This window comes from Hibiscus syriacus, unplaced genomic scaffold (assembly GCF_006381635.1).
Source record: "Hibiscus syriacus cultivar Baekdansim isolate YM2019G1 unplaced genomic scaffold, ASM638163v2 tig00110946_pilon, whole genome shotgun sequence".
NCBI classification, from domain to species: Eukaryota; Viridiplantae; Streptophyta; class Magnoliopsida; order Malvales; family Malvaceae; genus Hibiscus; species Hibiscus syriacus.
The window spans coordinates 340557-412645 of record NW_024062927.1 but is presented as its reverse complement, the minus strand read 5'-3'; the positions used below and the strand labels follow the sequence as shown (position 1 = coordinate 412645).

At 34.0% G+C, this 72089-nt stretch overlaps 2 protein-coding genes, 1 long non-coding RNA gene and 2 pseudogenes across 5 annotated transcripts; 3 read left to right on the top strand and 2 right to left on the bottom strand.

Moving 5' to 3' along the window:
- Positions 1-5983: 5983 nt before the first annotated feature.
- Positions 5984-6790, bottom strand: LOC120148064. Its single transcript, XR_005518337.1, has 2 exons — positions 6463-6790; positions 5984-6330 (listed from the first exon to the last, which is right to left on the bottom strand). It is a non-coding gene; the product is annotated as an uncharacterized LOC120148064 (long non-coding RNA).
- A 14269-nt stretch (positions 6791-21059) lies between these two features.
- Positions 21060-24937, top strand: LOC120148075. 3 transcript variants are annotated; one of them, XR_005518338.1, is made up of 10 exons: positions 21060-21177; positions 21771-21799; positions 22282-22366; positions 22468-22677; positions 23019-23141; positions 23223-23280; positions 23444-23517; positions 23882-23970; positions 24052-24203; positions 24259-24376. XR_005518338.1 is itself a non-coding variant. In XM_039161269.1 (10 exons), exons 1-9 carry the CDS (start codon positions 21106-21108, stop codon positions 24119-24121), a joined length of 807 nt encoding a protein of 268 aa, XP_039017200.1. In that variant the 5' UTR covers positions 21060-21105; the 3' UTR covers positions 24122-24124; positions 24645-24937. The 3 variants fall into 3 exon arrangements, 2 of the variants coding, with proteins under 2 accessions (XP_039017200.1, XP_039017199.1); XM_039161269.1 differs by lacking the exon at positions 24259-24376 and adding an exon at positions 24645-24937 and having other exon boundaries at positions 21774-21799; positions 24052-24124; XM_039161268.1 differs by lacking the exon at positions 24259-24376 and adding an exon at positions 24645-24937 and having other exon boundaries at positions 24052-24124.
- Positions 24938-37445: 12508 nt separating this feature from the next.
- LOC120148076 (ABC transporter I family member 10-like) lies at positions 37446-40565 on the bottom strand. The gene is made up of 6 exons (XM_039161270.1): positions 40453-40565; positions 40174-40345; positions 39766-39852; positions 38020-38145; positions 37799-37921; positions 37446-37709 (listed from the first exon to the last, which is right to left on the bottom strand). The coding sequence occupies exons 1-6, from the start codon at positions 40521-40523 to the stop codon at positions 37500-37502; spliced, it is 789 nt and encodes a 262-aa protein (XP_039017201.1). The 5' UTR covers positions 40524-40565; the 3' UTR covers positions 37446-37499.
- Positions 40566-40575: 10 nt separating this feature from the next.
- LOC120148049 lies at positions 40576-50348 on the top strand (annotated as a pseudogene).
- Positions 50349-50425: 77 nt separating this feature from the next.
- On the top strand, positions 50426-60043 carry LOC120148048 (annotated as a pseudogene).
- Positions 60044-72089: the final 12046 nt, after the last annotated feature.

Genomic DNA, 72089 nt, shown 5'->3' with positions numbered 1-72089 from the left:
GACTGAGTTGTGCTTTAGGGTTTTAGGTTAGAGATGATTTGCGATAATACTGTTTTACATTTGTGTTGCGAAATTAATATTGTGTTTCGCGTAAAAAACATTTGACTTTCGCTTTGCGAATTTGACTTTTGTGTTGCGAATTTGACTATCGCGTTGCGAATTTGGAAAATCACAATGCGATTTACATATTCGCGTTGCGAATTTGTTGGTCATTTTGGCAAATCCAAAAAACATTGGTTAAATTCGTATATTATAAGACATTTTTGGTCACTGAGGTTATTTTCTCTACTAAAAGAATAATTAAATATAATTGTCACCACTATAATTACTATAAAAATAAAAAAGACTAAATTATAGTTTAGTCCTTATACTATAATTTAAGGGTTTAATCTTTATATTTTAATTTAATATAATAGGAATATTTTAATGTTATGTCTTAATCTAAATTTTTCTTCTTCTTAAAATCACCCCAACCAACTTATAGAAGTTTTAACAATATTAGTAATTTAAACAACAATATGACAGATTCTCTTTTCTTATGATTAAATTTGACGTAAATTTCTTTGTTGACATTTATTTAATTAATATGTTGTTTATCTTTATTTTGGACTCTCATTAATTCTTTTCTATTAGTAGGCACTTAATCATAAAAGATAGGTCGTAGTTGAGTTGTGATAAAGTTAATTTGACAATATGTTGTCATCGTTATATGCGTTTTTATGTTCGTGCTAATGAAGTTTATCTTTCATCGTTGATGATAGTGTTTGTTTGTATATGTATTTTTTCAAGTTATTTAGATAATGTTTTATTTTTAGTGGTTAGTTTGTGCACTTTTGATGGTTTTACAAAAATGTTCGATTATTGTGATTTAACTTATCTTATATGAATTAAGCGACCTCAGTGGTTAAGGGATGATTGTTATTCTTAGATATTTCAAATTCCAGCACGACGTCTATGGTGATGTTTGAATGTTTAACGTAAAATGATTGGAAGTCTTTTAAATGGATGTTATATTGTAATCACGTAATAAAAAAAGTTTACTATAATCTTGTAAATTCTTCTTGCAATTTTATTATATTATATTTTATTAAATAAAACTAACTGCTATTATAATCTTGTTGTGGGATGATTTTTATTAGTTCAAGAATGTTATATAGATTAAAATTATAATTTGATAAAAAAATCGAAGTACTATCTCAGTTGAGTTGTAGATGAAATGATAAATATTTTTATTTAAATCTTTGATTAATATTAAGGTCTAATATAAAAATCCTCAAATTATATATATATATATATATATATATATATATATATATATATATATATATATATATTAATTAAGTAACAACTTTTTCTTCCGATCAATGTAAATGTCTAATGTTACAAACATCATCATTTTAAGTATTTATGTTATTGTTAAAAAAACATAATCTAACACGTGTCTCAAATTTAGTCCTTAAACAATTCTGACCCCCTTTCTCTAAAAAAAGTCCCTTTTCACTTAAAAAGGGGGAATTTGAATTAGATCGAAAACTTTGGTTCATTCTCGTTATTTGAGAAAGATTCTGTTACTGATAATTTATATAATACAAAACGCATAAAATAAAGCCCTAAAAAGTCACGCGTGCTGCCTGGCCTGGCCACTCACCCTGCGCCTACGTTTCGTCCACAGCTGTCGGTTGAGTCGTCGCTCCGAGTTTATAGATTTTGTGGTCTAATTCTACCTATAGTCCTTTTATTATAGTGAAATTATAGATCCAATATTTTATTTTTTTTTATAATTACCTGTTATCTAATCTATTGGCGGACTAATTCAAATTTGAATACCGTAGAGGTATATCATGGAGACAACTATCTTAACCTAGCTTTTTGAGGGGCTCGTCCAGCTAGATCAATTGGTAATTGGTAGAATTAATCTTCTGTTTTAATTTAACCTAAATTAGTATCTTCATTTTTATAATATTATTAGTAAATCTAAATTAATAACACTGTTAAATGTTCTCAACCGAGGGATAAAGAAGACTTCATGAATTTAATTTAAGGTTTAATAGAAAAATAAATGTCTAAATTATATCTTTTTTCTCAGTTATGTGTTTGAAATATTTTTTTGCCAGAGTAGGTGTCTAAAGATTCGTTTCGTTCCCATTTTTCAGTTTCTTCTATTATGTCCCTTAAAAAATAGCCGGTAAAAGTTTGATAAAAAAAATTTAAACACCTAAAACAAAAAAGATACGTAATTTATATACTTATTTTAATAGAAATTTTTTGAACTTTGAATAGAATGAAACATTAAACTTTTATCTTAACAAAAAAAATTAAGCACATAGATTAAAAAGAAATATTATTTTGAACATTACTTTTTAAAATAAGTCTTAATTTATTGATAACAATTAATAAAGTTATCAATTTAGACAAACAAATAACACTATAAAACCAAAAATATAAGCTATATAAAATAAAAATAAAGATATCAAATAATAATCTTTTGAAAAGATCAAACATCAAATTTTGATATAGTAGAGTGACTAAAATTTTAATTAGACTTAGTTTTAATATTAAGGAGAATTTGGATTCGGTCGAATATCTTAATTCATATATTTTTTGTCTAAACTTAGGTCAATATAGATATAAATATTAGTAAATGGTGATGCCAGTTGGAAGAGATAATGGATGGGAAAATTAATTTATTAAATGTATTCTTTGTAAGAAAACGATAATTAATTATTTTTCATAAATATAGTTAAATGAAATTTCTTTTATGCAATTTTTAATAATTTGTGGTAATTATAAGATATATATATTTATAATTTTTCATAAATATAGTTAAATGAAATTACAACATAATACCTCAAAATGTGGGGAAAATATATATTTAATTCCTATTCCAAGTGTTTCACAAGACTAAAATTCCTCGAAATAAATATCTGATATCACAAATAGACATGTAGAAAGTAGAATTTATTTAATATAATGTTTATATTATCTAATTTTTTTCAATTGCCAATCGAATGATACTGAATATTTATAATTACAACATCGCTTATTTAACTGAAAGCTCGAAGTAATTAATTATCGATATTCAGTCATACATTATAACAATAATTTAGCTTCGATATTTTCCAATATCGATACTAGAATCGGGAGAGACACACTCTTTGGTTACCCATTTTAGTTTGGTATATTATTTTAAGGCAATCATACCTACAATACAAAACTGGGGTTAACGATTTCAAATTAGATATGCATACTTGTAGAATAATAACGGAGATTGAACCATTAATTTGAATTTCGTAGAATAATATAGTTAAGAATGGGTGAATTAACGATAAAAAAGTCAGTAGAAGCTTTACAAAAACTAAAATACTTGACGCAAACAATTTATAGTGGCTCAACTTCCTCAATAAAATTTATGTCCACGACTTTAACTATCCACGTTAAAGATTTATGTCATATTAACATTTCTTATGAGAGATATTTATGTATCACCAACATTTTTACATGATAGGGAAGAAGAGCAATTCTTTGAAGGCTAGAATGGGATTCTTTTCTTGCAGCCTAAGGCACCCGCAAAACGAGTGAGTCTTGTAACATAAGTTGCAGGCTTGAATTTGATCATATCCTTATTGTTGAAATTCAAATGAGGTGAAGGTGGGCCAGAAGTTCTAAAGAAGGCTCCGTTCATGAATAAGTCTCCTTCTGATCTTCATATCCAATTCTTCCATTCTGATTCCGAAGCATAGATTCTCTTCGTTATCTGCAAAATTAGATTTATGATCTTGGTCACTTTGTTTTTAGGGTAAACATTTTAGTACCATAATTATCACTTTTGTTATGTTTTGGTCACTCAATTATTATTTTCTTTCAAAAGCATAATGTTAAAAAAGGCTTCTAACGTTTGATTAAATGTTCAATTTGGCATCTATTCTTTTTTTTTTGAAACATCTTGGCCCCCAACGTTTTATTTTGGGGGAAAATGGTCCTTCTGTGAATGGAAATCATTAGTTATCAAACGATTAACGTTCTAAAATAGAGTTTTTAACCCTAAAATAAAATGTTGAGGGCCAGAATGCTCCAGAAAGAAAAAAGAAGGGTTAAAGTAACTATTCAGTCAAACGTTAGAAGCTTTTTTCCCTAAAATAAAATTTTAATGATCATTTTGATAAACATTGAGAGTTAATTTTAACATTATGTCTTTTTCAAAATCACACCAAACGTAAACCCTCCCTGTTGTCCACCACGAGTTTTGTGGCCAAAACCAAGCACACAATTCGCTAAGTTTTACGAACCCTAACCCAATTCTTCCTGCATCGCCAACACTTGTCGATTGGATTGGTTGCCATGCCTGAACCATTGTGTTTACCCCTCAAGTATCTTCTTGTGTTATTTTCAATAACCTTCTCGAAATTTATGATTCGATTGTCAATACTTTTATCTAGAATCTTGCAATAAATTGTCCAAGATAAATATATAATATCTCTATTTAACATAAAGTTCAGTAAATATAAGATCCAAATTTTTTTTGAAGGTGTACATATATATATATATTAATAACATAATTTTTTCATGCATGACAGACACAAATAAAATTTCACGATAAACATTATCAATAAAATAGATAATTAATATAAAAATTTCGAATTAAAAAAAAACATATACCAATCCTAGACAATACTTGCCTCTGCCATTACCTCTAAGCGGTTAAGTGAATTGAATTTGCACATTTGACTTTGTTAGTTTATATAGATAATCTTAATGAACCATATTCCATAATTTGATTTTAATATCTATAACTTTTTATACTTAAACTATTATATTTTTTCATAAAACAAAAGAAAAAGAAAAAATAATAATAAAATTTACTCGTTAACTTTATAGTTGAGGTGATTAGTGATATTTTCTGGACTCGATTCATACGCTATCATTTTCATAAATGAACATTTTGTTATTGATTATGCCTAAAACTTAGTATGCATCGTTATAAAAATACACTCCAAACATTTTCATAAATGATTATTTTTATTCTTGATTTTTTGGGATCGTTTTACTAATTTTAATGTTTTATTTTTTTTTATTAAAATATATCATGTTGGACGAAGATAGTTAATTGATTAGTGGTTAATCTATATTATTGACGTGATATTTTCGTGTATTTAATTACTGACGTGATATGTGATACGACACTTAAAGTAATGATGTGACACGTATTATGCCATAAGAAATAGTAACATGTTACGTCACTAAAATTGATGACATAATATGTATCATATCATCAAAAGTGATGACCTGATATGTATCGTGTCACTAAAAGTGATGACACGATATTTTTAACTCGATTATGACTTATTGGGCATGCATCTATTACGCATATGTTCTATTTTTAACTAATGTTTTATATATTTTCTAACCTCTCTTATATTCATCAAATTAAACCAAAATGAAAATATTATATATATATATATAATTGTAATACCCTAATTTTGTCCGGGTAATTTTTTAAATTCACTTGAAGATGATCGAGAATTTATTTGAAGATTTTGTGTTCGATGACGAACTAATTCAAGTGATAAATCGTGGAAGCTTGCATTTGGGTTAATATGAAGTCGAGAAGTTTTAGTGCTGAATTGGATTGTAATCATATTTATTTCAGTTTGGAATTCAAGAGATAAATTGGAATAAAAGCAATTGATAAAGCAAAGCGATATAAATACGAAGACTCTTGAGGTACATTCAAAGCAGTCCAGTTGACAGTGTGCGTCATCCATATTGATCGCCAATTTTGAACATGTTACAAGCATATTTGGATGATGAAATCTTCTTAACATTTAATCCTCTATCTCTTAACTTTCCAACGCACTTTAAATCGCATCAATCCGATATCGGTAGCTCAAGATATGATCAGATAACTGAAAACTGTGCAAGCTGAAAAATCAATACGGGAGTTATGAATTCATTTCGATAAATCAATACGGGAGTTATGAATTCATTTCGATAAAACATTTGTTGTTCTTTGCACATGCACATTGAAAACGTGGGAACAACACATATAGGAGCACTAAGGAGTGTCTAAACAGGCTGAAATTGGACATTAACAGCTTACAAGGATAATGCAACACGTGGGAGCACATTTGAGACATTTCCAGCTCATACACGGCAACAAGCACATGTGGAGGAAAGTTTATGTTGGGGCACACTCACAAAGCATAAACAGCACATTAAAATTATTAGAGAGAAAGGCAGCACGTGGGATACAAAACTAGTTGAATAAAATCAGTCCCGATGACTCATCTATCCACCCATGCTGTCCATGCCCCTCGTGAAGACCCCATGTTCCTGCAAAATACATTAGTATATTCAACACATGAAGTGGGAGCAGCATTATTATGGGAGATAATAAAAAATTTCATCATCAACAGATTCACGGGCAGAAGACCCGAGGCAGTGCGCCGTTCACCAAGTACCCACCTGCGTTTGTCGGCTATTCACTGAAGCACTACCGCCGTTCACTTGGCTCGAGCCCATAACTGGCAAGGAGGGAATATAACACGAGTGGAACACAAAAGAAAGGAGGGGGGATCACGTTGATGAGGAGAGCCCTCGAAAAGGAGGAGAGAAACAAAAACGAGGGGGGGTTCTCGGTTAGCAATCAAGAATAGAGGAACGACAGTGAACAACCAGAGCACAGGCAGGGGAGGTTCATCCATAACTATTTTCGAACAGGGGATCCATTGTAACGAGGGGAAGTCGGTCAGCTAAAAAGGAGAGATTTGTAAAACATTTCCGGTTCTTCTTGAGAAACAATACCAAGCAGGATATACATTTTAAGGTTTTCGGTTTACTTTCCTAGTTCATTTTATTTTCTGTTTTTGCTCTTTGTTTTGAAATGATTTCAGTGTGAATACTGTATTACTTCATTCCATTTTTCTGTTTTTTTTTTTAAAGGATAATAATAACAAAAAACCATAGAACTCAGCCAAAAGTATGAACGAAAGGAAGTAGAAGAGTGTGAAGCATTTACCTTTGGTTGTGGGGGTTTAGCGTCGGTCGGAGCAGAGGTGGCGTTGACGAATGGCGGTCATGGCTCCTTTAGGCTTCGATTTTTCAGAGGAGAGTAAGGCTAGAGGGAAATCGAGGAGGTCGCCGATGGTTGATGGCCGAGATGGTCGTTGTTTCGGCCGAGAGCAACAGAGAGCTAGGGAGAAGAGGGGCGCTGTTCTGTGAGGAAGAAGAGAATAGATAAATGAGGGTTAGGTTTAGTCTAAAGTTAGTTTTATATTAGATTGTTAGGGTTAATTTCTTTAAGGTCACTACACATTTGCCGTTGATTTCCATTCTGGTCCTGAAGTCAAGTCTTGGTTTCTTTGTAATTTGGTCTTTATCTTTTATGCACATTTTATTTAAGTCCTGAACGCTAGGGTGTTTATTTTCTTTCGTTTGCATTCGGTCTTCAAGTTTTTGCATATTATATTGTAGTCCTCAAGTAAAACCTTTTCTGTTTTTCAATTCAGTTCTCAATTGTTGCGTGCATTTAATTTTGTCACTAAATCAAAATTTCCAAAGTTTTAATTTGATCTTCATATTTTTAATTGTTTCTTTTTAGTCACGACTTCATGTTTTTTTTGTTCATTACCGCATTTAACCTACAATGTTTGTTATTTAATAGTTTAGTCCCATCACATGTTCGTTTAATTTATTGTTAGATTTACATTTTGCATGCTTAGTTTAATTTTATTTTATTTTGGTCCTTCATGATAATTTTGAATGTGAAGTCGAGTCATTAATAGTATGTTCTATTGTATATATTGTTTTATTCTAATGTATGTCAATGTCGTGGTGTGCATGTAGGTACCATATCACCATAATTTATTCTAGGCCATGTAAATAAGATGAATATTAATTTGGGTATTAATTGATTTAGGGTGAAAGCTTTTGTCACACATTTATATGAATATGATGGGTTTAATAGCTTTAAATGTAAAGAATTTAAAAATTCCTTTGTAAAATGGATAACCGTAAATGCATGTTAATATTTTTTATATAGACTTAGAAGTTTGTTTGAGTGCATAGTGTCGTAACCGTCTTTCGGTTGGGCCCCGGAATTGGGCTTCGACTTGAAAAATGTGATTGGAGTCGCCACCGATTATTTATTTAAAAAAATAAATAGGTTAATCGGATACCTTATATTTTACCTGATCTGCGTCTTACCAAAGATATGTCGGATTCGGGAGTCGGTTACGGTCAAGGAAGGATTAACACCCTTGAACCGCCCTTTCGGTACTACGTAATTTCCAGTTGTTTTTAATTAAGAAAATCGAAAGTTAAAATTTAAAGGTAACATATGATCCAAAATTACTTACCTCCGATCAATTTGAAAGAGTACCCTTAAAAAGTCGAGAAACGCGTTAAAGGAAAAGGAAATAAGAGTAAATGAAATAAAGAAAATAGAAGGAAAAAAAATAAAAAAAATGATGAAAAACTAAAAGAGGAATAAAAACATATAATTATTAAGTGCAAAATAATAATAATGATAATAAGTAGTAAAATAAAAAACGCAATCACACCAAAAAAGTAAAAAAAAAAGTCAAGGTTGGTGAAGTATAACTGTCGGGAAGGAAAAGACGATAAGGGGTGGGACCGTAGTTAATAAATGAGTGTGATGTATCTCTATAATAGTAAGAATGAATAAACAAAAAAAACATTATGATATATATATAATAAATATTATAACAAAAATAATAATTTAATAAAGTAAAATAATAATGTAATATAATATAAATACATGAAAACAAAAAAATAAAGAAGTATAAAATATAATTAAATGTATATATGCATATGTTTAAAAAAAGTAAAAATAAAAATAAAATACAATAAAAAATATACATATAATGATAATAATAGTAGCAAAAGAGAAAAATATATTTATTACGTTAATAGTAAAATAATAATAATATAATAGTTATAAATATATATATATATAACTTTAAAAAACATTAAATAATATTAGAATAAAAATAATTAATATATATATACTTAATAATACGAATTATCAAAAAGAATAAATAAAATATGAAATAATATATAAGGGACCGTTCATCGGCGGCAAACCTCGAAAAAAAATTGATTTTTAAAATCCTTTCCTTCCCTCGTTTTAAATATTCTAGTATTTTTCCAAAACGGCCTAGGGGTTGTGTAGATCTAAAAGAAAAGTTTCGAACGACAACCCCTTTTCCTCGGCCAAATTATTTTTTTAAGCACAAAGACGAATACAACACATGCAAGTGAAGAAAAGAATGCGAAAGGTAAAAGCTTTCACCTTTTATTGCTCTTGAATTGTTTACAATAGCTTCAAAACAATTTATTTGCTCGTATTTTTTTTTCTGGTGATTTCGTATGCCCATCGTCTGTTACAATAGTGAGCTACAATGACTATTTATAGTGCTTGTGGATCCTATCTTTAGGAGTTTAAAACATAGCAAAATTCTATCCTATTTTTAGGAGTTGAATCCTAGCAGAATTCTATCCTATTTTTGAGAGTTTGAATCCTAGTAGGACGAAAAAGGTGTGTTGACAGCTGCCCCTCTTTGCCCATAGTCGTGTAACGGGGATAGGGCAAAGATTGAAAGACACACTTTTCGTTCGGTGGAGTTGAAAATTGACTCTGATGTTTCAATAACTCCCTATCGAATTGAGTTACGGATGACTCCTCCGTCGTGAAGTTGAGTTCATCTGGAAGCTTCTGAGCACTATATCCTTCGTCGTGAAGTTGGAATCGAACTCAAAGCTTTTGGCGAGTGGCCTTTGAATCGTCTTCTGGATCAAGATACTTCATCGTGAAGGTGAAACTTGACCTGAAGACTTCAGTGTTGATGCGTTACAGATGACTCATTCGTCGTGAAGTTGGGTCAATCTGTTTGTGAAATTGGAATCGTACAGGGCCCCTTCGTCGTGAAGTTGAGCCTGAGAATTGGATATCCTTCGCCATGAAGTTGAAATCCAAATATTGTTCCGAGTCCAATATCCTCCGCTGTGAAGTTGAAATTGGTTCTGGAACCGGGAAATTGTTTGTTGACAGTCAGCCGCCCCTTCGCTGTGAAGTTGAGCTTGTGTTGTCTCGAGTCTAATATCCTTCGCTGTGAAGTTGAAATTGACTCTGAACGAAATCTTGTTGACAATCAGCCGTCCCTTCATTGTGAAGTTGAACTTGTGTTGTCTCGAGTCCAATATCCTTCGCTGTGAAGTTGAAATTGGCTCTGAAATTTGAAAAATGTTTGTTGACAACCAGCTGTCCCTTCATTGTGAAGTTGAACTTGTGTTGTCTCGAGTGGCACGATATCCTCCATCGTGGAGTTGAAATCGCGGATGAAACTGAAAAGTTGTTCATTGACAACCAGCCGTCCCTTCGTTGTGAAGTTGGACTTGTGTTTTCTCGGGTAGCACGATATCCTCCGTCGTGGAGTTGAAATCGGTTCTGGAATTGGGAAGTTGTTCGTTGACAACCAATCATCCCTTCGTTGTGAAGTTGAACTTGTGTTGTCTCGGGTAGCACGATATCCTCCGTCGTGGAGTTGAAATCGATTCCGAAATTGGGAAATTGTTGTTGGCAACCAGCCATCCCTTCGTTGTGAAGTTGAACTTGACTCTAGCTAAAACTGAAAAAGTTATGCATATATTTGATGAGATGGATGCAATGCTCTTAGGTATGCCTAAAATGCATATGCAACATATGTTATCTTTGGGCTCAGGAGAGAAATCTCGATCTCCGGTTGTTTTTCTGGAATCTTGGCTCTGGAATCTTCAAGTTCTGATCCTGGTCTCAAATTCTTCAAATGTCAAATCTGATGTGCACATTCTATTTTGATTTGAGAAATGCTATCCCAAATATGTGTCTGAGCTGAGTGTAACGATTCAGATGATGCTTCAAGAGAAATTGTCTCAAAAGAGACAGAACTAGTTTCAAGGGAAACGATCTCAAAGATATTTGTTGCTTCAAGGGAAACGGTCTTAAGGGAGACAAAATTTTGTTTTAAGAAAAACTGTCTCAAGAGAGACAAAACTTAGTTCCAAAAGAAATTGTCTCACGGGGAGATGAAATTAGTTCCAAGGAAAACATATTCAAAGATGATACTTCAAGAGAAATTGCCTCAAAAGCGATATAATTCATTTCAAGGGAAATGATTTCAAAGATATCTGTTGTTTCATGAGAAACGAAATTTGTTTTAAGGGAGATAAATTCAAAGATTTTGTGTTTCAAGAGAAACTGTCTCATGGGAGACAAAATTGTTTCGAGGGAAACAATCTCAAAGGTTTTGTGTTTCAAGAGAAACTGTCTCAAGAGAGACAAAATTTGTTTCAAGGGAATTATCTCAAGAGAGACGAAATTCATTTCAAGGGAAATGTTTTCAATGTTTATGTTTCAGGAGAAACTGTCTCAAGGGAGACAAAATTTTGTTTCAAGGGAAACTATCTCAAGAGAGACAAAATTCATTTCAAGGGAAATGTTTCCAATGTTTATGTTTCAAGAGAAACTGTCTCAAGGGAGAAAAATTTTGTTTCAAGGAAACTATCTCAAGAGACAAAACTCATTTCAAGGAAAATGTTTTCAATGTTTATGTTTCAAGAGAAACTGTCTCAAGGGAGAAAAAATTTGTTTCAAGGGAAACTGTCTCAAGAGAGACAAGTTTGTTTCAAGGGAAACTGTCTCAAGAGAGACAATGGTGAGCACGATTCCCCTCGTCGTGAAGTTGAAATCGTGGGTGGCCCCTTCTCGTGAAGTTAAGCCAGGAATTGGATATCCTTCGTCGTGAATTGAAATCCAACTTGAAAATGCAAACTGGATCGGTTCTGAATTATCTCTCGAACTCGTCTGAAGTTGATTCTAAGATCTGTCGATCTTTCAATATGTCAAATTGGTTGAAGTGTAGCTTCTTGCTGCTGAGTTAAGCAACCAACATCAATCTTTAAAGGTGCTTTTGATTCGAGTATCATTCGTCTTGAAGTCGAAACTTGACTCTAAAAGCTGCAAAAATTATGTATGTGGGAAAAAATGATGCTCTAAAATGTATGCATAAGATGCATATAACATGAATTGGTTATATTTTATCTCTTGAAAAAGGCCTGATAATTCGCATTAGGATGTTGAATCCCCAAAGATGCCCAAAAAAATGCTCCAATATTTCATGTTGAATCTTCAAAGATGCCCCAAATGTTCCTCATTTCTTGCTTCAGCATTGATTCTGAGCATGAGTTTTGTGTCTAAGAGTTACATGTCATTTACCAAGATCCACTCTAGAGAGACTGTCTTGTTTGAAAAAAATGTTTTTCTTTCTCTTTTAATATCAATTAAAAGAGTTCAAAAAGGTTTAATCCCAAGTTTTAAAATATTGCCCCTTTCACGTTTTACAATTGAGACAAATCATAAAACTAGAGTTCATTGGATATCAAAGAATTAATTACAATGTTAATCCTTCAATAAATTATAGCTATTTGACAAGTGTCAAGATCAAAGCTATCTTTGAGAGATGGTCAAGTAAGGAAAGGATAAAAAGTCTCAGGTCATTGTGTTTGGTCAAAGGTTTGGCATTTGATGCTTAAAGGTTTGGCATTTGATGGTCAAAGGTTTGATGGGATAGCCTGCATGCTCCTCTACTGGAAGTGTTCTTCGACTCCCAGTATTCGTGGTCACACTCGGATTGTGTGATGCCTTATCAAGGAATTTGTGTGATCGCCTCAGTTGCACAATTTTATATTCGAGCCGCCTTTTCAGGTTTTCAACTCGAACCCTCCTTTTTTCAAGACGCTATTAAGGATGTACGTCTTGAACCCCCCCTTTGTTATTTTTCTTTACCATGCATTAATTACATTGTTTTTGCAAACAAAGATTAATCCTGATGGTGTGATGAAATCTGAAGATAGTCTCTTTGTTTAAAATCCATGTATGATTAGAAGGACTTTTAAGGCACGTAATGTAGGCCAAAGTTCATGGTTATGAAAAAATGATAATAGGCCCAAACAAGTGTTTCAGTGTTGAACCAAGGATCAATTCATTCTGATGCCTTCAATCCTGTCTTGCTCATTTGGATCTGCTCATATGTGTTTCTCTGGATTTTCTCTGGATGTTCCATGATCTTCGAGTGAAGTGATTCATAGATTCAAGAATGATTGTGCTTGATCAATCTCATAGTTTGAAGATTGATGTGCCATTTGTTTTAGGGAATATTTGCATGTTTTTGTTCCTCTTTCTTTTTGATTCTTGTTTTTTTTTTCTTTTTTCCTTTGTTCGTGTTTCTTTTTTCTTTGTTTTTCTTTGTTTTTTTTTTTGCTTCTTTTCTTTTTTCTTCTTGATTGGATCTTTGCACTTGTCATTTGGTCCACCTCGTGGTATCTCCTTTGGATTGATGTCTTCACTCATGTGAGCAGATTTCTTCTATATTGCACCCCAGTGTGGAGGGTGATCTTGGTTTGGGTTGAATCAGAAGAAAATGCTATAGGCTCTCAAAAGGGACACAATGGATATATTTTTTCTCCTGTTGTGAAGGGATAAAGAAAGAAAGTCGTTCATCATTTCATACATGGAAGTCCTCACAAAAGAGGTATCCCCAAGGGGATAGATTTGCAGGATTAATTCTATTCACATGAAACAGTGTAATTAATGCATGATAGGATTATTTCGAATGAATTGTTTTTTGTTGCTCCTTGCTCCCAACATGTCTCAATGTTCAGGCTCCCGGCGAGATGCCCCAATTTAGAAGAATACTCCTGTTCAAATGAACAACTCAATGTCTTGGGTTTTAATGGTAAAAAAAAGTTAACTTGAGTCTAAAAAGACAGTGGTGTGATCTTATTGACTCAAAGAAGGTATGGGTGTATCATAAAGGTAAAGGCAATGTTCAAGAATTTCAAAGGGAGGTAATGTCAAAATTTGGTCTTTTTGATCAAGGTATTTCATTTTGGGGGTTTGAGACAGGATAAGAAAGGTCTAATCTTGTCATATGTCAAAAATCTATAATTCTTGAAGAATTAAAAGAATCCTTAATTCATTTATATTCGAAGAACTAAAGATTAAAATTTGTTCAATTGCTCTACCTTAGAAAGTAGCTAAATTCAATCATTTAACAGATTAAGCGAAAGATCAAAGATGTGTTCAAACAAACAATCCTCTAAGTGCAAATGGTATATGCCATGCCCCCTTCTTCGGCAAGCGCCTTACAGGTTTCAGAGGAATGTTTGGGGCTTCTTACGTGGTACAGCTAGCAGCTTCAACATCGTGGCCCTTAGGATATGGGGATTCTTTTCTTAGATCATCCTGGCAAGCTTTGTCCTACAATCAGCTGATCAGGCTCCTGTTACAATCTTGCTTCCATGTGGTTAAATTCGCTTCATCGAGCCCTTCACGACTTAATTTCATGTTTGTGAAAATGCTTAAATGTAGATGAAAATGCAAAAAGGCAAAAATGAAAATACAGAATGCATGAAATGTTCGAGGCATTGATCCAGAAAGTGTCCATTATCATAAATAATCCTTATTCAGACAAAAATGTTTTATCTTGTAAGAGACATAAAAACAATAAAAGGTATGTTTCGGACTAAATCTTCTAGACATCCATCCGAGATACTTTCTTCCATGACTCGACTGCTTCTTTGATCATCTTCTTATAACTGTCACCGTGATACATAAACTCTGATATAGATAATCCATATGTTGCTGGGACAAACTGATGTGCCCCATACTGTCTAAGTGCCACAACGGAGCATACCCAACTGCACCTCAAAGTCCAAAGGGTCATAGTGTCAGAATTCCCACACTTAAAAAGAACATCACTGAGGAACAACCAGGGGGCTCTCCAGGTAATATCCCGGTCCTGTAGATGAGTGAAGACTTTCATCCATTTCTCTTTTGAAGCGCCTTCATATCCTGTCATGGTGATGAACTCTCTCAAAGGTGAATACGTAGTGTTAAAACTACAGTAGGCAACCCCATTAGTCTTCTAGAATGGATGTGAATCCAGACTGAAGGAACTGAACACATCCAATGAATCTACCTCCGCCAGCTCTTCGGCAATGGTGAGAGACCAAAAGGTCTCGGCTGAGATAGTCGGTGATGGGTTGACTCGTTCGGAAGTTGCTCAAACAGTTCCACCACGGCTGCGTCAATGCATCCTAAAACCTTCGGAAAGATGATCAGCCATACAGACCTAGTGCAAAAAGGTCTATAGTCTTGCCCGTTACCTTTGTTTCGGAGTCGGTCAGTCACCCATTTTTCATCAACTCCTGCAATCTTAGCCAGTCCGTTCTTGAAAGGCTGACTCTTGATGTGTTTGATGTAGACTCGCTCCAGTTTAATGCTTTCACAGTGCAATAGTGTAGTATACTCCTCGATGGTAGGTACCATGTCCTCCTGGTTAAAAGTGAAGCAATTGTATCCCATGTTCCAAAATTGAACCAAGACTCTGATTAAGGGCTCATTGGTCTTACATGAAGCAAAAGTGCAATGTCACCATACCGCTGATTGAACTCTGTTTCCGATCATTCTTCCAACTATCTCATATGTCTCGAAGTTCTTGCACATTATTATGTTTTAAACTGATAGAGGCGTAGCTAACTAGCTCTGACACATAGCTTCCTTGAAGACTATCTCCATTTTCCTTCTAAGTCTTCTCGGACCATAGTCGTACCTCGGGGTTTTTAATCTATTGTATTACAACACCTTTGTCCATGGATTCAGATTATTCGAGTTTTAACAAACACGTTTTAGTGGATCAATGACATCTTTTATGATGCAAGTGATGAAAATAAAATAAAATAAAATAAAAGAAAGATGAAAAGAGTTAGTGAGGTGAAAAAAATAATAAAAAAAGATCATAAAAATGAAAGTCCTACCCCACATGATATCTACCCCACATGCTTATTATTCCTACCCGGACATGATCTCTATCCCGCATGCTAACTCAAACAAATCCTAACGCATATTTGTCTAGTTCGCATGCTTTGAACAAAAGTAAGGCATGAAATAAAATCAAAGCAGCCTAAGGTTTGGAATGAGGTTTTGGGGTGGGCTCTAATTCTCCATCGTCTCCCGGTTTAGGTTCTAAAAAAATGGTACCCGAGTTCTCATTGCTGGTGCCCCTTGGGCTTGCCAGACCCTTAGTCCTAAGCCTATTACAAGCTTGTGTGGACTAAGTTAAACTCGAGAGGACACATTCCCTTATGTCTATGCGGAGAATAAATTCACACGAAGACTTAAGGTATATGAATCCCGAAGGCTACTTGCTAGGCATATGCGGTGAATAAATTCACATGAATGCGTCGCTTTCACCCCCATTTAAAATGGGTTCAGAGCTCGGGTTTAGAGCTTTAGATGAAAAAAGACTTTAAGGGCTGAAATCATTGAGAAAACGGTTAGTACAACTATTTACTCGAAAAAAATATAATCAAAAGTAAGCAATAAGGATCGAAAGGTTACCTTAAAATTTAAACTTACCCTTTTCGTTAAAAAGACAACTGGAAATTACCTTAGCCTGACTCACTTACATGTGTCCCCAGCGGAGTCGCCAAGCTGTCGTAACCGTCTTTCGGTTGGGCCCCAGAATTGGGCTTCGACTTGAAAAATGTGATTGGAGTCGCCACCGATTATTTATTTAAAAAAATAAATAGGTTAATCGGATACCTTATATTTTACCTGATCTGCGTCTTACCAAAGATATGTCGGATTCGGGAGTCGGTTACGGTCAAGGAAGGATTAGCACCCTTGAACCGCCCTTTCGGTACTACGTAATTTCCAGTTGTTTTTAATTAAGAAAATCGAAAGTTAAAATTTAAAGGTAACATATGATCCAAAATTACTTACCTCCGATCAATTTGAAAGAGTACCCTTAAAAAGTCGAGAAACGCGTTAAAGGAAAAGGAAATAAGAGTAAATGAAATAAAGAAAATAGAAGGAAAAAAAATAAAAAAAAATGATGAAAAACTAAAAGAGGAATAAAAAACATATAATTATTAAGTGCAAAATAATAATAATGATAATAAGTAGTAAAATAAAAAACGCAATCACACCAAAAAAGTAAAAAAAAAAAGTCAAGGTTTGGTGAAGTATAACTGTCGGGAAGGAAAAAGACGATAAGGGGTGGGACCGTAGTTAATAAATGAGTGTGATGTATCTCTATAATATAGTAAGAATGAATAAACAAAAAAAAACATTATGATATAATATATATATATATATAATAAATATTATAACAAAAAATAATAATTTAATAAAGTAAAATAATAATGTAATATAATATAAATACATGAAAACAAAAAAATAAAGAAGTATAAAATATAAAAAATAATTAAATGTATATATACATATGTTTAAAAAAGTAAAAATAAAAATAAAATACAATAAAAAATATACATAATGATAATAGTAGCAAAAGAGAAAAATATATTTATATACGTTAATAGTAAAATAATAATAATAATAGTTATAAATATATATAATAACTTTAAAAACATTAAAATATATTAGAATAAAAATAATTAATATATATATATACTTAATAATACGAATTATCAAAAAGAAATAAATAAAAATATGAAAATAATACATAAGGGACCGTTCATCGGCGGCAAACCTCGAAAAAAAATTGATTTTTAAAATCCTTTCCTTCCCTCGTTTTAAATATTCTAGTATTTTTCCAAAACGGCCTCGGGGTTGTGTAGATCTAAAAGAAAAGTTTCGAACGACAACCCCTTTTCCTCGGCCAAAATTATTTTTTTTAAGCACAAAGACGAATAACAACACATGCAAGTGAAGAAAAGAATGCGAAAGGTAAAAGCTTTCACCTTTTATTGCTCCTGAATTGTTTACAATAGCTTCAAAACAATCTATTTGCTCGTATTTTTTTTCTGGTAATTTCGTATGCACATCGTCTGTTACAATAGTGAGCTACAATGACTATTTATAGTGCTTGTGGATCCTATCTTTAGGAGTTTAAAACATAGCAAAATTCTATCCTATTTTTAGGAGTTGAATCCTAGCAGAATTCTATCCTATTTTTGAGAGTTTGAATCCTAGTAGGACGAAAAAGGTGTGTTGACACATAGCATATTTTAATTAGTTTTTGCATGATATCCTCATTTGCACCACTCGACATTATTCATAATTGGATTAAGGGTAATACCCTTTTAATTTAAAATTATTTTAAGTGTGTTGCCTTAACTTATTAGATATTCGCTTTTGATGATTCTAAATTAAAATTGTATCCCATTAGTGGCACCTAAGAAATTGATTTATCACTTTTAAAATTTGGGAACGGAAGAAAAAGAAATATTCTATTATTTAAATTTATCGAGAAAAGATAGTTATAACTTATCTAAAATTTGGTCTCGCTATTTGTAAATAATCGAATATTCTTTATCTTTCTAAAGGTTGGGTAATTTTAATTTAATCTATTTTGGTGCTTTTGAATAATTCATGTGTTGTTGTTTCGTCGGGGATCATAAACCAAATTAAACTCGAATTTGTAAATTTCATTGCAAAGACATTAATTAATCGATGAGGTACCGATTTAGGGCGTTGTGGGGGTGCTAATCCTTCCCCACGCGTAACCGACTCCCGAACTCATTTTCTGGTAACGCAGACTTTAAATTATTGTTTTAATTAAAATTGACTTTTATTTAAAATGACAAAAAATTTTTGTGTGTCCAATCACACCCTAATCAAGGATTGGTGGCGACTCTTCGAACCTGTGTTCTTATCGTGAATGAATTCCCAAATTTTCGAAACGAGAGGTTTTCTAAAATCACATTGTTTTTAATTAAAATTCAATCGTAAAGAAGATAATTAAAAATGACGAGATTTTCAAAACCTCGCTCCCCGTTTAAAAATCGTTTCGACAATAATCACGTAAATTTAAAGTTGACTATTATATTTTGTAATGAAGTAAAGTTTTTTAATATAAGGATTTATTATTTTGTGTTTGAATATCTCTTATGATTGTAGAAGCAAAATAAAATAAAAGATATTAAAATTAAAAAGTATGGATTGTGGCTTTACATTTTCTATTTATCAATATGAAATTTTGGGATATGATCTTATTGTACAATATAAAGTTATTTTAATTTTATATATATTTTGGACCGTTTGATGAATGAAAATATATAATTGAGATTGACAGTAAAAAATAAAAAAATAACCACTAAAAAATAATCTCAACTATCTATTATTAAATTAATAAATTTTAATTAATTGTCACCGCTAGTAGTTTACCCATGAACCCCATCCATTTACAATCTTCCTTCCCTCAACATTTGATTTATTTCCTCAGCCTAAAATTCAATAATCTTTTTACTTTTTGCATTTGATTTTGCTAAACTAAAAAGATTCAAAGAATTCCAAATCAGTTCCTTAACTGTTATATCACACTTCTGTCATACAATTAAGGTACGTTAACAGTGACGGATTTAGAAATATTTTTTAGGGTGAGTATATGTATATTAACGACATAGAATTTTTGTATGTGATAAACATAAATAAAATTTCAGGGTGAACATCTTCAGTAAAATGAACTACTAATATAAAAAAATTCGAATCTCGTGATGGACACATGTCCACTCTAAATAAAACTTACATCCCTTATTGGATGTTAACGGTCGATTAAACATTTTGTTAAAAAACAACAACGTTATCCATATTTTAGTTATTTTTTCGTAAAGTATCATTACAATGTTGTATTTATGCTTTTAATATATGTTTGGACTAATGGTAAAGTTTTAAGTTCGAGACCTTTTATTTTTATTTCATTTTTTTCTCATTAAGAATAACAGGATATATTAAAATTATTGTAATCATATACCAAGAATTGGAGTTGGCTGATTGATTTATGCTTGTGATCATATTCTTATTGGCTTTAGTTCGAATCCGCTTTGCAATAATTATTTTTTCTTATTTTCTTTCAAATAGGTGGTTGAAATTAGATTAAATAAACTAAAATTAAAAATAATCCTCCAATCATTTAATGACACATGTTACTATCTAATTGGATATTAAAGTTATTTAATTTAATTAAAATGGTGAATGAATTGATAGAAGGTGTAAATATTGAGAATAAAATATATAATTATGCCAATTTTATTAACTGACACGTCACTACCTCTGTTAAAAAATAATTGCTGGTGATTTGATTGAAACATTTAAATAGTTGAGTGGTTTGGTTGATAAAATTGAAATGTTGGTGGTCAAAATGATTTTTGACTATAGTTTGGTGGTCCCCTGTGTAATTTACCCTATTTTTTATTCTGATGTTGTCTAACTTTAATATTTTTTTAATTATTATTTTAATACATTTATAATAATATTTTCTTTTCGTTCTTTCTCTGATCAAATATATCATGGCTATCGATATTTTTGAGTTTTGTGTGCGGGTTTTTTCTATTGATTTTCTTGGTATGTGGTTCTATGAGGTTTTCTGGTTGTTTGTTTTTTTTTATGTATAGTTTTCTCATTCATTTGTATACGACATTTTGTTGACTTCTGGATGCATATGTCGATTCTTCTCCTCTATGTCTGCTTTTTGTAGATGTCAGAGTGATTTGTCTTTGTATATTGTTGCCTCAACTATTTGCACTCTTATTCATTAGGTTGTAACTAATCGCTCACCAATATTTTTTTTATTAAAATATGGTGATTACAAGTGGTAGTATTTGTTCTAAAGATTATTAATCATTTAACAATGAAAGCTCAAATAATCTACAGTCGTTGGTGCTCGAACTTACAACTTCTAAGAATAACAATCATTTCTTTTATCACTGAGATCACTTGATTCGTGCTCGTTTACCGATAAATTTAATTTATGATTATCTTGAATATATATATATATATATATATATATATACATGATATTATTCTAAATGACGTCCGGTTAATTCAATGCAATCTACATACTTTATCAAAAAAATTAATTTAATTTATATTGTTTAATAAAATAATTAATTAAATGATTTTTGTCCAAAATAGTTGAAGCACCTTTTTAACCCTTGGTTTTTCATTTTAAAATGAAAGGAAACTACAAAACAGGCCCACTTGAAATCCCACGAAACTGATCGAGAGAGGAAGAAGACGAGAAGGATATGGGAAGAATCAAAGAAATAACTTCAATTCTTCTCCTTCAATTTCTGTTGTTGCAGTTCGCGAAATCCCAGGTTTATTAATTTATCTTTTTAATTGCAAATATCTTATTGCCTCAGTAGTTTAATGGCGGATTTCGATTTCATTTCATTTTGCTATACTCGTCTCGGTTTCCGCTTAAATTCCTTCAATCCAATTTGGTTAGTACGTCCTTATAGCTTAGGTTATCCAAACTCTTCGTACTCTTCAAAGTATGAGTGCTCATATTCGGATATTAATAATAGAAGGATTCAATTCTTCAAATGTATGAAGCTAAATATATTCAAGATTATTTAGACCTTTCAATTGGAAGGGTAGAATTGGTTTTTGGGTTTGAATTTTAAAAGTTTAGGTGATCTAGGTTGGAGTCAATTTCGGATTTGAATCATTTCAGGTCTGGATTGTTTTTGAGTTCAATTTGAGTCTTTGGTTGTTGGATTGTTTTTGAATGAAGATATGCATGAGTTATTTCTGTATATGCTCTAGTCTGGAGCTCAAAGCATAGTTTTGGCACAGTGTTGTTTGCTTATGTTGCATTTGTCTTCTTGAAATGAAAATATTAGAATAGGCTTAGCTGCACCGTTTTTCCAACTTGACCTTTTGTGTTTTCTCTTGTGTTTGTATGCAGCAGAGCTTTGAAGAATCTTCTGCTGCAAGGTAATGTTGTTTCTATTGTCATATTGGGGTAGCTATGTACTGTATATTAGGCTTCATTTCTTTTCCTAAATGCAAATAAAGCTTGGAGTTGTTTGAGTTGAGAAGATGGAAGTTTGAGTTGACTTCTACTCCGTTGCTTTATTTGTGATGACTAGTGATCTTGGGTGCTGGAATTTATTTGAAAATGGGAAAACTACTATGCTTTTATTTTACCTAAATAAGCCTCCAACCTTTGTTTTTTACTTAATTTAGCCCTTATTTCAGATGAACCGTTGATTTATGTTAAGAGTTTATCTAGGTAAGGGCTTATTTAGGTGCAAATTAAAATTGAAGGGCTTATTTGGATGTTATAAAAAACATAGGGGATTATCTAAATAAAGTAGCAAAGTTTGCGACTACTTAATATTTTAGCCTTAAAAATTATAGTGTCTTCTTTCTGGAATTTTTGCGACTAATATCGTCATTATCATCCTTATGCTTAGGACTCCTAAGCAGGAACCACATGATTCCCATGAAGTGCATTGTTCCAGAGAAAGAAGTAGGGCAGCCTGGCAGATTATAGAGGATGTAAGGGCAAATTGTGTTCTTTAGGTTTACAAGGATTACCATTTTAGTTTTAGTTGTTTTGCATGGTGCTAATGAAAATGTTCTTCATGTTCATTCTGTAGTATTTGATGCCATTTGTTGAAGAAGAAGGATATGAGATTTCAACTGACTGTAGGCTTCATCCAGACAATGATCTTTTTAGGGATCAGGAGCAGCACAAGATTAATTTGGATGTAAACGAGTGGCGGTGTGGATATTGTAAGAAAAGCTTTCGTGCTGAAAGATTTCTCGATCAGCATTTTGACAACAGGCATTACAATCTTCTGAATGTTGTATGTAGACCCCTGTTCCTTCTCTTGCGATGAACATTAGGTCCTTTTTTGGTTGTGATGTATCATAAAATGCTTGCTTTTCTCTAACTCTGTGATTTCAGTGTGGATGTTATTTTCCAATTTATGGTAGTCCTCTTTATTATCTTATACTTCAAAGAAAATATAAGGGGGTAAATCTCCATTTTAATGAATAGAAAAGCAATAATTTGTTTTGATAAATTCATTCCATTGTAAATTGTTTGTTAATCTTCTTTCAGTATAGGGTGTGAACCTCTCTAATCTTCATAAACAAATTATGGTTCATGTTAAGATTGCTTATAATGCTTGAATGATGAATCCAGAGTCAAAGTAAGTGCTTGGCTGATTTATGTGGAGCATTGCATTGTGATTTTGTGATAAATTCCAAGTTGCAAAAAGCCAAGTGCAATCCTGCTGCTGTTGCAAGGAATCACCATCTTTGTGAGGTTGTTTTTAATTAATGTAACTGTTTGATTTGTTAATTACAGTGTTCTGGCTCATTTATATCTGTGCTTTCATTTGAACAGAGTCTTGCCAATAGCTGTTTTCCTATTAGTCTGGGTCCATCCGCCAGCCGCCTCCATGGTATATAAACGCCTTTTCATATCCCAAAGTATATTTCAATGGATTTTTTTTTCTCTTACTGAAAAGCTGATACTATTGGAGTGACATTTATCCTTCTCGTAAAACAAAGTACAGTCATACTGTTGCTAATATCTCTTATTTTCCGATGCATTCTCTCTTGAAGAATTATTTCTGCGCCAATTTTGTGATGCTCACACCTGCTCTGGAAAAACAACACCTTTTCCTAGAGGAGGCAAAGTAAGGTTTTTTTTCTTCTTCTTTTAATGATAAATGGTTTAATTCAAGCTTGGGGTTAAGAGTTGAACCTATGCATGGATGGGTGGGGTTCAGTTTTTATAATAAAATCCCATTCTGCAGCTTGCATAACAGTGACACCTATATTTACCGCCTTGTCTTTTAGGATATCAACAAAAACCCAGAAAAAAAAGTCAAAGACCAACTAAATGAGACTATAAAAAGTGCAATGCTACGTTTCTGGATTGTCATTGTTAGAAGCTTCTCATTATCATTTTTTCAAAACGATATAGAAGTCCTTTTAACTTTTATTTAATGTTGAAGATTTATGCTTAACAAATATGATTGCTCATTTTTATTGTTTCAGAAGAGAGCAAATTTACTCTACATGGCTACATCAATACTGATTCTGATGCTGCTTCCTCTTTTTTATCTTCTTTATTATTTGTATCAAAGGTAATAATAATAAAACAAAAAAGCCTTTTTGGCATTACCGAGTCCCAGCAACAATATTTAGGACTTCTATTTATTTTGCAGAGATATGAAGAGGGAAACCCAAGTGCTAAAGCGAGTGTCACAAGTTGGACGGAAAGCAAAACCTTCGTAGTTGGTAATATTCTTTTGCATTTTGCTTTCTCACTTCTATTAATCGGTTATTGTCATTAATTACTTGTTTCAGCGGCAACAGCTTTGCATATTAAACCTTCTGATAAAACTTTCCACTTTTCGGATAGCAATGTGTGGTTTGAAGAGCAACAGTATATGTTTCTAAGGGTTTGATTTTGCATATCTTGTTTTTTAGATTCGCCACGATGGGAAGAAAAGTTTGCTTTAAAAGGAACTCTGTTATTAAATATGAAATGTGATTTTGGATATATTCGAATAGGGATTAGAAAACGATTGGGCATGTTTCCATTCCCTGTTATCCGGTAAAAGAGTCATTTTAGTCGTTTTTACTTTTTAGTTTATTATGCTTCTATTTTAGTACTTGTTCACTACCTTTTCTTGTGTGTAACAAATTGTAGTCATAATTTAATTGGTTTTATTTATGCTCATCAGGTACTCGCATCTAAACCATTTTAAACCTAATCTCAACCATCCCCTAATCTTTCCTTTGTTTTCGGTTGCAGCGATGATGATGATGATAAAACGACAAAAATTGCTTCCTCGGAGTTAGAAAGTTAAAAAGAATGTGTTTACATTCTTGTAAGTCATGGAAATTTCAGAATGGACGACACAAACGCAGATGCCAATGCCCTGTTGGTAGTGGTTTTCAGTTTTTGATGATGGCAGCAAAAGGGTGTTGTGCAGTCTGATTGAACAAGTCAACTGAACTGGTTCGAGTCTCTTCGAGATTGTTGTAGAGTATGATGTATGGTAGTTGTGTAAGGCTATAAGGAGTTTTGCATAGAGATTATATATCGTTTCTAAACTGCAATGAATTCTGGATGTTGATATGTTTTAAGCCGTTTTTCTATCCTGTTTTCCTGATTGATGTCAGAGAATTATAAGCAGAATTTATGTTTTCAATGCGGTACATCTTTGATTGCAGATGTATATATTTTTCTTGGTGACATAGGCCTAGATTCCAGGTTTAGGGTTTAGGGACTTGTGATATAGGACTAAGTTTTAGGTTTAGGGTTTATGACCTTATGATATGTTCAGGTTTAGGGTTTAGGCCATTCTTGAGGTTTAGGGTTTATGACCTTGCGATATGTTTTAGGTTAAGAGTTTACGGTATTCTTGTGATATAGGAAAATGTTCCAGGCATGTGACATGTTTCAGATTTAGGGTTTAGGGTCTTGTGATATATGATTATTTCCTAGGTTTAGGGCTTGTGACATGTTTTAGGTTTAGGGTTTAGGACCTTCTTTTGATATAGGATTAGGTTCTAGGTTTAGGGTATTGTGATATAGGACTAGGTTCTAGGTTTAGGGTTTATAGCCTTCTTGTGATATAAGACTAGGTTCTAGGTTAGAATCATGATATGTTTTAGGTGTAGGGTTTAGGATCTCTTCTTATGATATAGGCTTAGGTTTCAGATTTAGAGTTTAGGGCGGAGAATATTGTGATATAGGCATAGATCTCAGTTTTGTATTTTGAAAACTTGGCCATTCAGGCTGAATTGCTCTTATGGTGTTGTGAAAAAAATTATTGGTTGAAATAGGATATCACCGGAATTATTTTTTGATCTAGTATGAATACTACAATACTCTTCAAAAGTCGTCGGGAACATAGTGTGTCTTTGAAAAGTCGCTGAGACAGTGTCTTCGAAAAGTCGCTAAGAAGACAATGCGTCTTCGAAAAGTCGCTAAGAAGACAGTGTGTCTTCAGTTTTGTTCAATAGCATGAAAAACGAGGAAGATGCATTGTGTTCTCGGCGTCTTCCCCGAAAGATGAAATGTGTTCTCGATGACTCTCCGATTACTATAGTATTCACATCATCTCGAGAAAAAATTTCGACGATACCCTAATTCAACCAAAAAAATCAATAACCCTACATCAGCAAATCAGCCAACCAGCGGCCTTCCTTCCCCCTCCCAAAAGAAAAATCCCCAGAAATCCTTTTTATTTGACTTAAAAAGATTGGATTTTTGAAATTTCTTTGTTTTCGCGTAGGGTGATTGAACTTGAACTTTACATTATTAAGTTGACTTAAAACACACAAAAAAAATTAGTTTGAGATATATTAAATTTGGAACGATTTCATCAAAATAACATGATATTTAAATAATTTACATCTAAATAGAGAATATAAAAATTATATATATCGCTCGGTTAATGTAATTAAAGTTTTTTAGTTGCACTAAAGTCTTAAAAGGATTACAAAATTTCATTTAACTACACGTATAGTTATTGTCTTCAACTTTCTAAATAATATTATTTTAAAATTTAATATATATCTATATATTTGTATACTTATAATTTATATGATCAAATATAACTTACAAAATTATGATATAAATATAATTTATCAATTAAAAATGTCAAAGAAATTGACTTCTTTTTGTAATTCTTAATTATGAATTTGGGCTTTCACGACAGTATGCAGCTAATGATTGAGAAAATTAATGGGTTTTTTTTTATTTGTTTTGTGGGTTGTGGATGGTGACCTAAATAAAGTAGAATAAAGTGGGTAGTGGCCTAAAGTTAGACATATCCATCCATCTCTACATTTAAGTTTGCGATGAATCCTCCAATTTTGACCGGGTGAGTGAGTCGTCGTTTCGCTTGAACATGGTGAGAGGTTCCTTTGGATGGAAAAAAAGAAACAAATCAAACTTATTGACTTTGGTCATTAAACGAAATGTTATTATCTTTAAAAATTTTAAGTTCGGATTACTGCGTCTACATATTGCGCAAACGTTATCAATGATTAGAAAAGATTTTGAATAAGTTCTACCGTGTAACCTCCTCAAACTATTAAAAAAATCAAATTAAACCTTTATATAACTTTGAATATTCTAAAAAACTATGAATTTCAAGAGTTAAAGGTTTTTTAACAATTGAAGAAAAGCAAATCGGAAAATAGAGATAGAAGAGCTTATAATTACTTGATGGCTAGGGTTTAGAATGTAGGTAGCCGATCAGTTTAAGATGAATTTCTCTTCAAAAAGAATATGAAAATTAAATTAAATGATTAAAACAAAATAATAGAATAATAATTAAAAAAATATAAATTTAAAAAATATGGTGATATCCCTTTCTAAGATTGGATTTCTTACACAAACACGCGCTTAGATCGAGATGTATAACTATCTAAAGATCATGTACTTAGTAATTTGGACAATGGAGAAAATATCAAAGACTCGTCGCTATGTAAATATACACTTGTACTATGAAGTAAAAACATGATAAATTTTTTAATAAAATAAAAGAATTCACAAAAAAAAAACTTTGAAAAAAAAAAAGAATACTGATAAATTTCTGAATGTTGTAAAATACAAATAAGCTGAATCTATTTATAAGCTAATAAAATCCTAAAATCAATTTAGGTGTGATACATAGGAACTTACTTGAACTAAACAGGAGTGATGAATGAATAAATAAATAATAAAAGAACAGTTTAAATAAATTGACAGACTAATAAAACAAACAAAATAAATTTTAAAATAAAATAAATAATAAATATAATCCTAAATTATCTACCATATATAATACAGTCATATGTTAACTTTAATTATAAATAATCAGTAAAAATATTAAAAATTTATAATAATAATAATAATTAAAAATCATGTATTGGACTCAAGAAATTTTCTGATTGTGTTGTCTTTGTTAAAATAGTCGTATCTTGAATTCCCAATATTCAATCGAAATTTTTTAAGATGCGTTACTAATGTAACTGATTGTCCACCAATCTATAAAAAGTACATATTGACCGAAAATGCCCATATCTTATCAGAAAATTTGTCTTAAGTTAAAGTTAGCTGATGTTTCAACAACACTCCTATTTTCTTTTTCTTCGAGTTGTTCACTATCATTCTTCTTTTATTCATAGGGCAACTCAGCTTCATCCACTAATTCTTCATCAATATCGTAATAAGAATCGGAATCACGAATAGAATTATTAAACCCTTTTGATTGTGGTGCACCTTCATAGTCAATTGGCTTTTGATGATCATCTTGCTTAGACCAAGTGAATCTATCATAAGCAGAAATCAGATGATGATGATAAGACGTGAAACACGTGCCTGGTCGATATGAAATACCTATACTAAAAACACGCTCATGTAGTTGCCTTTCAACAAATTCAACTTGCTGTAGTGTGTTGAATGGTATGTGTATAGCTTCAGTCCTATAGTAATTATTCTTTTTTCTTAAATAGAAATTGAGAGGAAAGTAAACACTACAATGTTTGCATCTTAGTTTGAAACAATAACGAAAGAATATTTGTATTAAGTTGTATTTTAGATTATATTAATTTCATTGTTTAGTCCACTTGTAGGGTTTAGAAATTATCTATCATAAGTATTAAGGACTAAATATATAATTATATCATTTTTGTTAATGCCCATGTTAGCTCCTCAGTTAAAAGTTAGCGGCATGTGACTTAATCGACATCATTTAAATAATTAGGTGGTCTAATTGATAAAATCAAAAGATCAATAGTCAAAATGAAAATAAACAATAGTTAACTTGATTAAATTAAGTAGTCATAAATATGATTTACCTTAATTTAAGAATATACTAATATTAATTTAAGAATATATTAATTAATTGAAAAATTCTATAACGCTCGTCTAGTGTAGATGAGCACGGTTAACGATGAGTACCATTAAATTAATTTATAATACATTAAATTAAAAAATATTAAACGTATAATTATAAATTAATTAAAAATCTAAATGTAATTTAATTAAAATACAATATTTATAAAGCATTAGTTTCTAGGATAAACTATATCATTGACCAACTAACTATTTACCCCTTTTACTTTAACCATCGACTTTTCAATTTTATCAATCGGGTCACCTAACTATTTAAATCTTGTCAATCAAGCCACATGTCGTTAAATATTAATGGAGGAGATGACGTGACAGTTAATAAAATTTGTATAATTACATATTCAGTCCTCATTACTTACACATTATATTAATTTGGTCATAACATTTAATTAATTCAATAAATTTAATCCTCAATCAGATGGTGACATGTGTCATGGATTTTTTCTTAATATTTTTATTTAATTTAATAAATTTTCCATCCATTCAAATGTTGTCAATTCTCGCCAATTGAATGAATAGAAAATAAATTGACTCAATAACCATTGCTGATAGGGTTTGAACCCAAGACGTGAGGAGAGGAAGCAAACACCCCAAACACTGGGCTACACCATTCAAACGACAAACCTACCACAACATAATATATATAGTTAATGGAATTAAAAAAGCGAAAATGACCTAATAAGAACTCCAACATGAAATAATTGAATAATACGATATATATACACAAATATTATAATTGATTAATAATATTATAACTAATTAATATGTGAATATTTTATTTATATTTTAAATCATTTTAATGAACAAATAAAAATAAAAATAATTTTAATATATTATAATTGAAATATGAGAAAGAGCTTCATTGACCTAATAATTTTTCTGATAGTTGAGGGCTTATCGTAGTAAACATTTTAACTTATGCATTGACTTGTTTATATCTCGGTTAGAGTAAGAATTTTATATTTTATTATTTATTCATTATATATTTGAAGAAAAATTTAGGGAAAACTTGATTTTATTGAATTAGTCTACTTTAATATAGAGTTGTTAAATAAGATTAGAACTCAATTTACGTTATAATATTTTAAAATATAAGATATAATACATTTCAGTTCAATAAAATTAGAATAATGAAGACAATTTATTAATTTAAAATATGTAAAATGATACATTTCAATTATAACATATTAAATTCACTTTTATTTTAATTTTTGCATTAAATGTGATTTAAAATATAAATAAAACATATTCATTTATTAATCAATTATAATATTTGTTTATATATATATATATATATATATATATATATATATATATATTCATACTATTCAATTATTTCATATTTGAGTCCTTATAAGGTCATTTATTACCATTAACTATATTATAAATTATATAGATTATGTTCTGTATACTAGACAAATTTAATGGCCCAACTTAGTGATTAGAGCATTCAGTTTTTTGACTTGCGTCCTAGGTTCAAACCTACCAGTAGCAGTTATTGATTTAATTTATTTTTCCATTCATTCAATTGGTGGCACGTGGCACAATTTGATTGGATGGAAAATTTATTAAACAAAAAATATTAAAAAAAGTCAATCATACAGTGACACGTGTCACCATCTAATCGAGGATTAAATTTATTGAATTAAATAAAAATTAAGACCAAATTAATAGAATGTTTAAGTAATGAGGACTAAATGTATAATTATACAAATTTTATTAATTGTCATGTCATCTCCTCATTTAATATTTAAGGTCAGGTGGCTTGATTGACAAGATTTAAATAGTGAAGTGACCCGATTGATAAAATTGAAAAATTGGTGATTAAAGTAAAAGGGGTGAATAGTTAGGTGGTCAATGGTATAGTTTACCTTAAAAACTAATGTTTAAAAATATTGCATTTTAATTAAATTACATTTAGATTTTTAACTAATTTATAATTATACATTTAGTACTTTATAATTTAACATTTTATAAATTAATATAATGGTGCTTATCATTAACGATGTTCATCCGTGTTCGTGGAGTGTGACAACATCATCCTAATTAATTTCAATCTTTGTTTAACCTAAGGAAAATTCTATAATGCTCGATGAGAATGATGAGCACAACTAACGATGAGTACCATTAATTTATTTTATAAAAATTTAAAATTATAAATGTCTTAATATATAATTATAAATTAGTTAAAAATCTAAAGATAAATTATTTAAAATAAAATATTAATTATATTATTTTCCATTATCTTTTTGGCTTAAATTATCATTGCCCCTAAAGTATGCCATTTGTACCGAGTTGCCCCCAAAGTATTTTTTAGGACGTTTTGCCCCCTGAAGTTTAAATCGTTACCTCGTTTGCCTCAAACCGTTAACTCTATTAAAAATAACAAGGGTAAATTACATATTTAACCACTTAACTATTTTCACAGGTCTATTTTGGTCACTCAACTATTTGTTTTCTCAAAATCATCACTAAACTTAAGTTTTTATTTTGTTTTGGTCACCTAAATCGATTTGATTTATTTTTAAAATCTGTAATAAATAAGAATTCATTTATATCACTTTTTTTTACTCGCACACTAATAGTTGACCCCTGAATATCTAAACCCAACCAAGCTAATAATTTTTTACATTATAATTTTATATATATGAGATAAAAATTTCATAATATATAAATATCATAAATTGAACAACAAGTTTAGTCATACTCGACCCCTGTCCCAATCGACTAATTTTTTTCTCTTCATAATCATTTTTAGACTTAATATTTCATTCAAAAAATTTCAAATATTAATTAAAATTTTAGATAAATACGATATAATTAAAAATAAATTAAAGAAAAATATTTGTCCCATGAAAAGGTGACAAGCAAGAGACACAATGAATCCCTTTTAATGAAGAAAAAACAATAAGCCCCTTTGTCCATGGTACCTATACTTTGATGTTGATAACTTAATTCATTAAATTATTTATCTTTACTTTTTATTTATTTATTTATTATTCTTCGAAAAATTTGTTGTCACGCCCTTGCAACATTCAATGTTTTTAAGTAAAACCACCAACTCTTTTCAAGTTTATAATAATTATTGGGTTTACACTGTGTAAGCTTTCGTTCACGTATCGAATCATCGATATTTATTTATTGATCGACTAATCCAGATGAGTTATTATAAAGACTTATTATAGATGCAATCTTTTTAATCTAATTTTTTCATTCACAACAATAGAATTCAAACCCTCTAACATTATTTAAAAGATCTAACTTCTCATCTCACTATACCAATTAATAATTAGTTTTTCCACTCGCAATTTTAATAATTTAATTTTTGTAAATTAAAATTGTTAAAATGATTTAATTAATTAGGGTTCATCGCAAAAACTATTAGTGTGAATGCTTAAACAAATTAAGCAATTATCCACTGAAATAAATTCAATATTTAATCTTATGATTTGTAAGAAATGTTCAACCTGCATTCTATACAAACTTAATAAATAATATGAAAATCGATTTATATATTGAGACCATTAAAATTTAAAATTTTCAAACATAAATTAACTTTTTATTTTTTTTATATATGATCTAGACATGTGTAATATAAATTAGGGATAGCACAACATTTTTTTCTTACACTTTAGTACCTTTTCTCAACTTGAATTATGAAACTTTTTTTGTCACAATATTCTCTAAACTTTGTAAATTTTCTTATATTTAGTTATTTTAATGATATGAAATTTTAAGATTGTGTCATGCGACATGTCATCAAAATGATAAAAGAAAACAAGTTTAGAGATTATTGTAAACAAAAAATATATAAGGACCAAGTTAACAAAAGTTAGTAACTTCAAAAAAATAAATCTAATCGATTTATGTAATCAAAAAATAACTTAAGTTAGTGATGATTTTGAGGGAGAAAAATAGTTGGGTGACCAAACCAACACCGTGAAAATAGTTGAGTGGATAAATATGTAATTTACCCTTGCTATTTCTAAAGGAGTTAGTGGTTTGGGGCAAACGAGGTAACAATTTAAACTTCAGGAGTCAAAACGTCCCAAAAATACTTTAGGGGACAACTAGGTACAAATGTCATACTTTATGGTACAATGAAGCATTTAAGCCAAAAAAGATTATGAAAAATAATATAAATTAATATTTTATTTTTAAATAATTTATCTTTAGATTTTTAACTAATTTATAATTATACGTCGAGTTCTTTAGAATTTTAATTTTTTATAATTTAAATTAATAATACTCATCGTTAATGATATTTTAGCGGTATTCGTCGAGCGTTATGTTTTTTTTCCTTTCCTTAATAAGTGATTAAGGTTCAGTTCCCTTAATTAGCATTTTTGTTTTTCTATTTTTCCTCGAATAGATGATGACACATTTCATATTCTTCTTGGATGGAACTAAAATATTCAATAAAAATAAATTAAATAATATTAATCTAAATTAGAAAATTAAAAATAAACATGGATCAATTTCGGTTTAAATACACCTTTTAAGGAATAAATTAAACGAAAATAAAATTTGAAAGACTTTACATATCATATAATTTTAATAAAATTAACCGATCAAGATGATCACGTAACACACTTTAATTAACCAATCTTTCAATGGTGTAAATAATTTTTAATAATTTAAGAAATAAAACATAAAAAAGACATTTCAAAGAATAACTCCGTAAAATAATATACTTTAAAATAAAAATAATTTTTTTTTTGGATAAATGTGAATTTTATTTATCCAGAAAAAACTCAAGAGATCGTACAACCAAACACAATCAATACCGCAAACAAAGAACGAACCTAAACAAAACTCAACTCTCTACAAAAAGAATCTCTCTTGACTTGGTCCTTCTTAACTCAAATTTCCAACATAACAGTTAATAACCACCACACACACTACAATTCAATGCAAAATCACACAGTCTCGAGATATCTTTATCCACAGTTTGAAATTTGGGTTTTCACATCCTATTAAATTTGTCTCTTATTAATTTTTTTAAAAGTTATAATTTTTAAATTTTGATTATGATTATTTTAAATAATTAAAATTTATAAAAATATATATTTAAAAACTATTTGATTGCAAGTTTTTAGAATGCTTTTTTTATATTTTAATTAATAATAAATTTTAAATAATACTGAGTGAAAATTTAAAAAATTTACCCGTAAAATGTTAATTGACAAATTTAATGAGAAGAGAGAGCAATTTTCCCTCATTTTCTTGTATTGTTGTTAGTCTGTTTCTTCTTTATCTTTATGATCGACAACGATATTAATTTTAGTGTTGTATGTCTACTGTCAACATACATTATTTTTCTTTACCTTTATGACATGTTTTTCTATGTTTTTATGACACGTTTTTCTCTGTCTGTTGGCACAATTTTTATCATTTTTCTGTCTTTATGTTATTTTCATTTATCATTTTTCTCAGGTTTGAATTTGACATTGTCTCGACTGATCAAGATGACATTTATTGTTATCATGTTAATCTTCCATGTTTCACGATTTGCGTTCGTGGATAGTTTTTACATGTCGTTCGATTCTGATTTGTGGTTTGTTAATGATATTTCAATAGCTTAATTCCCTTTCATTTGTTGATGCAGTCATATTTCTTCGTACCTATCTTTTATCTGAGATTATTTGACTAGATTTTTTAATATTTTCCTTGTATGATCATGAATAATCTCAAACGAAAGGGAATTAAGTTATTGAAATATTAAAAAACCTAATCAAATAATCTCAACCGTAAACTAAACATTTCAATAGCTTAATTTAAAATATTCAAATTACCATGAATGTTGACAATGTATTTTCTTGCATTAATATTCTTGCGGTTGCAGTCTTGTTTTTGGTTAAGTTGTGTTTATCGCGATTGTGAATATAGCATACAATATTACAGTAATTACGAGTATCGCGATCATATAATAACAATATCGGATGACACCACTACCGCTATATAGCAGATGATTAATGTTTAAGATGCTAAAGTTTTTTAAGATTGTAGAAAGCATATAAGTAGGCACCTTTTAATGTAATCCAGATGATTAATTAATCAATAAACAAATTTCGTTATGCAAATATCTCTAGAGATCTTTTCTATCTTATAAGGCGAGATTAGGTATGGGTATGAGATCTGAATTTGATGAATTTTGATATGATTTAATTTTATTAGATCGAATTTTTAAAATAAAAATCGGATTTGGATTGATTAAATTTGAATTTAAGGTGAAAAATATTTTGACCGCACCTGAAAAATAATGTAATTATGCCTTATAGATTTAGGGACAATTATAATAATAGCTCTTTATATTACTTTTTTCAATTAGATCTCTATTTTACCGAATAAAATTAAGAAATTTTCATTTATATGTGCCGGGTTGAATTGAGTTAGGTGTGAATTTTATCTCAAAAGACGGGTCGAATTTGGGTCGATGAAGTCACTATAAACCTAAATTAAGTTGGTTTTCAAGTGGAAAGTGTATTTTAATCGAGTCAGGTTGAATCGGGTAGAATTATCTAAAACCTCGACCATGTCCATTCCTATTACGGGATAGTGATCGAGTCGGCAAAGTCAAGTCAAGCAAGTATTGCCAAACTTCCATGAACTTGAAGTCTTTAACGAAAACTGGTAAAACAGTCACCCCTAAGAAAATTCGAAGCAACAAGAATGAGATTGCCCCAGACGTTCAATTCGATAAATACTTGGGATTTTGTAGATTCTCAAATATTCATTCTTTCCCACACAACGTGAGGATTGTGTTTAAAACCTCAGCTAAAGGAGGTTATAAATAGGCAGCTAAAGCTGAGGATTTTACATTGCCTTCTCCATTAACCAAATTGGAGGTTCTAATGAGAAGGGAACGAGATTGTTTACCAAAATTAACCATGTTCTTATATTTCTCATTTTCATTTCTACCAGAGGTAAGTGAAGCAAGGCTAAGCCATCATCATCATTCAACACCTTTTCTGGGACCAGAAACACCATCGTCAGCACCAACACCAGCACCATCACCATCGTCATCTCCATCGCCATCACTTCCTCTAAGCCATCATCATCATCATCCAACACCCTCTCTGGGACCAGAAACACCATCGCCAGCTCCATCACTTCCTCTAAGCCATCATCACCACCACCACCACCACCACCACCATCCAACACCCTCTCTAGAACCAATAACACCATCGCCAGCACCAGCACCAGCACCAATACCAACACTATCGCCATCTCCATCGCCATCACTTCCTCCAACCAATACAGTGCTCGTATCGCCATATGGGGGCGGCGTGCATTATCTGCCTCCTAATCGCTACTAGTAAACTTTAAATAAACTTGGAAAGAAGGAGAGAGTTCGAATATACATGAAAGTCTAGTTTAATTATCAAATACTTGTAATAGGGTTGTCATATGGGGGTGGTGTGAGCCAAATCTTGTGTTCATGGACAATATATGTAAACAAATGGTGCAGACCATCAATAAATAAAATTACTTTTATATTAACTTTTATAACTCTCCCTTTCTCAGCTATATCAAATATTGCATCAAACATAGTTTAATCCAATTATAGTTTTCAGTCACCTATGAAATGATTATTTAGTTTGGTTAATTTCCTAAGTGTTATGACTACATCCGTCCATGTCTTTGAAACCTCATTGATTCATTTTTTTTTTAAAAAAAATATATTGTATTAACTATAATTTAATATATATATATATATATATATATAATATGCTGTTAAGTTAAATGTGGAACTTGATTTAATGGGTTGTGTTTATACTCTCCCCTACGTGCTAAGATCATATCCCCCTCTTGTTCTTGCTTTCTTGACTTTCTACCAATAAGATATAGTTTAACCTATATATAAAACATTATCAATTATTAACCAGCTATTGGACTTGGTTTAGTGATTAGGTGCTCCTCTCCTCCAAGATTGAGCCCTTATTGTCATCCTTATTTTTTTTTCCATCAATAAGAGGTTAACACATGTCTTCGTCTTATTAGAGGATTAAATTTGTAAAATTATTTCTAATTAAAATCAAAATGATAGAATGTATAAATAATAAAGATCAAATGTATTATTATCCTAATTATGACCAAATTAATAAAATATATAAATAATGAGGACCAAAGTCCAAATGTATTATTATATAAATTTACTTAACTACCACATCATCAATTTTGTTAACAGATAATGATTGGTGAATTGATTAAAATCAAATTGAAAGTTGGGTGATCTAATTGACAAAAATTTTGGTTTAATGGTCAAAATAGAATTGAGCCAATAGTTTAAGACTTGGGGTAGTCCTATATATTATACTGAAAGTGATTTATAGGTAAAATTAAGAGCAGTCCGTCCAGAGTAAAGAGGATTTACTATAGCACTCACAAAATTCCCTAAGCCCTTCTGTGAATAAAGTTCCAAGGGGACATTGCCTAGACTAATAAGGCTTTCTCAAAATCAAAATTGACCCAACTTTAGCCTTCTCTATATGTCCCAATCGTAGCATCTACTGTATTGTTAGATCCAATCCAATCATAAAACGGCGAATATTTGGTCAGTAGCATCAAAATCATAACTTTAATGACAAACTTATACTTGATTCAAACATAATCTTTACCTTAAAAACCATAATACAAATCATGCTCAGACTCGTATAATCATAAAAGAATAAACATTTGCTTTAACACAACAACGAAAGCTGACATTGTAATTTGTAAACTTATTATATAAAACAAAATCAACATAGAGAGTACTCAACAATTTATACGGTCAATATAAGAAGATTGCTTGGCTTTGATGAATTTACTTATTCGTGCTGCATCCCCATCCATGATAACTCTTCCATCTTCCATGTATACTGCACCGTCTGCGTACTCGAGTTCTTCCAAACGATGGGTCACCCACAGTGCCGTGACTTCTCCCGATATTTCCAAAAGATTCTGAACTGCTTTTATCACCCCCATCTAATCAGGTCATACAAAAAAAGCTCAAATTATAGAGGTATATGTAACTGTTTGCTTATAGAATATCGATATAATATCTACTAACTCACCTGGTCACTTTCATCCAAAAAAGTCGTAAGCTCATCCAGAAGCAAAACTTTACATGCTTCAGCTAAAGCACCAGCAATGGCGACTCTTTGCTTTTGACCACCACTAAGAGTTTGAACCGGCCTCTGAAACAAGTTCAAGATGATAAACCTTGAATAAACATTACATTATTCAACATGATGTATTATTATCCAAAACTTGTTGAATACAAAATCTTACTTACCTCTAGGTATTCAGACATGCCAACCACGTCCAAAGCCTTTGACACCCTGGATCTAACTTCAGAATTTGTCAAGTCTAATCTACCAAGGCCAAACGCAACATCTGCTTCAACTGTAGGCATCACAACCTGCATGATGAAAGATGCCTCTGGTGTTTGTAAACTCGGGATAGTTCCTTTAGAAATATAATACCAATATAAAAGATTGTTCATATCAGAACTGTCACTCAGCAAATTCATTGTAGACAACAAATTTTGTCCAACACATTGGCATCAGCAAGAATGCAGTAATTTAAATTGAGCGCACACAATATGAAGGCTGCAGCAAAGAAGCAAAACTTCAAAGAAAAGTAGCAGTTATTGAGATTGCATACCTATTAAAAGTTAATTCTTCTCTAAGGGGAAATGAATTGCAATCACTATTCTTCTTTTAAAGATGGAAAACCTTAGGAAATAACTATTGTCATGTTATACAATCAATGCAGGACTGAGCATGGAATGGATCCTTTAGCGTTGGGAAAAAAATGGATATCATATCATATACAAGAAACCAGACCAGACACCTTCAGTTAGCAGAGTACATTGTGGTTCACTGCAACAATTAGAGAGAGAGAGAAACAAATAAAAGCTAAAATGAAAAAATTAGTGAGAAACCTTTCAAGAACCAAATTGATCACCAAGTTCTCCTTCTAATTATTATTACTATTCGTATTATCATCAATAAATAAACTTTAATAAAAGAAAGGCATTTTCTTCCTCAATTCTCATGTTCTAACTATATATGGATATTTGACAACCTTTAAGGAACATGTCAAATCCACAAAAATGCAGAATAGTGGGAAAGAAAAATTATACTCTGATGAACATTCATCATTTCTTAAGCTTTGGGCATGTCTACTTCAAAGATATGGTATTATGCAAATGAACTGTAGCAGATGGTGCAGATACCCTGTATTCAAGGTTACTTGAAATACTGTCTAGAATTAGAAAGTATAGAAACCTTCAACCAGGAAAACACCACTTTCATGCTCTTCCTACATGGGTACAAAGTTTTAAATCAAACTGACAATGAAGAAGGCATTAGCATTAGAAAAGCTATGCAGAAAATTTAGTTAAACTACAAGACTACGAGAACGATATGACCAAACACTATAAAGGGAACAGCTGGAGTGGAAAAGAAAGCAGACTATGTACACCTGACCTGTGAGTCAGGAAATAAAGGAGAAAACCCCCCTTTTTTTAAAAAAAAAAATCCATGACCGATTGATACAAAAGCTTCAGGAAGGCGTGACTCTTGAATATATAGCTTCTGTAAGAATGAAAGAAACTTACAAAAATATATCTTCATAGTCCTTAAATTTCTCAAAACATATACACCCCATCTATAATGGTTGCAAGTAAATGCAGCCTCAGTTGCAGGAGCTTCTTACAACTGAAATTTAGATAATCCTTAAAAGTCAAACTACTTCAAGCTTCAATAAAAGCTAAGCACATCTATTTCTTCTAGTTTTATCATCAAATATGAATGACAGTAATCATGTCTAACCATCTAACAAGGCCAATATGGTTTTCTACAATGTTATGGTCAAATCTATGTTACTGAAATTCTAACTTCCCCATGATAAGTGTCTCCCAAAAACAAAAAACCATTAGCCGAGATATGTAACTCTTAAGCCTGATGGTAACAAAAGGAAACCAAGAACAGAATCCATAACATATAGAATTGTTTGGCTAAGGAAAAGAACCAACCTGATGGTCTGGATTTTGGAATACATAACTCTTCGGTCTCCTAATGAATAAACTTCCGTTTGTTGGGGTCAGAAGACCTGCCAAGATCTGCATTACTCACAACACAACCAACACATGATAATTCAGGCCGTATTTTCAAAACCAAAACAGAATAAAAGGTTTATCAAGCACACAATAACAGCCCACAGTATTTTTTATATGATCAATTCTATTTACCTCATCGCTTTAACATGACATATATTGTAAAATGAAAAATACAATGCAGAAGTTCACAAATTCAAAAGGAAATTGAGGTTGAACCATTGTCGCGGCAGTTGGGGCAAGTAGCATTTTCCTTTTTTTAGATTATCGATGCCTAATATCTATATTCTAATAGGGGAAAAGGGGGGGAAATGAGAGTGAAGATACCTTTAAAAGGGTAGATTTACCACAACCATTAGGTCCAAGAAGCATCCACAGCTGTCCCGAAGGAATCCGAATTGAACAATCCTTCAGAATCGGCACTACTTTGCCCTGCCTTGTTTTAACCGAGAAGTTGATATTACGACCCTCGATAGCAACATTCTCAGTTAGATTATCCCTGCAACCACACAACACAGACTCAAACACCCACAACAAAGAAAAATGAAGAAAAACATAAACCGTTCAATATAATCCGTAGCTGAAAAGAATTTGATGGTTTTGAACCTCGTAGAAGAAGTTGAGCGAAGAGCGGAGAGATGAGGCAGAGATGTAGGAGCAAGAGTAGAGAGATTCATGCTGTTCTTTGACCAATAAAACCGGCGTTTCTGTAGCCGCCGTGACGGCTGATGGGTTAAAAGGTCGAGTAAGAGCAAGGAAGACAGTCCACGGAATCAAACTCCCCGTGACGGCTCCGATGGATTAATCAAGTCTTCGCCCAATAAAACCGGCGTTGCTGTAGCCGCCGGTGGTGGGAGAATGAAAGAAGCAGCTGCAACACTCGATGACAACAAGAACAAGAGCAGCTTCGATGATGGAGGAGGTTTTGTTTTATCCACACGTAATTCGCCACGCGCTAGCAAGGATTTTGCTGGCGGTGTTTCCAGCTGTTGGTCTTCCGGGTTTTCGGGTTTCGATTCGGATTCAGGGGAGAAGAGAGGGATTCCTTTGCCTAGACCATCTGGGTCGTCTTCCGTTTGTAGTTTTAGTTCTTCTGGTTCTTCCGAAGATAATCAGATTGCAAATGATCCGGTTCAGTTCCTTGCCTACAGGTATTTTCCCCTCTCTTTAACGTACACTGGGTTCTAAATTTTGAGAAAAAAAATATTTATTATTATTTCTCTGAATTAATGGGAGCAATTACATTATTATTTTTTGAATAGAAAGTATTTTTTATTGAGAAAATAATCTCAGTGACCAAAAATCTCATATAATATACGATTTTAACCAATTTTTTCTAGATTTGCCAAAATGACTAATAAAATCGCAATGCGATCGCTAATTCGCAACGCGATCTCCATTATCGCAAATCAGTTTCCAGATTCGCAACGCGATTATTACTATCGCAATGCGATTTTCTAATTTCGCGTTGCGATTTTCCCAATTCGCATTGCGATTAAGTAAATCGCAATGCGAATTTGGAAAATCGCAATGCGATACTGACTATCGCAACGCGATAATACAAAATCGTAATGCGATACTGACTTTCACAACGCGATACTTACTTTCACAACTAGATACTGACTTTCGCAACGAGATAATACATAATCGCAATGCGATTTTCAAAGCGCCATTAGTATTGCAAAGCGTATTTTATTTTCAAATTTCAAACACGAATATTACTATATTGGAACACTGAACCGTCCACAGTATATCCCGTAATCTCAACTCATTACCTAAAACTTAAAATCACAACTCAGTCTCATCTCCATCTCTCACTCTCTCACCCATCTCCGACGAAATCCGTCCCCATCTCCGGCGAAATCCGTCTAGCTCCATCTCTTAGAGCCACCCCTCACAATCAGAAATGGAAAATCAACCAAATCAACCACCGATGGTTAGTTTTTTTAATTATTTTCTTTTTGAAATTTTTACATTATTATTAGGTTTTTCATATCGAAATTGATGATAAGTTTACTGGTAATTTCAAAAATAGATTAACCATTTCACTTAGATTGCTTATTAAATCAACCGAGAATCGCAACGCGAAATGAAAATCGCAACGCGATTTTATTCTCTCGTTGCGATAATCAAATTCGCGTTGCTATTGTCATTTTCGTGTTTCGATTTTCATTTTCAGAAACTATTATTCTTCTGCAAATTGAAACTTGAATGAATTGCATTAATTCAACCAAAAAACAAAGACAAATAAGAAATTCACAGTGTTGCAAATTTAAGTTTGAAGAATAAACTACTACTCTTTATGTTTATTATTGTTTTTTGTATATCTTCACAGTGTAGTTTTTGGTATATCTAACTTAGTATGTTTATTGTTTTTGTAGAACTTTTATTCGGCTCAATTGACCTTAAGAAATAAAGTCAGCCTGGCCAAAACAACTGCGTCGAAGCTTTCACCTACACAAAGAAAAATGTTTGAGGATACTTGCTTCGGGCCATGGCTGAAAGTACAACATCCCGGTGGAGATGCGATGTTGACACACCTGTTTCTTCAAACCATGACTAGGGATCTACCAGATACTATACAACGTCGTGTTGAAGAGATATGGTTTGATTTTACACCGGCGTATACGTGTTTTGGGCGGGAGGAGTTTTGCATAATCACCGGTCTACGCTTCGGACATGATGATGTAGGTCGGTACACTAGACACATTACCCGCCCATCATGGTTATCCCGGGTTTTTCCTGAGCTGGAGAGGCCGAATCTACACGTAGAAGACCTGACGAGCTTACTGAATAAGAAAGATGGTTTTACTCGGATGGATGACGTCGATGTTGTCTGAGTATGTCTTCTAATACTTTTGCATGCCAGCTTTTTAGGCAGAGAGGCCAGACAACCTATTCCGAATGATCTAATCAAATTGGTAGAAGACCTAAATGCGTGGAACCTGTTTCCGTGGGGCTCGTATTTATGGAAAGCTACATGGAATAAGTTATCGTCTGCCTTGGATGATCGAAAAAGTTTGCATGGCGATGGTTCCAAATACACTTTGACAGTATTTATTTGGGCCTTTAAGGTAAGAATTTTTATATAATGTTTCCAAAATTATAAGTAATTATTTAACAATTACTAATGTTTGTTATTATATTGTTTGTAGATTTGGATATTTGAGGCCTTTCCCGCCATGAAGACATATGCAATAAAAACTTCAAATGATATTCCCAGGGCTATTTCCTGGAAGAGGAAACGGACCTTGCAATGGGAAGATTTACTACGGTATACGACAATAAATAATGTAAGTTAACATAAATACTACCATATGTTTATAAACAAGTTATTACTAGTACACGTTTAACTTTGTTTGAGCTTTTATATTGTTAGGAGGCCAACACTCCATTACCGAGGCTGACACCCTCAGAAGCTGAGCTTGCCACTGATTGGTGGCAAGCTAGTAAGCGTTTTTTTGATGGCACGGATGATGAGCAGCCTCCACTTCGGGAGCCATCACCTCACCCAGAGCTATCACATCACCCAGAGCCATCACCTAATCGACCCGACTATACACCTCCACAACGACAGCCATCACCTATTCTGTCACATCATCGAGCCTCTTCTCCACCATCACCGCAAGATAGGCGACCGACAAATATGCCACGACGTTTATCTCCCTGTTCTCCACCTCCACGGGATGAGTTAGGGGAGTTATGTGATGAGGTCAATGCCTTGCGTGAGGAGGTCGGTACTTTACGCAAAGACGATGGTGTATGGCGTGTTGAGGTGTCTACTTTACGCGGTGAGGTAGCCGCTCTACGTGAGATGGTAGCATCGTTGTAGAATGAGGTTCATACTCTACGCAACGAGGTAAGTTTAAGATTTTTCATATTTAACTTGATGATAAATTTACTCGTAATTTCACTTAGATTAACCATTTCACTTAGATTGCTTAATAAATTCATTCGGTTGCTGCCAATACTGCTAAACTGTTTTTGTTAGTATTTGTTTTTGGTTTTATTTTTGTCTTTTGGTTGAAGTAATGCAATCCATTCAAGTTTCAATTTGCAGAAGAAGAATAGTTTACTTTCGCAACACGAAAATGACTATCGCAACGCGGAAATGGCTATCGCAATGCGAAATGAAAATCGCAACGACAAGATCGCAATGCGAAATGAAAATCGCAACGACAAGATCGCAACGCGAAATGAAAATCGCAATGCGATTTATGTTTCGCGTTGCGATTTTGTCGTTGCGATTTTCATTTCGCATTGTGATCTTGTCGTTGCGATTTTCATTTCCGCGTTGCGATAGCCATTTCCGTGTTGCGATAGCCATTTCCGCGTTGCGATAGTCATTTTCGCGTTGCGAAAGTATGTTTCGTGTTGCGAAAGTAAACTATTCTTCTTCTTGAATGTTTATATATGTTGTTCTTTTAAATGTTTATATAAGTGCTTACTTCTGGAATGTTATCTGATGCATTTTGTGAACTATGATAGAATAATGACTTGGGTGAATATAATGCAAGTTTGAAACATATTTGTCTTTGTTTAATATCATGTCTGTTTATTTACTGATTTATGTATTATTTTTTTTAGCGGCCCAATAAGGTGGATGCTTTACGTCGGGTTTTCCTTGCACGATGGAGTTCACGCATCAGACGGCGTGCACGTGCTATTACGTCTCCGTTCACCCCAATGGTGCGAAGACTCCGCAAGAAGAAGCCCGACTCACCTGTCATCCCTTAAGAGTCCCCTCCAATCGTTCAAGAGGCTCCTATCATCCCTCAAGAGTCTCCCCCACCGTTCAAGAGGCCACTGTCATTGTTGAAGAGGTCCCACCCACCATTCCAGAGCCCGATTCACATGGGGTAATATATCGAATTATTGAGAAACCCCCACCGTTGCCGGACATGATGGATGAGAGTTGGCTCTCGTATGAGTTACCAGCTAGTACCCTTCCGGTCTCTGAAGTGGAGAGGAGACAACTACCGGAAACAATTCTGGATAATACCCTTTGGGCTAAGACCGCAGTTGATTTTTATCTACATGAGCGGAGCCAATGGTGTTACACTGACATAAGCAAACTCAACGATGAGATGTATTTGTTGCTTAATCGGTCTTGGTGGGGTGTGTTATTAGAGGTTGAAGACAGTGGCTATTTCGATGGGGAGGTAAGTCTTATATTTGTCTTATATATGATTTTGATTAATTTTTTTAAAAATTAATATAATTCACTAATATATGTCTTTTTTTGTAAAACAACATATCGATGCGTGGGTGTCACGTCTTCTAATAGTAAGGAAGCTTAGGAAAAATAAAAATTCGCGATATACAATAATGCCGGCGGCTTTTCACGCAGTTCACTTGAAGAATCAACGAGATGAATCATTTTCGTTGGGCAATGGACAAGCTAAACTTTATCCTGCATAGTGGGAGGTCCATAAGGTTAGTGTTTATTTTTTAAATTTTTTAAAGGTGTTCATAAATAAGTGCGCAAATAAATAAATTATTACTTATGATTGCAGGTGTTTATCCCTGTTTTGGAACGTCATCATTGGCTTCTCGTCCAACTTCAGCTCCCATCCCTGAAGATAATAGTATATGACAGCATGATAAATTTCATATCACTGTCTGATTTGAGAGATATTATCAAGGGATGGAGCTCTCATTTGGCTAAATTCTTGGATGGGATTAATTATTGGACTCATTCTGGACACAAGAAGCCAAAGAAGTTCAATGTCACAGTTGTCAGAGACGAGTCCGTGCCACAACAATCGCCGGGAGCCAGAGGGGATTGTGGTCCTCTCGTATGCATGTGCTTGGCGCGTTTGACGACAGGAAGCATAGAGTTTCTACCTCCCACCGATAGAGATAAAGCTGCAGTAGGCTTGTGGTTTCAGCATTATATGGCTAGAGCGATATATTCGAGACGTTGCCTACCTACATCCGCGTTATGAAAGTATCCATTGTTAATTGGTAAGTCAAATGCAAGTTTTGTTAACATATATACTCCTTTTGGTTTGAAAATGTTTGGTTAAGTACCTAGAATTCAATAATTTGTTGTTTGTAGGTTTTAGATGTGTAGGAAGTCTTGTTTGAGCAAATGTTTGGTTTATGCAGGTTAATCCTTAAGTGAGCTGCGTGAAATGGATGTACGGGTGCAAAAGTTGATTCATTGATTCAATAATTGATGAGCAAATAAGAATTATTATTATTTTTTTATTGTTTAATTGATTTGTAAAAAATGATTTGTAAATGTTCATTTGTTTAATTGATGTGTACATAATTCTTATTTGTGCTTGTTTAATTGATTGAAATGTAATAGTTGATTTGTTGATTTTCAATCTGCATTATGTTGAAGGCAAAACAGACTGTCGCAACACGAAACTGACTATCGCAACGAGAGAATCGCAATGCGAAATGAAAATCGCAATGTGAAATGAAAATCGCAACTAGAAAATTGCAATACGATTTTCATTTCGCGTTGCGATTTTCTCGTTGCGATAGTCATTTTCGCGTTGCGATAGCCATTTTCGCGTTGCGATAGTCATTTTCGTGTTGCGATTTCCCCGTTGCGATAGTCAAATGAATGTCTAATAAGTGATAACAACTGAACATATCATAGCAATGTTAAAACTCAAGTTACTAATACATGCCTAACTGAAAATGTTAAAAGTGCACACATCAACGTTTGCATTTAAAAATCACCTAAGTTAACAGTCCCAAAAGGTGAAGCCGGTTGTGATTGGGATTTTGAGGATGATTGCGATTTTGATTACCTTTTGCTTGACACCATATGAGCTTTGGATTTTGATGAGAATCCATATTTTGGTAGAGGAAAAGATGATTGTGATGGCACTGGTGATCCACATGTCGACCTTTGAAAATCGCATTGCGATTCTGTATTATCTCGTTGCGAAAGTCAGAATCGCGATTTTTGTGTATATATCTACGCAGCAGCAACAACTCATAACCTAAATCCCTAAACCGCAACTCATTTCATCTCAATCTATCACTCTCTCCGGCGACATCCGTTCCTATATCCAACGACATCCTTCCCCATCCGGCAACAGGTCTTAGTTTCGCGTTGCGATTTTCATTTCCGCGTTGCGATTTTCATTCTCGAAACTATTATTCTTCTGCATTACTTCAACCAAAAGACAAAAACAAAGACAAATACTAACTTCACAAGGTTAAATACTAAACAGTTTAGCAGTATTGGCAGCAATCGAATGAATTTAATAAGAAATCTAAGTGAAATGATTAATCTATTATTGAAATTACCAGTAAACTTATCATCAATTTCAATATGAAAATCCTAAAATAATGCAAAATTTTCAAAATAAAAAATAATTAAAAAAACTAACCCTCGGAGGTTGATTTTCCATTTCTGAATGATTGTGAGGGATTTCTGATCGTGAATGGTTGTGAGGGATTTCGCCGGCGATGGGGACGGAAATCTTCGGAGATGGGGACGGATTTCGCCGTAGAGAGTGAGAGATGGAAATGAGACTGAGTGTTGTGATTTTAGGTTTGAGGTTATGAGTTGCGATTACTGTGGACGGTTCAGTTTCCGATATATTAAGAAGAAATTTGTGTTTGGAATTTGGAAAAAAAAATACGCGTTAATACGAATGGCGCTATGTAAATCGCATTGCGATAGTCAGATTCGCATTGCGATTTTGTATTATCGCGTTGCGATAGTCAGTATCGCATTGCGATTTTCCAAATTCGCATTGCGATTTTCCAAATTCGCATTGCGATTTACTTATTCGCATTGCGAATTGGGAAAATCGCAATACGAAATTGGAAAATCGCATTGCGATAGTAATAATCGCGTTGCGAATCTGGAAATTGATTTGCGATAATGGAGATCGTGTTGTGAATTAGCGATCGCATTGCGATTTTGTTGGTCATTTTGACAAATCCGAAAAAAGTTGATTAAAATCGTATATTATATGAGATTTTTAATCACTGAGGTTATTTTCTTTTTTGATTAATTATTTTTATAAAAAAATTCTATCTTTTCTTGTGTGTCAGTTCAGTTTGATTGCTTTATTTTTCCTCGTAATTGTTGGAATATCCATTTGGATCTGTCATCAGCTAATTTTTTCGGCAAAATTTTTATAATAATGGTCTGCGAAAAACAAATTGCTCCAACAATAGTGAATCAAAATTATTTGCTCGTATTTATTACATGACCACCCAATATGCAAGGACCTCAATGCATCTTCGATTAAAATATGGCGTCTCTCTAAATTATATTCCAAGACGTACTATAGGGTTCATGCGTCACACCAAATTCCTATAATAAATATATTATTTGAGCAAATAATTTTAATTCATTATTATTCGAGCAATTTTTTTCCAAATTCATTATCATAAAAATTTGCCCTTTTTTTCAGCTTTTGGAACTTGAATTCTCTCTCTTTAATTTTTTTTTTTTTTGCTGTCAGAGTTTGTTTACGCTGGTTTTGGGTTTTCTTTTCCCCGTCTTTAAGTTAGAACTAGAATACAGGATTTATACTTTATTTTCTCAACATCTGAGATATTTTTCCAGTAGCAAATTCTTTACTACTGTGTTTGCAAAAGGAAGGAAATTCTTGATTGATACAGTGGTGGATTCTGAGACCTATAAGCAATATAAGTCTATAGCGAGTCAAAAGTTCAGAATTGTGATATGGTATTTAGCTTTGTGGAAAAAAAGATAAAAGGATTTCTGTAATAAACTGAAATACAGGTCATATATTGATACGAGAGGCCAAGGTGAAACTAGAAGCAACATGGGGTCGAGAGGGCCAACCAGCCCAACATATCCTCTTCATCATCGACTCTCTGGAGTGAGTCTCGTTTCTCCAACGAGGAAGAAGGAAGATGGGAAATCTCTGTGTCATAAGTTGCTTCTTCCACCTGGTTCTCCAACTAGTCCTTCTGCCTTGTCTAGCACAAGAACATGTGGAATGAGTGAGAACTCACCTTGCAATCTATCGAAATGGCGTAAAGGGAGACTATTAGGGAGGGGAACTTTTGGACATGTTTATCTTGGATTTAATAGGTAGGACTTGCTTTCTGTAAGGTTGTAAAAGTCATAATGCTCAAAAAAGAGAATTTACCAGTGAAAATAAATAGCTTATCAAGCATTATTACTTCAGATTCCAAATATTTAATTCAAGTTTGTTTAAAGTTCTTTTTTCCAATTAAGCTTCTCTAACTATAGTATATCCATGTTTCTCAGTGAAAGCGGGCAGATGTGTGCAATAAAAGAAGTCGGGTTTGTTTCTGATGATCAGACATCAAAAGAATGCCTCAAGCAACTGAACCAGGTAACAGTTTTGTCTGGTTCTCTCTGAGTACAACATTATTCAAAGTACAAACATCTGCCTGATTTAACTTTTCAGTATCTTTGTACCAGTTGATATTGAAACCCTTTACAAGTTACCGTGTTTGGTTTCTAATCCTTTTTAATGTAAACAGGAGATAAATTTGCTAAGTCAGCTATCTCATCCAAACGTCGTTCGATACTACGGAAGTGATCTGGTATAGTTCTATATACATATTTAGAGATATAACATGCAAAAGATTTACTTGCATAACAGACGGGAAGGGAAAATGATTATTTTAATCCTTCTCCTGTACTAATTAAAAGGACCTTGCTTCATGGTAAATCTAACTGCTGTTTTACAGGGTGAAGAAAGACTCTCTGTTTACTAGGAATGTGTCTCTGGTGGTTCAATCCACAAATTGCTTCAAGAATATGATGCCTTAAAGGAACCTGTTATTCAAAACTATACAAGACATTCTTTCTGGGCTTGCTTACTTACATGGAAGAAATACGGTTCACAGGTACTTGGATGTAGTTCTAGTTATGGATGCTTAGCTGTATGTTTTAGGGAGGCATCAGCTGTATCTTATGCGTTAAAGCTGTGAGTTTCATATTGCAGAGACATAAAAGGGGCAAACATACTAGTGGATCCTAATGGAGAAATTAAGTTGGCAGAGTTTGGCATGGCAAAACATATATGCTACCTAATGTCATCTTGGAATGATGGTTGTAGTTTTATTACTGAAGCTTCAATATCTCTCAAAAAATAGTTGTGGCTAATATATTAAATATCTACTAAAAGGCGTTGATATTTTCTTATATATTCTTTTCACAGAACTGAATGTATTTCGGGCTGAAAAATATAAGACTTTGATGTAAATTTAACAATTAGATACCTTCAAATCAAAACTGAAAATGGCAGCCAGTGAATTGAAACTAGAAACCTGCCTCCTTTTTCTCCGTGTCTATAGGCTGAAAATTAAGACAGTTATCTTTTCTCCCACCTTTCTAGCATCTTTCTTCTCCCCAGTTAGTGATCAGGACAGACTACTAATTTTCCTTTTTTCTGATATAGATAACAGCTTGTGGTGCAATGCTTTCTTTCAAGGGAAGTCCTTATTGGATTGCACCTGAGATATATCTTTTAGCCTTTTACTCTATCTCAACTATATGATCATTGAATGCCTCCCTGCCTCTCTTGTCAGTGCTAATTGTTTTTCCCACTCTCCGGTTCTCTCCATGGTATGGCCAGTTATGTGAACAATTTTTTATCTCAGGTTGTAATGAACACAAATGGCTACAACCTTGCGGTGGATATCTGGAACTTGGGTTGTACTATACTTGAAATGGCAACATCAAAACCACCGTGGAGTCGGTATGAATGGGTGCGACATACTAATTCCAAACATCTCTCAGATAATTTTTCTGGCTCGCTCTGAGTTGTGGAATATTCCTTCTGATTTTTCTGGATTCAACAGGTGGCTGCAATATTTAAGATCGGAAACAGCAAAGATATGCCTGAGATTCCTGATCATCTTTCTAATGAAGCAAAAAGTTTCATTAGGCTTTGCTTACAAAGAGAGCCATCAGCAAGGCCTACAGCCTTACAACTGCTAGACCACCCTTTCATTCATTACCGAGCAACAACAAGAGTTGCTAACATAAGCTTAACAAAGGATGCATTTCCTTACACTTTCGATGGAAGCCGTACTCCGGTATATATTCTGAAGATGATTTTTGTTACTCTTACTGCATAGACTTCGACTTGCATACATTTAATGAAGACTTTTTCTAGTGCATTTTGAACTGATTGACTTATAAAATGCTTATAGGAACAACTTCAGCTTCTTGGGTTTTAATATAAAAGCTTGTCATTTTTGGACTTGGATACTGCATAAATAGAAACCTAGTATTACGGTTAAACCCACTTTTTTGAAGATGAAAGTAGTTAATACCATCACTAGTCATCAACGATTCAACGGTTTAGCCTACAGATTGAAAGCTTCATTGTGAAACAGCAGGTGGTGTGGGCCATACATTGTGCCTTTGTACGGAGACACGCTTCTTAAATTAAGATGTCTGCAAATATTGCATTGCTGACAGTACATGCCACTCATCTTGTTTGTATGTCTGTCTGTCATTTACCGAGTTTGGGTGGTGGGGTGGGTTTATAGTTTAGGGAAAGGGGCATTGAATCTGGTCATTCTTTCCTTTTTCACATCCTCACGATAACGAGACAAAGTTGGCAATCATGTTCCGGAGAATAAAGGCGGCTCCAGAAATAACATGCCGTGAAAATTGCTTCACATTTTCAAGGAAAAAAATGGTGTGAGATTACAATGGCATCTATCCAACTCAGATATGAAATTAACCTTCAAATTTCATATTGTTTGGGTTATGGGTCGAGCGAAGAAATGGGGTTGTGGAGGTTTTTGATAGTTTGTCTTTGTTCGTGGGAATTGAAATTGGGGAATCCATTGTTATCGATGACCCGGATGGGGAATTTCAGGTTACAGCTTTTGATGCTAATCATTGTCCCGGTAATTCGTGTTTGTTTTCATCGGTTTGATCAATTTTTGGTCTATTTTGTCTTTTTTATATTGATTTTTTTATCTGGAGATTCTTTGTTGATTATTTCTCGGCATGGGTAATTTGATTGTTGTGATATAGCTTTAAATGGAGAAGTTTATGTTCTTTTATAGGTTTAATGTATGACGATAGTAATGGGATTTTGTCTTTGCTTATGCAAACAAAGCTTTAAAAAGACTATGTTTGATTGTCAATTCTTTTCTTTTTTTAACATTCAAAACAAGGCAACATGTTAGGATGCAATAGTTGATTATTAAAATTCTAATTTACATGATTTTTTTTTAAAAAGTGTTTTGGTTTTTATCTGAAACATTTATTTTACAATCAGTTCTATAATTTGGCCTTTTTACATTTTCCTTTTTCACTTTTCGTTTTGCTTTTGTTTTTTAACAAATTCTTTTTAAGTTAAAAGCTAATAATACAAAGCATGTGGCAAAAGTGATTATGGAATGGAATTTGTCATGGTTTGCATATGTTTTGAAGAGGATTTTAATGTTTGCAATAATTCCCTTATTGTTCTCAATGTAGTTAGGGATCTTGCTCTCTAGGATAACATTTAGAGAGCAATACTTGCCATGATGTACTCCAGTTGGTCTTTTATGATTTAAGAGTATTGGATTTCTAGTATAGCAGACAATTCTCATCGAATTGAGAAAAAATCTTTTCATCATGTACTGATAAACTTTGATATAAGAACTGATATAAGAACTGTTCAAGCATCTGATCTGCTCACTTGATGGTATTCTCTTTTCTATTTTGGAACTTAACGTCACCCAGACTCGGGGTGCGTGCTGGATGTAGAAATGTGTATGACATAGATATTCTTAGTTTTTCCGTATATTTGAAGAATCATACCTTGAATCCATGTCCGAATTATGTGTCAAACTTTTGTTTCATATTTGGTATTTGTAGGAAATTGGAGAGTCCTAAGTAGCATAGTTGAGAACTTGTGTTCGAATTTTAGATATTTAGACATTTGAAGCTGATACTTTCTGCTTCTGTGATGAAGTGGTATGGGGATTTTTTTTTTTTTTGGTAATTCCTCCATGTTTTCAGCTTTATGCGTAGCCTATCATGATTTGGGGAAAAAATTATTGACAGATCGTATGAATTTCAGGAGCAGTTATGTTCTTGTTTGAAGGCAGTTTTGGTAACATCTTGCATACCGGAGACTGTAGACTCACCCCCGAGAGCCTCCAAAATTTACCTGAGAAGTATATTGGCAGGAAAGGAAAAGAGCCACATTTCTGTTTTGATTATCTTTTCCTAGACTGTACTTTTGGTAGATTCGCCCGGAACCTGCCCAGCAAGCATTCATCAATCCGTCAGGTAGTCCTTATTTTCTTGGTGGTTTTCATTTTTATTATCTTAACGTTGTAGGGATAACTTGAATCTAGAATGCTTCATTGCTTTTTTTTCTTGTGAATGCATTACCAACTTAAGAAACACCGCTAAGGTTTTCTACCATATCCTGACACTACTACCATATCCTGACACTACTTTCTTTATTAACTGGCCTACTGCCATTTGAAATGGGGAAGGGAAGGGGTTGGGGTGGATTCCTCTGCATGTATTTTATTGTTAGTTGTGATGTTTTGTACACTAAAACAATGAAATATTTTTGTTATAAATTATATGATAGATATTGCTTTTGTTTGTTAGTAAGGCACTGAAGCTGGTGGAAGTAAACATATGCAAGTAGTCGCTTTGTGTTTTGATTCTAAGAGAAATTAAAATTAACACAGTTAACTTTCTTAACAAGCATGACATCATCATGGTATTTTCACTTGTTGTTTGTCATTATTTTGATTAGTCTTGGTGATAGTTTCATGAGGCTCTATTCATGATATTTCTCTTATCTCCTGTTTGACGTTTGTACATCCTTACAAATAACATGCGACTTAGGTTATTAATTGTATATTAATATTTTATATAAGCTGATATAATATTTTATATCTATGATTTAGGTTATTAATCGTATATGGAAGCATCCAAATGCACACATTGTGTATCTAACATGCGACTTTCTGGGACAGGAAGCGATTCTTACCAGTGTGTCTGGAACCTTTGGGTCCAAGATTTATGTTGATAGGGCAACCAATCCTGATTTTTTCCGATCACATAGTATCATAGTTCCTGAAATTCTTTCGGAAGATCCGACTTCTCGTTTCCGGTTGTTTGATGGTTTTCCTAAATTATCTCAACGAGCAACAATAATGCTTGCTGAGGCCCAAGCTAAATTTCAGCATGAGCCCCTCATTATACTGTTGAAAATTCACCTAAAAGTGGATTTAAAATCCACCGAAAAACAAAATGTCAAAAAAGGGTTGGCTAATTATTGAAAATTAGCAATGGTATAATTGTATATTTTAGTCATTGTAATTTAGGGTATTTATAAATTAGTCCTTAAGCTTCAACTATAAATATCCTAGCTCATTTAGCTTCAAAACCATCCCAAAGCATTCTAGCTTTCTTCCAATACTAGAGAGAATTTAGAGAGTTTCTTGAGAGTTTTCTCCTTTTTATCGAGAGAGAATTATCATTGTTTTCTCCTTGGTAGATCGAGAGAGTTTGTAATTCCTATTTTCTCATAGTGAAATTCTTCTACCGTTGCCCGTGGTTTTTACCCTATTTTATTTAGGGGTGTTCCACGTAAATTTTGTGTCTCTTTTTATCTTCATTTTTTATTTTCTCAAATTATCAGTTGCGATTTTACTCCGATAGTCGTCTTCCGCAACAATTGGTATCCGAGCTAGATTAGAGTGTGTAATATCTGCTTATTGTCTTTGTGGTTGCCACCAAAAGGTGAATCCTCCAAAATAAGAAAATAAGAAGTTATTACCCATTATTTGAAGGTTCCAGAGAACTATTCACGATAGTGAAATAGTGGGAGTTATCCGTAGAAGAAGCTATGGCAACGAAATTTGATATTGAAAAATTCAATGGGAGAAATTTCTCATTATGAAAATTGAAGATGAAGGTCATCCTAAGGAAAGACGGGTGTCTAGCGGCTATCAATGAAAGGCCGGTGGATTTCGCAGATGACATCAAATGGAACGAGATGGACGGGAATGCTATGGCAAACTTACATCTAGCATTAGCAGATGAAGTATTGTCAAGCATCGAGGAGAAGAAGACAGCTAAGGAGATATGGGATCATCTCACCAAACTGTACGAGGCCACATCGCTGCACAATAAAATTTTCCTTAAGAGGAAATTGTACACTCTCCGTATGCCAGAATCTACTTCAGTGACGGAGCACTTAAATACACTGAACATTTTATTTTCTCAGCTTATATCTTTAAGTTGTAAAATAGGAGAACAAGAACGTGTTGAACTTCTACTTCAAAGTCTACCGGATTCGTATGATCAACTCATCATCAACTTGACAAACAGTAATGTCACCAGTCTAGTCTTCGATGATGTTGCAGCTGCTGTTCTACAAGAAGAAAATCGGCGCAAGAACAAGGAAGACAGACAAGTAAATCTGCAACAAGCAGAAGCGTTGACAACAATGACAACGATGAGAGGGAGATCAACAGAACGTGGCCAATGCAGCAGTCACAAACATGGTAGATCGAAGTCGAGAAGCAAGAAGAATTTAAAGTGTTACAACTGTGGAAAGAAGGGTCACTTGAAGAAGGATTGTTGGAGTCTAAATAAAAACTCCAATCCACAAGGCAATACCGCAAACACTTCAGATGATGGAGATGCTCTATGCTGTGAAGCGTCAACCACCGTGGAAAGAAGAAAACGATTTGCAGATATATGGCTCATTGATTCGGGAGCAACATATCACATGACCTCAAGAAGAGAATGGTTCCATCATTATGAACCTGTCTCAGGAGGATCTGTGTATAGTTGCAATGATCATGCCTTAGAGATCGTAGGCGTGGGGACCGTCAAATTGAAGATGTACGATAGAACAATCAAAGTTGTTCGAGATGTGCGGCACGTGAAAGGCCTAAAGAAAAATTTATTATCCTACGGATTATTGGATAATAATGCAAGCAAGATTGAAACACAAAAAGGAATCATGAAGGTATTCCGTGGAGCACTTGTGGTGCTGAAAGGCGAAAAGATAGATGCAAACTTGTACATGCTGACGGGAGAGACTTTGCTAGAAGCAGAAGCCTCTGTTGCCTCATGTAGTTCAGATTCTTCAATGCTAAGGCATCAGAAACTTGGACACATGTCAGAACAATGAATGAAAGTTCTTGTGGAGCAAAAGCTACTTCCAGGCTTAACAAATGTATCACTTACTTTGTGTGAGCATTGCATAACAAGTAAGCAGCACCAGTTGAAATTCAACACGTCAAATTCTAGAGGCAAAAATGTTCTAGAATTAGTTCATTCTGACGTATGGCAAGCACCAGTTACATCCCTAGGTGGAGCAAAATACTTTGTCTCATTTATTAATAACTACTCTAGGAGATGTTGGGTGTATCCTATTAAGAAGAAGTCAAATGTGTTTTCAACTTTCAAAATCTTCAAAGCGCGGGTGGAACTTGATTCTGGAAATAAGATCAAGTGTTTCAGAACAGATAATGGAGGTGAATACACAAGCGAAGAATTTGATGACTTTTGCAGGAAAGAAGGCATCAAAAGACAGTTCACAATGGCAAACACTCCTCAACAAAATTGAGTGGCAGAGCGGATGAACAGAACCTTGTTAGAAAGAATAAGAGCAATATTGAAGGATGCAGACCTAGAAAAATCACTCTAGGCAGAAGCAGTCAATACCGCCTGTTATTTGGTGAATCGAGCTCCATCAACTGCAATAGAGCTGAAGACACCAATGGAGATGTGGACTGGTAAACCAGCTGATTATTCAAACCTCCATGTATTTGGAAGTATTGTGTACGTGATGTACAACGCCCAAGAAATTTCAAAGCTGGATCCAAAATCCAGGAAATGCAAATTCTTGGGGTATGCTGATGGTGTAAAGGGGTATCGCTTGTGGGATCTCACTGCCCATAAAGTGATCATCAGCATGGATGTTATCTTTGTAGAGGATAAACTACAAAGAAAAGAAGACGATGATAGTGCTAAAAAGTCAGAGACTACACAGATACATGTGGAAAAGGAGGTTGAAGAAGAAGATTCTTCTGAAGCAGAATCATCACATGATGAACAAGAACCAAAGAGTTTTGAAGCTCCAACAACTCGTCAATCAGATCGTGTAAGAAGACGTCCCGATTGGCACTCAGATTATGTTATAGAAGGTAATATTGCATACTGCCTTTTAACAGAGGACGGTGAGCCATCAACATACCAGGAGGCAATAAACAACTCAGATGCTTCACTGTGGGTGATGGCGATGCAAGAAGAAATTGAATCCCTTCATAAAAATAATACATGAGACCTTGTGCCACTACCACAAGGAAGGAAGCCAATTGGTAACAAATGGGTCTTCAAAATCAAGCGAAATGGTGACGATCAAGTTGAGAGGTATCGTGCAAGACTGATGGTCAAAGGATATGCTCAAAAAGAAGGTATTGATTTCAATGAAATATTTTCTCATGTGGTTCGACTAACAACAGTTCGAGTAGTTTTGGCAATGTGTGCTACATTGAACTTACATCTAGAGCAACTAGATGTTAAAACAGCTTTTCTTCATGGAAATCTTGAAGAAGAGATTTATATGCTCCAACCTGAAGGTTTTGAAGAAGACTAAAAGAAGAACTTGGTTTGCAGGTTGAACAAATCTCTGTACGGTCTAAAGCAGGCGCCGAGGTATTGGTATAAGAGATTTGATTCCTTCATTATGTGCCTTGGATACAACAGACTTAATGCAGACCCTTGTGCTTATTTCAAGAGGTCTGGTGATAACGATTTGTTTATTGCTTGTATGTGGATGACATGTTGGTTGCAGGACCCAACAAAGATCATATTGAAGAATTGAAGGCACAACTAGCTAGGGAATTTGAAATGAAGGACTTGGGATCAGCAAACAAGATTCTAGGGATGCAAATTCACCGAGACAGAAGTAATAGGAAGATTTGGCTTTCACAAAAGAATTACTTGAAGAAAATCTTGTCACGATTTAGCATGTAAGATTGTAAGCCAATTTCTACCCCTCTTCCTATTAACTTTCAAATTATCCTCCAGAATGAGTCCTAGCAGTGAAGAAGAGAGGATGGAGATGTCTCGAGTACCGTATGCATCAGCAGTGGAAAGTTTAATGTTCGCTGTGATATGCACAAGACCAGACATTGCACAAGCATTGGGAGTGGTTAGTCGATACATGGCGAATCCAGGCAAAGAGCATTGGAATATTGTAAAGAGGATCCTAAGATACATCAAAGGGACCTCAAATGTTGAATTATGTTACGGAGGATCAAACTTACTAATCAATGGGTATGTAGATTCTGACTATGCAGGGGATTTGGATAAAAGCAAATCTACTACAGGGTATGTGTTCAAAGTTGATGGTGGAGCTGTAAGCTGGGTTTCAAAATTGCAGTCAGTTGTGGCTACATCCACAACAGAGGCAGAATATGTAGCAGCTACACAAGCCAGTAAAGAAGCAATTTGGTTGAAGATGCTATTGGAGGAGCTTGGGCACAATCAAGAGTATGTCTCTCTGTTTTGTGACAGTCAAAGCGCCTTGCATTTAGCAAGGAATCCAACATTTCATTCAAGGACAAAGCACATACGAGTTCAGTATCATTTCATTCGTGAAAAGGTGGAAGAAGGAACGGTAGATATGCAGAAGATCCATACCAAAGACAACATAGCAGATTTCATGACGAAGGCGATCAACGCTGATAAATTTACCTAGTGTCGATCCTCCTGTGGCCTGTCAGAGACGTAAGCAATATGAAGGTACAAGGTAGAAAGAATGATGTGAAGATATGATTGTTCCAATCAAATCTTCAAGTGGGAGATTGTTGAAAATCCACCTAAAAGTGGATTTAAAATCCACCGAAAAACAAAATGTCAAAAAGGGTTGACTAATTGTTGAAAATTAGCAATGGTATAATTGTATATTTTAGTCATTGTAATTTAGGGTATTTACAAATTAGTCCTTAAGCTTCAACTATAAATATCCTAGCTCATTTAGCTTCAAAACCATCCCAAAGCATTCTAGCTTTCTTCTAATACTAGAGAGAATTTAGAGAGTTTCTTGAGAGTTTGTTTTCTCCTTTTTATCGAGAGAGAATTATCATTGTTTTCTCCTTGGTAGATCGAGAGAGGTTGTAATTCCTATTTTCTCATAGTGAAATTCTTCTACCGTTGCCCGTGGTTTTTACCCTATTTTATTTAGGGGTTTTCCACGTAAATTTTGTGTCTCTTTTTATCTTCATTTTTTATTTTCTCAAATTATCAGTTGCGATTTTGTTCTATCCGATAGCCGTCTTCCGCAACATATACGACCTTCAGCAATGTGGTATGCATGTGAGGAAGAGCGTTTAGAAGCTGATAGTCGAAGGAAGATAAGATTTAATGAAGCAATAAAGGATCAGTTTGGTGTTTGGCATGTCTGTTATTCAATGCATTCATCATGGAATGAACTAGAGTGGGCTTTGAAACTTCTTGCTCCTAAAAGAGTTGTGTCACCAACCCCCAGTTGTCAAGCAATGGAGTTGGATTATGTTAGGAAGCATTGTTTGGATTCTCATGTAAGTTCTGATGATTCTCTTTGGAAGCTTCTGGACATTGATATGAAAGCTTGTCAACCAGTAAATTCCCACGGTTAATGAGCCCACTCAAAATGCTGCAGAACCTGTACTGCAGCCTATTATCATATCATCTTACAAGAAAAATCTCTTGACCTTGTCTCCTCCAAGCAAAAGGCCGCCTGTAACACTTTTAGGTCGGGCAAGACTTAGTCTCCATGATCCTAATTTTCTACCCGAGGAAAAAAGCATATTTACAAGAGACAACCCTCTATGTGTTGTCGATAAAATAAAACAGGTATTTATAATCCAGAACACCAATGAAGATTCTGAGAATGGATTGGAAATCAAAATAGAGGCAGAAGCTGCACTGCAATGTGAGAAGTCGGTGACAATGGAGACTTTTGAGAAAAGATTAGAAAACAAGCTAGATGCAGTTGATCATCTTATGCAAGGTGAGGAGATTGGATGGGATACTTATCATGAGTACAGATGCGAAAACAAACTGGTGGATGAAACCACAATGCAATCTGAGAACCTATCGAGCGAGAAAACTAGTAACAAGTGTTCTTACTCTATTGGATCTTCAAGGGGATACAGTGACAACTTTCGAAAGTTGTACAGGTCAATGTATGCACCTGTGCATAAACCCTTCCTCCTCTGGTGGAGCTAAAAAATGCAACCAAACGGTCCGGAGACTTAATTTGTTATTGTCCTAATCCTATGATAGCACAACTCTACTGGTTTTCAGACTTCAATTATGCTTGGCTGGTAAAATGTGTGTTACTTGCAGAATGATGCAGGGACATCACTGTCCAAACTAACACTGCCAGTTATTCTTGCATCACAAGTTGGATTCAACTGTTTTAGGCGAATTTGGGCAAGCTACCACGGGCATGGGGTCACCATTGTTGTTATACACATTCTTTATCTTCAGAATAACAAGGGTGTATTATTTCTGATGATACACTTAAATCCTATACTACAAACAAGGGGTGAAACTACCCCATATCATCACTTACATGCTTTATCTCTTCATTGTAATAAATCTATTTTTCTTTCTATTGATCTGTTATTCAGGACAATGATGGGCTATCAATTGGGACGAAATAGAAATAAGAAAAAATTAGCATTTTTTGTGTAGAATTAAACAAGGACTAAAGTAGCATCAATGCTTACTTTTCTGTGTGGAACTAAACAAGGACTAAAGTAGAATCAATACACCTTGATGTTTTGTCTTAGGGTAAACTTTGGTCACAAATTTAAAAATTAAGGGGAAATGGTCCTAACGTGTTCTTCTTCTTAAGCTCTGTCGTTTTTCACAAAGGCTGCTCGATTAGGTCCTCGACACTGACTTTAGCATACATTGCAGCGCAGCCGTTTCTCTAGTAGCTCGCATTCAATGCCGACTTTACCACTCAGCGGATATTCATTATATATAAAAACTTCACATTTCACAATTTCACCGAATCTGAGGGTTTTACCGTATTCGCTTGAACAATGAACATCCATTTATGTTTCAGCAATAGAAAGTGACCAAGCTCGCACACTATGTAAAAGTAAACTTACTTGGCTCGCCAAATATATGCACCCAAAATCTCAAACGTGGTTAAACCCAAACCACTCTGTTGTGTTTTAAATGTATGTAAACTTACAAGAAAGGACATTGATATCAAGGACGTCAACAAGCTACTGCAGTTCCTGTGGTGTTGTGTTCATGGAACAACATTTCCAAGGGCAGCTGCATCTTGCAAGTAGAGGTGCACAAAAATCCGAATATCCGATTTTGCGCAAAAATATCCGAAACCGGATTTGGAAAAAACGGTTTTTTTTAAACCGGATCGGATATTTTAAAACCGGATAGTATAACCGGTTTGGGAAAAAATTGGACGCCGGATTTTTTTACCGGATTAAAAACCGGTTTGAAAAAAACCTGATAAAAAATTGGTTTTTTATCCGGAAAAAAATCCGGTTTGGGGTTTAAAAATCCGGTCTGAGGTTTAAAAAATTAGATGATCGGATTTTTTACCGGATTAAAAACCGGTTTTTTAAAAAAACCAATTTTTTTCAAACCGAAACCGGTTACATCATCCGGCCCTCCAAACCGGTTATGATCCGAACCGGTTTTTTTATAAACCGATTTTTTGCTTAGTGAAAAAACTGGATCGATTTTTATCCGATCCGGATCGAATTTAAATCCAACTATGTGCATCTCTACTTGCAAGGATGATCTTGAGTTGTAACAAAACAGAGGCAACGCCATGCAACGTTAAGAAGAAGAAGAAGACGTGGGTTTTTGGGCTTTTGGGATTTTTAATAAATTTTTATTCCATGTCACTTATAGTTGGTGACTTATGTGAATTTATTTATTATATTTTAATTACCACGTAATATTTCTGTTAAATGATTAACGGTTGAGGGGTTAAAATCGAACGGACCGATAATGTTAGGGATTAAAATCATGATCGATAACGTTAAAAACCATTTTCCCTTAATTTTTAAATTTGTGAAAATGGTCAGAGCAAAAACATAGGACTATTCACATAGCAATTTTTTTATTTAATTGTCAATTTCATAGTTTAGTAACCAATCGAGCAATTTACCCATGGATAACATACTGTTTCGAAATAACTTTATTTTTTGCTAATTTATTGTGAATACTCTGATTGCAATGATTATATTTGTATATATTGTTATTCCATTTTTGTTTAGACATAAATGACTTGTAAATGTAAAACTATTCATATAATCCTTTCTCCTACCCTAGTTCTTTGGTGCAGCTGCCGCTGACTGTAAAATTCACCATAGCATATATAATTCTCATTTTAAAAAAGAAAATACTCATTCAACATGATCAGAGCAAGAACAGCATGAATCTCTCTACTCTTGCTCCTACATCTCTGCCTCATATCTCCTCTCTTCGCTCAACTTCTTCCACGGTTCAAAACCATCCAATTCTTTTCAGCTACGCATTTTATCGAACAGTTTATGTAAAGAAAGGCACAACCTTCTTCTAATTATTATTACTATTCGTTTTATCGTAAGTAAGTAAACTTCAACAAAGAAAGGCGCTCCGGGGGGAGGGGGGTTTCCAAAATTTTCTTCCTCAATTCTCATGTTCGAACTTTATATTGACATTTGACAACCTTTAATGAACATGTCAAATACACAAAAATGTAGAATAGTGGGAAAGAAAATTATACTCTGATGACCATTCATCATTTCTTAAGCTTTGGGCATGTCTACTTCACAGATACGGTATTATGCAAATGAACGGTAGCAGATGGTGCAGAGATACCCTATATCCAAGGTTATTTGAAATCCTATGTCTAGAATTAGAAAGCATGGGAACCTTCAACCAGGAAAACACCAATTTCATGCTCTTCTTCCTACATGGATACTAAGTTTTAAATCGAATCGACAATGAATAAGGCATTAGCATTAGAAAAGCCATGCAGAAAATTAAGTTCAACAACAAGACTACGAGAACGGTATGACCTAACACTAAAAAGGGAAGGGCTGGAGTGGAAAAGAAGGCGACTATGTACACCTGATTGATACAAAAGCTTCAGGAAGGATTGACTCTTGAATATATAGCTTCTGTAAGAATGAAAGAAACTTACAAAAATATATCTTCTAGTCCTTAAATTTCTCAAAACATGTACATCCCATCTATAATGGTTACAAGTAAATGTAGCCTTAGCTGCAGAAGCTTCTTACAACTGAAATTCAGATAATCCTTAAAAGTCTACAACTACTTCAAGATTCAATAAAAGCTAAGCACATCTATTTTTTCTAGTTTTGATCATCAAATATGAACAGCAATAATCATGTCTAACCATCTAACAAGGCCAATATGGTTTTCTACAATGTTATGGTCAAATCTATGTTACTGAAACTATAACATCCCCATGATAAGTGCCTCCCAGAAACAAAAAACCATTAGCCGAGATACGTAACTCTTGGGCCTGATGGTAACAAAAGGAAACCAAGAACAGAATCCAAACATATAGTACTGTTTGGCTAAGCAAAAGAACCAACCTGATGGTCTGGATTTTGAAATACACAACTCTTCGGCCTCCTAACGAATAAACTTCCGTTTGTTGGGGTCAGGAGACCTGCCAAGATCTGCATGACTCACAACACAACCAACACATGATAATCGAGGCCGTATTTTTCAAAACCAAAACAGAATTAAAGGTTTATCAAGCGTACAATGACAGCCCACACTATTTCTTATATCGTAAAATGAAAAATACAATGCAGAATTCACAAATTCAAAAGGGGTTGAACCATTATCGCGAAGTTGATATTACGACCCTCGATAGCAACATTCTCAGTTAGATTATCCCTGCAACCAAACAACACAGACTCAAACACCCACAACAAAAAAATATGAACCTCAGTTTCCTTTTGAATTTGTGAACTAATTCATCCAATATTTTTTTCAAGAACCCTACAGCAGCAAATCAGCCTGGCAATGGATGTTTGTGTTAATTTTTATCGTCGTAAATCATTGCTTTAATTGTTATTTGTTCTTTTAAGTTGACATGTAAATGATTTTTCTCTTTTTTGGTTTGATTCCAACACGTTAGTATATTATATATTCGGAAAATGATCTTTTTTTACTCCTTAATTGTCAATTTAGTCCTTCAATTTGTGTAACATTCTTTTTGGTCTTTAAATTTTTACTTTTAATCAAATTGACTAAATGTGATGAGATAATAACTTTTCATCAAAAAATAAAAATTAAAAATATATTAAAAATTAGAAAGAAATATTAGCTATTTTTTCAAAATTTCTGATGATAAGATAAAAAAGGACAAAATAGCTAGACATCCAGTTTATGGTTACCATAGTTTAAGATTTTCTTTATTATATATATCAATTATTTAACTTGACATAACGGTTGAGCATTACTTAGTCCTGGGCTTCAAGTTTATTCACTCCAAATTCATTTATATCTTTATAATTTTTACTAATAAAATTGTAACAACTCGAAAAAAAAATCAGTGTAATTTGATAAAATTTGATGACTAAATAAAAAGTTTTCAAAACTTATAGGTCATTTTAGAAGTAAAAGAAATTTAGGAATCAATCCCTGAATTTAGTCAAAGAGTGTCGACAGGTTATGTGGTTTTATACATGCACTGCGTTTCTGATTTTAAAATCAGAAACTTTTGTAAACAAAATTCCTCCTCACGCACCCTTCTTGCAAGTCCAATCTCGACGCCGTTCGACATCCGATCGTCAAATTGAAACCACCGTCGTGTTCATTTTCGAACTGTGATCAAAACCCATTAAACCAATTTTAACGAAACGCTGCCAAACCCTAAACCACCACCGCCGGAAAAATCTTAAATTCATCTCCGATCGTTGATCGGTTTTCGACACCTCCCGCACCATCGTGTTCCTGGTGTCGTTCCGAGTCCGACGGTGTCATCCATGTCTCCGTAGGCGGTGGCGCGTGAGGGAGGTGGAGCGGTCAAAGTTCTGATTGAAGTGAAATCGAGCTCTTCACCGTTCAAAAATTTGAACCGAGGTTGGTAAGTGACTCAAAATCGCTTAAAAGAATTTTTGGAAAATTTTGCAGGAAGTTTTGGAAGCCAGAGGCGGTCTCACGCGCCCCCACGCACGTGGGGAAGATTTGAACTGGGGTGTTAAATTTGTTGACCGGTTTGACCAGTCCGACCCGACCCGTTGACCCGACCCGAACCGGTGACATTTTGGAAATTATTTTGAAAAATGTGACATTTTGGGATTTTTTTTTGAAAAATGTGACATTATGGGAATTATTTTAAAAAAGGTGACATTCTGGGAATTATTTTGAAAAAGGTGATATGTTGGGAATTATTTTGAAAAAGGTGACATTCTGAGAATTATTTTGAAAAATGAGACATTTTGGGAATTTTCGAATGTGGACTATTGAACCCCTTTAACCATAACTTTGACTGGCTTTAAACGGCCATTAAACGACTTTTGATTTTGTTCGAGTATACCTATTCTGAAAATTTTCAACATGCCCAATTCTTTTGCCAAATTCGAACCCGAAGGCCTCTAAATCATCAGTCAAACCCATTGACTTTGATTTTGACCAAGAATTTGAATTTTCGAAAAGTCATACTTTATGTTTTTCGAAGTCCTGATCCCGATTCTGTAATCCGTTTGATCAAATTTAGACTTGAAATCCTCCAAATTGATAGTCAAACCCGGAAAATGCTTATATACTTAAGAATTTTAGCTTTGATCAATTAAGTAAGACTTGGGGTTGATAAATTATTATTGTTTGAAGGTACAAGAAACTCTTTCGATCGTTCGACAGCTCGACCCATCTCTTCTAGATCAGTTAAACCACGTGTGCCAGTATTCACCCGTAAGACCCGTAAATTTTATGATTTTAGAGATTAATTATGTTACCCATTAGTAATATAGTGTTATTATAAATTAGGTTCGAAAACTGTAATAGAGCGTGGTGAGACCAGCAATAAGTAGATCTACTACTTGAACCTATTATCGAGGTGTGTTCCCTATTTATTACTGAACTGTTTTATTTGTTTTAATATGTGATACACTGAATTCTTTGGTTACTGTTTTATTGATACACCGATTTAATGTGATGGTTTATGGATTATGACTGTTATCTGATTTTGTTTTGAAATGGTATATGATTACCATGTTTATGGATTTATGGAATTTATGTCACGGTACAATTGAATTTTTGGAATACGAATTTATAAAGTACAGCTCTGATCAAGTTGGAAAATTTTACGGACCTAATGTGACTCTTAGGTAGGCTCTACGGCCTATGGCCCTAAGATGTGTTCTTAGGTAGGCCCCACGGCCCCGAAATCTATCTTGGGTAAGCTCTCAGGCCCTAAGATGTTCCCTTAGGGTAACTCTTTTATGGGATTTACTGTAGTAAAATTTTTATGATATTTATTGGACTATGATTTGTTTAATGTACTTATCATGATTTTATAGTAATGTTGGGACACACTGAGCCTAGCTCATTTTTCGAAAATGTTTTCCCCTTTCAGATATTGTTGGTTAGATTCACCTGATTGAGCACTTGGAGGATCAACATATCTCTTGAAGTATATCGTATTGTAATGTTTTATCTTTTAAGTTGACACTATTTTGGTAACATGAGCCTTATTTTAAAGTATTGAATTTTATAATGATTACTCCTTTGATATTGATATTTGGTTTATAGTAAATTTGGATTTTTAAGACATGTTTAAATTAAATTGTTTTTTTTTCATTATATTTATGAGTTGTATTTTTATAGTATAAATTATTATAATTTCATAAACGTCATTTATAATGTGAATTTTATCATGATTGAATAATGGTTTCGGAACAATATCTTTAAGAATCATGAATGTGATTCACTAGACTTAGTCGAAACGCATAGACCGAGTCTAGGGGGTTACATTTAATTGGTATCAGAGCTTTTGGTTTTTAAACCTCGGACTGTGTATGAGTCCAAATTAAAAATACGATTTTGAAACATTTTACAAAACCTGTTGCTAAGGCCATGTCTCAAAGTCTTTACGATTTTAATTGTGGTTGAGACTCCAAGTGCTTATCTAACCCTCAATTTTATCTTCTGTAGTAAACTAGTGATCTACCAAAATGAGTGCTAGACGTGGACGTCGAACTAGCCGAGGACGAGGTCGAGTAGCTAGATTTGCATACCCAATCGATGAGATTCGAGTAGATCCTCCACCTCCGACAAGTGATTCTGCTCCTACGACCCCAATAAATTTACCTCCTGCTGCTGGGATTGACATGACTACACCGATCATAGGAGTAACCGATAGTGAGCCTGATTCTACCAGAGTTGCATTTGATGAGAATTTTGGTAGACAATTTTTACAGTTGATTCAAGAATCGGTCAGAGCTGCTGGTGCTGGATCCGATGTGCCTATTTCTCAAACTCTGATCGTCAATGGGGTCAGGACTTTTGGAGGACAGCTTGGAGGAATTCCTACTGAAGCAGAAGATTAGCTTCAAGATACAGAAAGACGCATGGATCAGTTGGGTTTAGACCCAACTAAGAGATATTTGGGGGCAGTAGCGATGTTATATGGCAATGCCCACACCTGGTGGGAGTTAGTGACTAGTAGTGTTCCTACTGATCGTTTGACATGGGATTTCTTTAAGGAGCACTTTCGGAGCCGATTCCTGGGAGAGCGTTACTTAGTCCAGAGACGACAAACAGTTTCAAGACCTGGTTTAGGGTGATATGACTGTTTCAGAGTATGAGATAGAGTTCTTAAAATTGTTAAAGTATGGAATCAGTCTAGTGTCTACCGAGAGAGATCGATGCCGTAAATTTTCCCTTGAACTCATATACAAGCTACGTAGGCAGGTGGTAGCCCTTCAAGATGATATTTTTGATGTGCTGATGAGCAGAGCCAAGGATGGTGAGGAGATGGAGGCTTTAGCTTCTGGTAGAGAGTGTGTTGATCAGGAGCGATCTATGAAATCTTTTGGCCCTACTGAATCATCTGCACAATCCGGTAAGAGGACTCGTACTTCAGCCCCTCAGAGGAGCAATACACGCTTCAGGCCTACAATATCATCACCTTCAGCTGTTAGTAGAGGTGGTTCTTCTGTTCCGTTTCAAGTGCCTCATTGTGACTTTTGTGGTAAACGACACATGGGAGAGTGTTATAGGAAGATCGGAGCATGTTTTCATTGTGGATCTAGTGGTCATTTTCGGAGGGATGCCCTCAGCTAGCTTCGTCTGAGCAGACCGCTACCCAGACTCCTGTGCATTCACAAACTACAGTATAGACTCCAATTAGAGATCATAGCCAAGTAAAGGCTCGTGGTTCAGCGACCAGGACAGACAGCAGAGCCCGACCTCAGCAGAATAGAGGGCCAACAGATTCTGAGACTAGACAGCCAACTTTGGTTTATGCCACTAGACGTCGGGATGACAGAGACGAGCCTGAGGTTATTTCAGGTACATTTACTATTTATTCTATTACATACTTTGCATTACTGGACAATGGCTCCACCCACTCCTATGTATCGAGCTCAGTATCTCGAAACCTTCAGATTCTGATCGAGAACACTGATAATACTGTTACGATTACGGAGTCCAGTAGGACAGGCATTATTAGTGAATAAAGTATTCCGGCGTTGTCCTCTGGAGGTTCAGAGAGAAATTTTTCTCGCTGATCTTATGGAGCTTCCTTTAGAGGAGTTCGATCTAATTCTTGAGATGAATTGGTTGAATAAACACAAGGTAAATCTGGATTGTGAATACAAGCGAGCTACTCTGAAGACTTCAGATGGTCGGAATGTTGTGTTAATTGGTGAACGGCGTGGCTATCTCCCCAATATTGTTTCAGCTATGGAAATTGATCGTATAATCAGGAAGGGGTATGAGACTTTCATTGCCTGTATTCTGAACACTAAAGGTTCCTTGTCCACGATCAAGGAGATTGGTACAGTTAGAGAGTTTTCTGATGTTTTTCCGGAGGAGCTGCCTGGGTTACCTCCTGATTGAGAGGTAGAGTTCGAGATTGAGACTTATCAGGGATCTTCACCTATTTCTATGGCACCTTATCGCATGGCTCCAAAGGAACTTAAGGAGTTGAAGGTCTAATTGCAAGAATTATTCGATCGAGGATTTATTCGGCATAGTATCTCACCCTGGGGAGCTCCAGTTTTGTTTGTGAAAAAGAAGGATGGGTCACTAAGGCTATGTATTGACTATCGGAAGTTGAACAAGATGACGGTCAAGAATAAGTACCCATTACCCAGGATTAACGACTTATTTGATCAGTTGCAAGAAGCTACTGTATTCTCTAAGATTAATCTTCGTTCGGGGTATTATCGATTGAAAGTTAAGGGGTCCGATGTTGCAAAAACAACCATTTGCACTAGATATGGTCATTATGAATTCTTAGTAATGCCTTTTGGTTTGACGAACACTCCCGCAGATTTCATGGATTTGATTAATCGTGTGTTTCAGCTATATTTGGATTAATTTGTGGTTGTCTTTATTGATGATATTCTAGTTTATTCTCGGACGCAAACAGATCATGACGAGCATTTGAAGATCATTTTACGAACCTTGAGAGAGCATCGTATATATGCTAAACTAAGCAAGTGTGAGTTTTGGCTTCAAGAAGTGTCGTTTTTTGGGCACATTATTTCTACGCGAGGTATTCAGGTCAATCCAAGCAAGATCGAGGCTATTGTGAATTGGAAACAACCCAAGAACGTCTCTGAGATCCGTAGTTTCTTGGGCTTGGCTGGATATTATCGACGTTTTGTTGAGGGTTTCTCGATCATTGATGCTCCTTTGACAAAGCTGTTAAGGAAGAACGTGTCGTTTGACTGGGGAGAGGCACAACAGGAAAGCTTTGAGAAATTAAAGGCGGTTTTGACTCAAGCACCATTGTTGATTTAACCAGAGTCCGGGAAGGATTTTACAGTGTATAGTGATGCTTCACATTCAGGACTTGGTTGTGTTCTAATGCAGGAGGGTAAGGTAGTGGCTTATGAGTCACGACAACTGCGACCGTATGAGTATAATTATCCTACTCATGATTTGGAGTTAGCAATAGTGATTTTTGTCTTGAATATTTGGAGACACTGTCTTTATGGAGAGAAGTGTTACATTTTCACTGATCATAAGAGCTTAAAGTATCTTCTGACCCAGAAGGAGCTTAATTTGAGACAACGACGCTGGCTATAGCTTCTAAAGGAGTATGATTGTGAGATTGATTATCACCCTGGTAAAGCTAACATTGTGGTGGATGCTTTAAGTCGAAAGGCGGTATCAAAGTTGAGGTCTTTAATGGCCAAAATGAATTTATATGACGATGGCACGTTGTTAGCAGAATTGCAAGTTAAGCCGACTTTGGTTGATGAGATCAAGGCTAAACAATTTCTAGATAGCTCATTGCTTTCCATTTTTGAGCAGTTAGAACAGATGACAATATCATATTATAATGTTGATCAGGATGGAGTATTATGCATCAAATATCGATATTGTGTGCCTGATGATGCTGAGTTGAGGCAAACTATCCTTAATGAGGCTCACAGTAGTCCATATGCTATGCACCCCGGTGGAGATAAGATGTATCGAAATTTGAGGGAGAGGTATCATTGGGTCGGCATGAAGAAGGACATCTCGGATTTTGTGGCTAGGTGTTTGACTTGTCAGCAAGTTAAAGCAGATCATCAACATCCATCAGGTTTGTTACAGCCTATCAAGATTCCTGAATGGAAATGGGAGCGTATTACTATGGATTTTGTTACCGGATTACCTATGACTCCTTCGAAAAAGGATTCAGTGTGGGTGATTGTGGACAGACTTACAAAGTTAGCTCACTTCATTCCTGTGCGGGTAAATTATACTTTGGACAAGCTTACGAGATTGTATATTTCGGAGATTGTTAGATTGCATGGTGTTTCATTGTCTATTATTTCTGATCGAGATCCGAGATTTACTTCGAGATTTTAGAAGGCGCTACATATGGCTTTGGGAACAAGATTGGATTATAGTACATCCTTTCACCCACAAACTGATGGTCAATTTGAGAAAGTGATTCAGATTCTGGAGGATATGTTGCGGGGTTGTGTAATTGATTTTCATGGTAACTGGGAGAACTTTTTGCCATTGGCTGAATTTGCTTACAATAACAGTTATCAGACCAGCATTCGTATGGCACCCTACGAAGCACTCTATGGGCGTAAATGTCGCACTCCGATATGTTGGACTGAGTTGCGTGACCGGAAGACTTTGGGACCTGAGTTAGTACGTGAGACGGAGGACACATTCAAATTGATTCGTGACCGTCTGAAAGAGGCATTTGATAGATAGAAGTCTTATGCAGATCAAAGGAGGAAAGATATTCAGTTTGAAGTTGGAGATCAGGTCTTTTTAAAAGTATCGCCCTGAAAGAAAGTATTGAGATTCGGACGTAAGGGTAAATTGAGTCCAAGATTTATTGGACCATTTCGTATTTTGAAGAGGGTAGAACCTGTTGCATATCAGCTTGAGTTGCCTCCTGAGCTCAATCGTATTCATGATGTCTTTCATGTATCAATGTTGAGGCGATACTGTCCAGATCCCGGTCACATCTTTCAGGTTGAAGAGATAGAGTTGAGACCTGATTTGTCATATGAGGAGGAGCCCATTCAAATCTTAGAAAGAGATGAGAGAGTTCTTCGGAATAGGCGTATTTCAATGGTAAAAGTTCAATGGAGTAATCGAGTCCCCTCTGAAGCTACTTGGGAGACATTGGAGTCTATGGAGACTCAGTTTCCTCAACTATTTTCATGAGGTAAATTTCGAGGACGAAATTTCTTGTAGAGGGAGAGAATTGTAACAACCCGAAAAAAAATTAATCAGTGTAATTTGGTAAAATTTGGTGACTAAATAAAAAGTCTTCAAAACTTGTAGGTTATTTTAGAAGTAAAAGAAATTCAAGGACCAATCCCTGAATTTAGCCAAATAGTGTCGGCAGGTTATGTGGTTTTATACATGCAATGCGTTTCTGATTTTAAAATCATAAACTTTTGTAAACAAAATTCCTCCTCCCGCACCCTTCTTGTAAGTCCGATCCCGACACCGTTCGACATCCGATCGTCAAATTGAAACCACTGTCGTGTTCATCTTCGACCTGTGATCAAAACCCAGTAAACTAATTTTAGCGAAACGCTGCCAAACGTCATGAATTTCGAGTCAA

Bases quoted from the DNA above. Each gene is read 5' to 3' on its own strand.
- LOC120148075 (XM_039161268.1), top strand. From the start codon at position 21,106: ATGGGAAGAATCAAAGAAATAACTTCAATTCTTCTCCTTCAATTTCTG. The intron at 21,178-21,770 runs GTTTATTAATTT...GTTTGTATGCAG, and splicing joins TGCAGTTCGCGAAATCCCAG to CAGAGCTTTGAAGAATCTTC. The intron at 22,367-22,467 runs GTAAGGGCAAAT...TTCATTCTGTAG, and splicing joins CCTGGCAGATTATAGAGGAT to TATTTGATGCCATTTGTTGA.
- LOC120148076 (XM_039161270.1), bottom strand. From the start codon at position 40,523: ATGAATCTCTCTACTCTTGCTCCTACATCTCTGCCTCATCTCTCCGCT. The intron at 40,346-40,452 runs GTTCAAAACCAT...GTGTGGTTGCAG, and splicing joins CGCTCAACTTCTTCTACGAG to GGATAATCTAACTGAGAATG. The intron at 39,853-40,173 runs GTATCTTCACTC...TGAGTAATGCAG, and splicing joins GTAAATCTACCCTTTTAAAG to ATCTTGGCAGGTCTTCTGAC.